The sequence below is a fragment of the Anabrus simplex genome, chromosome 2, assembly GCF_040414725.1.
Source record: "Anabrus simplex isolate iqAnaSimp1 chromosome 2, ASM4041472v1, whole genome shotgun sequence".
NCBI classification, from domain to species: domain Eukaryota; kingdom Metazoa; phylum Arthropoda; class Insecta; order Orthoptera; family Tettigoniidae; genus Anabrus; species Anabrus simplex.
In genome coordinates this window covers 110,142,514-110,214,602 of record NC_090266.1, presented here as the reverse complement: position 1 = coordinate 110,214,602, position 72,089 = coordinate 110,142,514, and positions in this window count along the sequence as shown.

The window sequence follows — 72,089 nt, the reverse complement described above, 5'->3', positions numbered from 1 at the left end:
GGTATGGCAAGGTCCATTTTACTTTACATGTCGGTATAGGGAAATGAACACAGAGACAATTATTCTGATGTACTGCAAATAAGAAGGTGGCTGGGAGGTTTGACCAGTCTTAAGGAATATAATGGGTAGGAAGAGCATTTGCGACATACGTGGTTTTAAAAGAAAGCCATCGTGTTGTTTTTAATTTTAGTGTTGCGTCGACGTAAAGCAGTGCATCGCTACCACGAGTCCCGCACTGTCGCGCGGCACCGGCGGTTCGCCCGCCTGCTACTCGCTTTGACCATCGTGCAAAATCGCTAGATGCAGAATAATGAACGAAATGCAGGACCGATAAATGCCACTGTAAATAGATAATTCTAACCAAGGCAGATGTGTGTTACTTAAATATGTGTAACAAGGGTGTCCTGCATACTGTTAAGACGGGACGGTACTTCAGACGTTCAAATACGGGAAATCCCTTATGTTACGGGACAAATGGCAATCCTAATTCTGAGTTACACGGAAACAGCCTGCTCACACCAAGTCACTGCTTCACACCAGCAGACATCTTTACTGTTATTCCTTCCCTAATTTCGTCGCTGCAATGCGAATACCGCAAATGTGACATTATCAATTATGATGCTGGATTAGAATGTTAAACTAGTAAGTATTTCTTGTAATATTTTCTTCCCATGGAATTGCTTGTTGTACTCTTGTTGTTGTTCTTTGTTTGTTGGTGTTGTTTTTATTGCGTAATTGTGTTAACTTTATCATTTGAGTATTTTAAGTAGCCATTGCCACCGGGATATTTCCCTTCTGCGGTGTATTTGTTAATAATAATAATAACAATAATAATAATAAAAATAAAAATAGTAAGAACAATATTACTTTCAAATTACTTTTCAATTTTCAAATGTTACTTGTAGCATCTACCAAGCCTTCAACATTTTAGTTCACAAATATACACGCAAACCAGCACAATGAAATTTCACAACAGCATCTTTCAATCTAGGCGCGTGTAGAAGACGAGTGACATACAACTAATTGGTCGTATACCTGTTTATAATCACATGAAATAAATTTCATTTTGGATCCGCATTGACTATTGTGTTATATAAGTTGAAAAACTAGTATATTGGTTCCACCTAGTCAATACCTATAAATGTATTTACAATTCAAAGTTGTGAATGTTAATATGATGTTCTTATAACTTTGAATTGTAAATATAATATATACATTGAACCCATGACTTTTGAGTCATAAGGAGCCAGAGTCCTAAATTGATTACATGAGGCACCCTTTTTAATTCCGCGGCGTCAGGTCATGAGGAGACCTTACTTACTCACTTGTCGGCGCTACAGTCCTTGTAGGTCCTTGGCCTCCTTTATCACCTGCCTCCATTCATCTCGGTCCTTAGCTTTTCTTCCCCAACGTTTAACTCCTAACTTTCTAAGGTCATCCTCAACATCATCAATCCACCTTTTCCTGGGTCTTCCTCTCCTCCTCCTTCCATCAAGTTTTCCTATAAACACCTTTTTAACAGTACAGGTTTCTGCCATTCTCTGAACATGACCGGCCCACCTAATTCCTCCCTGCTTAATTTTGGTAACAATATCTGGCTGGCCAAACAGTCCTAGCAGCTCTACATTTGTCCTCATTCTCCACCCATCCTGAGTTCTTACTGCACCGAATATCTTTCTCAGTATCTTCCTTTTCCACCGTAACAGCCACTGTTCTTCTCTGGAGGTCATCACCCAGCATTCTGATCCATACATAACTATTGGTTTTTGTACTGTTGTGTATATTTTAATTTTTGTATTCCTGCTGACATTCCTGGATTTAAAAATATTTTGCAAGGCGTAAAAGCATCGGTTTCCACTTGTTATACTCTCCTGTATTTCCACGGAGGTTTTATTGTCCTCTGTTATAATGGAGCCTAGATATTTGAAAGATGTGACTCTTTGATATTCCTTCCCATTTAATCTTACTGTGGTCCTTCCTCTTACTCCCTCTGTATCTCCCATCTTCATTTACGTTGTATTGTTTATATTCACTTCTAGTCCTAGGTCCCGTGCTTTCTCTTCTAATACTGAGTAGCTCTCTTCAAGAGCTCTTTCATTTCTTGCAATTATTGCTACATCATCAGCATTTGCTATCACTTGTACTAATCTGTTCAAAATACTTCCCCCTGGGTTGATGGGCAATTGACGGATTACTTTTTCCAATGCTAGGTTAAAATGCAGTGTGGAAAGTACATCTCTCTGTCTTAGTCCTCTCTCCACTAAAAACTCCTCTGACAGATCTTGCTCCACTCTCACCTTGCATACTGTTGTTTTCAAGGTAATTTCTGTTAATCTAATCAATTTCCTCGGGATTCCAAATTCTTTCATAATCTTGTAAATTTTACCCCTATCTATACTGTCATATGCCTGTTTAAAATGAACATGCAGCTGATATAGCTGTTTGTTATATTCATAAAAGTTCTCTAGCACTTGTCGTAATATAAATATCTGATCCAGAGTAGTGCGATGTTTTCTAAAGCCTGCTTGGTAATCCCCTAATATTCTTTCCATCCATAATTCCAATCTTAATGCTAGTACCTTACCAAAAACCTTGTACGTTCCATCCAGCAAGGTTATCCCTCGATAATTTTCACATACTGCCTTAGCTCCCTTTTTATGTATCGGTTAAATTATACCCAATTTCCAATCCTTGGGTATTTCCTCCTTTGTCCAAACCTCCTTAATAAATTCATAGACAGCCTTTTCTATTCCATCTCCACATATCTCAACAGCTCTGACTGCATTCCATCTTCACCTGGGGCTCTATTATTCTTTAATGCATTGATTGCAGCTTTGATTTCTTCTAAGTCTGGCTGTTTTACTGATTCCTCTTACAATTCTCTTTCCTCCCCATCAACATTTATATTTTCCTCCTCTCTATCATCTTCATTATTTCCATTGAGTAACTCATAAAGATACTCCTGCCATTTCCAAGCACTTTGCTTTTATCACCCAGAAGGTTTCCATCTTTATCCTTGAAGAAAACAGCTCTTGGTTGAAATCCTCTCTTAAGGTCTTTTGTTCTTTCATAGAACTTTTGTACCTCGTTTCTGTCCTTCATTTCATCCAGTTCTTCGATTCTCTTCCTTTCAAAAGCTCTTTTCTTATTTCTACATATCTTGTCTGCTCTTCTTGGTTTCTCTCTATACTCTTCTACTGTTTGTCTTGTTCTCCTTTGAAGCATTCTGTTCCTAGCATCATTCCTCTCTTGGATTAATGTTGAACATTCCTCAACAAACCATTCTGCTCTCCTTACCAATTTCTTCTTTCCCAGGGTACTATCTGCAACTACACTGATAGTTGTTTTAAGTATCTCCCATTTATCTTCCACTTCTGCTTTCTCCCATAATTCCCTTTTTACTTCCAAAGATTCAGCCATTTTCCTTTTTTATTTCTCTTGCAATTCCTAATTTTTTACACCTTCAATATTGTGCTTTGCCTTTCTTCTTACTTTTTCCGTTCTTGCCAAATCTATTTTTTGTCTGTACTTGACTCTAACAAGATAGTGGCCTGTATCTGCATCAGCACCTCTGCAGCGTCTAACATCCACAATATCTGATGCATGTCGCCTGTCTATGATAACGTGTTCTATTTGACTTCTTGTCACACCATCTGGCGAAATCCAGGTCTCCTTGCGAATGTTTTTCCTAGGATGCCAAGTACTTTTAATTATCATCCGCTTTCTACTCACAAAGTCAGTCAATCTCTATCCGTTATCATTACTTACTTCATGCAGGTTTTCTTTAGCTACTAAGTGTTTGTGTGGCGTACCCACTCAGCCCACAGATGTGTGACAAAATTATAACGTGGCGGGTCACTTTAATATTAATATAAATAAATGATATCTCATTGTTTCTCCATAAACAATATCCTATGGGCGCCAGCCTTCAAGCTTATGGCTTGAAAACGATAGTTCATAATTAATAATAATAATAATAATAATAATAATAATAATAATAATAATAATAATAATAATAATAATAATAATACGTCATGAGACTCAAAAAACTCCCAGGTGTAGGGTGACAGGACACTAACCATTAAGTACACTAACTTGGAATTTAAGGATCATTAATAATCATTTCATAACATACAAATTAAAACAGCTATTTATTAGGATGGAAAACGTGACGTAACGGCGTATTAACGAAATCTGAACTTACGAAAGCAAAAGAAAAATTGAATGAAATTAACTGTAAGAAAATGAACTGTTGCGCGAAGACTTGCAGTAACTTATGCCATAAGCTCACCAAATGTAGACTCTGTTGTCTTGAAGTCGATGATCGATGGATCTCTCGTGCCGGCTGCCTCATCTGTTGTTGGATTCCAGTCCTACTTATGCTTTTCCTGCCTTTAACACTTCCTACTGTACTCCTTACATAAAGTCGTAATGAGTAATAATTTTAAATGCAAAACCACCATGGGTTACGTTAATGAAGAGAAAACACTTGTATTCTTCCGTATTACGGAACAGTAGCGTAGCTAAATTCATAATAAAAGCTCTCCGCCCCTATACCAGTCAAAACCGGTCTCCCGTTGACTACCTCTCGTCATTGAGATAACAGGTCCCGATGAGAGTAACTTTTGAGTAGTATATACTCAGATGCGAAGTGAACTAGGTTAAAATCTTCTCCGATGTGCAGACGTAGAATAGTAGTAAGAGTGTCTTTCAAGATTTTCTCTGTGTCTCAGAGTAAGAAAAAGAATGTCCTCTCCAGCTCTTGTCTTCGAAGTATATCCGTTCAAAAGTCTCCCTCCATCAGCCATATCACATGGTCAAGTAAGATTTGAGGTCTCATCCCTTCTCCTATGTATTGCTGTGAATCCATCACTTCGAAAAGTCGGCGTTCATAATGTTTCAACTGTCTCTTCATGAGGTGGAGAGGGTAAGGTCTCTCGTGACCTTGATGACGTACTTTTCCTGGAAATGGGTTGAAATTAGCCTGCTGACTCTGGTCACTTCACAACGGCTATTGGAAAATTTACTCCGAGCTATTAATATGAACGATGTTGAAATACTTTACACAATATGTGGTTCGTTCAGAATACGTTATAGCCGCGATACAAAGAAATGATGTGAAATGGATGACTAAAACCTTATATACACATATTAATTTAAAATGACCTATCAGTGATTAAATATATACATATTATCAATTAATTAGACAGTTCAATAATTCATCACATGCTGTGATGTTCCAAACATCACATTCGCCCCTCTGAGCCTGAAACAAGTAGCACCTCCGTTGAGGGCTCACACCTACACTTTGCCACTCGTAACCTTGATGACGTACTTTTCCCGGAAATGGGCTGAAATTAGCCTGCTGACTCTGGTCACTTCACAACGGCTATTGGAAAATTTACTGCAAGCTATTAATATGAACGATGTTGAAATACTTTACACAATATATGGTTCGTTCAGAATACGTTATGGCCGCGATACAAAGAAATGAAATGATGTGAAATGGATGATTAAAACCCTAGATATACAGATTAATTTAAACAGGACCTATCAGTGATTAAATATATATATATTATCAATTAATTAGACAGTTCAATAATTTATCACATGCTGTGATGTTCCAAACATCACATTTGTACACCTCTTCTCTTCCAATTTTTGCATTTAAAACTCCAAGGATAATTTTAACATCGTGTCTTTGAATTTTATTAATTCCTTCCTCAAATGTAGTATAAAATGTATTTTTCTTCTCATCTTCTGCCTCCTCAGTAGGGGCGTACACACAAAACACAGTTACGTTGAAGAAGTTTGCCCTAATTCTCCTATCATTGATTGGAGTAAAGTTGATCACGCTTTGCTTTAGCAACTTATGTATGAGGAATCCTGGGTCATTGCTGCCTGCTTCTTCTCCACTGTACATCAAGATATGTTGTCCAGACGTCATCATCCCTTTGATCAGCCGTTGTAAAATGTCAGAAGTTTTCAGATGTCGTTTCAAATGGTCTGTAAACCTACCCTTTTAAATCGAGTTCACTCTTTGTAGAAATTAGTTTAAAAATTACTGAAACCCACCTCTTACCTAAGCAAGTGACGAAGAACCCATAAGCGACCCAAGAGAAAGATCGCATGTTGATTGCTGGTAGGTAAGGAAGGTAAGTATCCTTTGAAGGGCCTCAAAGAGTTTAATATTATATACCGTCGCATTTCGGACAAAAGGTCATATCTCGCAATGCTCTTCCTATCAATTATTTTTCTTTAGACTGGTCACGCCTCCCATCCAAATTAGGATATTTAGTCCATCATAACAATATTCGTCGTGTTCATTTTCCTATCCTTAAATGTAAAGGAAACTGAACCTTACCGAACCGCACTATGGGAATTCCTTGTATGTTTGAATTACTTATTTACGAAATCATACATATAATGAATAAAGGTTCATTTCCCTTTACAAACTAACATACGAAAATGAACACAACCAAAATTGTTCTGATGGACTGCATTTCCATATGTGGCTGGGAGGTGTGACCAGTCTTAAGGAAAGTAATGGATAGGAAGAGCATTATGAGACATGACCTTTTGCATGAACAGCGACGATATATTACGTATATAATAACTTTTAATTTTATAGAAAGGTATAGTCTAGGTATTGACTAGGTGGAACCAATATACTAGTTTTTGCGCTTATGCCGTCTTGCCTTTCATGTTAGAGGTTATCGCTATAAACGATGTGACTTTACCATTAATACCTTTCTCCCTCAGTTTCAGTTGTTTCACTGCATTTGTCTTCAGTTTAGCATTTCGGCGTTGTATGTGATGGCTTAATGCGGCTAACGCAGTTTCTCAAAATTTTGTACGGGCTTTATAACCAGGGAGATAATTTTCTTTACTTATAATGTTTAGATTGATGCGTTTACGCTCGGATTTATAGACATGATTTCTTTCAGATTTTTTGCCGTGTGGAACAGACGAACTTTGTTCTGCTTCCTCGGAAAAGAAATTCGGTCCATCACCGCTGATAAAATGATGCCGAAAGGTTTAAATTAAAATGACCGTTAATCCATTGATGAAACGATACCCCCTTCTCTACCACATGGAACTATGTTCCATTGTATTTCACGAAGCCATGCAGGTCGCCCTTTACGCAACAAATCTGATGATTTCTTGTCCGTGGATTAAGAAAAAAAGGGAAAATTACAAAGTTAATCAAATTGCTTTATACATAAAGTTATTTAGGTTTAACAACTAGAATTTTGGCAGTAGGATATACAAAGTTGGCTATTTTCCGTTTACCTACTCATTCTTTAAGGGACTACCTGCCCTACTCCAATAAAGAATACCAGGTTAATTCCTGGGGGCAAAGGCTGCCGGGCTTAGAGCTGACCATTCTCCCCACCACCAAGAGCCGAGGTTACGGATAGTGGAAGCCTGTACCATCCGCCCCTCCAAGGGGCTTCATAACCTGTACAGGCACGAATTCGCATTTTTAATCATTCTTAAATTAAGATTGTATTATTTGAGTGAGCTGCTTCCTTTAATTCACAATACAAATGTTCCTCGTCCTAATATTTATACACTGCCTGACAAAAAAAGTTGAACACCCAGAAATAGTGGGTGAAAGTGAATGAAACAACTACATATGCTGAGAGGCCATGTGCGTTTATTGAACTGATTACAATATGGAATGAAAGAGATAAGGCCGTTGTCAGTTACAAGTGGAATGTTGGCGCCAGGTCAGTACGGTGACGCAAAACTCTCCCACCCACCTCCTAGCCGATAAAATGCCCTTTTGCGGTTAGGAAGGCTGTCAAACAGCCCTCCAGATCCCGAACGTTGGTACTGGGACGGAGTCCCCTTCCAATGTTATCCCATACGTTCAATGATGTAGAGGTCCGGGGATCTTGCTGACCACGGAAGTATATCAACATGCTCTAGGCAGTCCATATACACACGTACTGTGTGTGGACATGCGTTATCTTAGTGGAACACTGTCCTAGAGTGCTGTACCATAAGGAGCAGGACGTGTCTGTGACGTATAGCTGTGCCGTCAAAGTCTGCTGGAGTACAATTAGAGGTGACCTGAACGCATAACCTATGGCTCCCCCCATAATGATGCCGGGGATTACACTTGTGTGTATTTCCACAATATGAGTAGGATCTGCCCTCTGCCCTCGACGCCTCCAACCCCGCACACGATGGTCACCGGAGGTTATGGAGAAGCAGAACTCATCACTGAACATGATGCGACGCCAGTCGTCCTCTGTTCATGCCTCCCGGGCAAGGCACCACTCCAAACGCAGACGTTGGTGTTCTGGTGTCAATGGCAACTGACGCATGGGGCGGTAGGACTCCCAACCGCCGGATGCGAGTTGTCGAGACACTGTGCGGGAACTCACAGAATGGTGTAGAGTCTCTAGTACATGTTCGCGGATGACGAGTGCCGAGGTAATGGGATCCCGCAATGCTTGATGCTCCATACGACAGTCCTCCCTCGGGGTAGTGCTTCTTGGTCGACACTACTGATTGGGTGCCCTCATGTATCCAATGAGTCCAACATCGGGCCACTGTGACATCTGAATTGCCCGCATGCCAGAAAATTGCACGATACGACCAACCAGCCTCATGCAGTTCAACAATGCTGCCTGTGTCAAATGCTGCCATTTGATGGATAGGCCGTCTAACGCGTCTGCGAGGCATCGCGGGTGCTTCGTACTGTACGTAGGGTTGTGTCCCATTTGCGATCACTTCCATTACAGTGGAAAACAAGAATGTAAAGACAGACCAGTTCGTGTCGCATTTGCGATCACTGTAAAATTATCAGCAGCCTATCAGGTTTTTCCAACGTCCATGCAGCAGGGGGACTGCTAATTAGGGTTACTCTACACAAGCTCTCCCTTGAAGGTTTTTTTGAGATAATCGAAACGAATAAAGGCAAGACTTGTGCTTTATATAATGGATACTCTTACAGAAATTTACTGAAAAGTCAGGGATTTGGTGACACTGTTTTTTTTTATCGGCGGCTTTACATCGCACCGACACAGATAGGTCTTATGGCAACAATGGGATAAGAAAGGACTAGGAGTGGGAGGGAAGTGGCCTTGGCCTTAATTAAGGTACAATCTCAGCATTTTTCTGCTTGTTGTGAAAATAGGAAACCACGGAAAACCATCTTCAGGGCTACCGACAATGGGATTCGAACCTACTATTTCCCGAGTGCAATCTCATCTTTTCGCAATATGATCATAAAATTATCATATCTTCAACTTATTTTAATCTAAATAGTTTCGTACCATTAAGTTCTAGAATCTTGTACATCTAATCCGAGCGTACAGACAAAAAAATATCAGTTTATTTATATAGGTGAAAGTAGGTGAGTGGCCGCGCGTTTCAAGCCGCTATGGCAATGGAGCCAAGCTCTGCATTCGGGAAACGTGTGGGTTCGAAACCCATCGTCGGCTGTTCTCAGAGTGGTTTTCTGTGGTTTAATATTTTCACTTCCAGGCAAATGCCGATGCAGTTCCTATTCATAGGCCAGAGCTGAGTCTTCCCACCCCTTACCCAATTTCATTCACCATAACATATTTCATCTTCATTAGCTCCTTAACTGAGTTTGGTGCCAGGAAAGGGATCCGGCCGTAGAAACATCCCGTAGAAATTGATCTCATCTCATCTCCACCCAGTATTAAGAAACGAGACTAAGGCGTAGACATAAATACAGATAGATGAAAGTAGGCTAATAACATTTTGAGCAGCTGCTTACTTAACGTTTCAGTATTATGTTTGAGCACTTTGAGCATTATTTAAGCAGTAATTTAATTGTGTCCCGTATTGTATAAGAAAGTGTAGGTGAACTGTTAAGTTTGAGATGAGACCTTAAGTTTGAGATGAGCTACAATTGCTTCAAAAAGGGTAGCACTATCGAAGAAGCAAAGTGTTGCAGCAAAATCCTTCGTTTTGAAATTGGAAAGTGTAAAATTCAACGGTTTTAATACGCCCATCTTTTTTCCTACTTCTTAAACCTCCTTTAACACCCTTTGCACCCACAACCATCTAGTAACTCTAAATAAAAGGTTAATTTGAGTCCTGTTTATTCTCTGTCAATTCCAATATTAACGCATCACTCTCAAATGGTAAATGTACGTAATTTAATGAGTTTCAACATACGATTCGTTAGAATCCTAGTATGTAGTTAGGCCATTTACTTGAGGGATATCTTCCTCTACCAGTCCTTCAGTAGGGAATTCCCTCACAGCAACCTCTTTGTATGTCACTGATAAAAGTGATCGCAAATGAGACTGATAGCAAATGGGACGACACCGTACGTAGTCCTCTCTGAACATCTTGCGTAACTGTCTGACTCACACCATTTGACTGGTAACAACTTATCAAGAACAGGACGGTGGTATCACAAATGCACTCTGGTTGGTGTTGTACACATTACAGATCCTTGTTAATCTAATCATTTACTCACACATCAATGGTATGCATGTGGACCGAAGTGGAATAATATTGGACCACTCCATCTGGGTGCTAAAATTTTTTGTCGAGCAGTGCAATTTAACAATACAACTTTTTGTGAAAACCCCTCAAAGGAAGTACCTTCTAACTGTATAATAATAATAATAATAATAATAATAATAATAATAATAATAATAATAATAATAATAATAATAATAACCGAGTGAATTGGCCGTGCGGTTAGGGGCGCGCAGCTATGAGTTTTCATTCGGGAGATAGTGGGTTCGAACACCACTGTCGGCAGACTTGAAGATGGTTTCCCGTGGTTTCCTTATTTCACACAAGGTGAATGCTGTGAGTGTATGTTAATTAAGGCTACAGCCGCTTCCTTCCCACTTTTAGCACTTTCCTATCTCATCGTCGCCATAATAACTATCTGTATTTGTGCGACGTAAAGCCAATAGGAAAATTAAAGCATATAATAAAAATAATAATAATAATAATAATAATAATAATAATAATAATAATAATAATAATAATAATAATAATAATAATAATAATAATAATAATAATATGAAGCTATGTGACGCAATCCCATAGCCAAAACCGAAATGAGCCAGGTGGACCCTGCTACTCCGGATATAGGTGGCATATCTTGAGGAAGATTTGACCGGTTACTTAGCTGAATGATCAGTGTATCAGTGTACTGGCCTTCGACTGATAGGGTCCCGGGTTTGATTCCCGGCTGGGCCGGAGCTTTCAATTGACTATGGTTAATTCCTCCGGTTCGTCGGGGAATAAGTATGTATTCATTCTCATACACTTTCCTTCGTTTACACAATACATAACACTCACAACCATCACAGAGAAACGAAATAGTTAACACATACCTGCTCGTACGTCTGGCGTTAGGAAGGGTATCCTGACATAAAGCTAGGACAACTCCACATCAAATTCCGACCTAAATTAAGACTCGGGGAAAGCACGAGGAAGAAGGTGAAGAAGAAAAGTTCGCAAAATAATTAAGTTAACGACAATATTAATCTCACTAAATACCGGGCGAGTTGGCCGTGCGTGTAGAGGCGCGCGGCTGTGAGATTGCATCCGGGAGATAGTAGGTTCGAATCCCACTATCGGCAGCCCTGAAAATGGTTTTCCGTGGTTTCCCATTTTCACACCAGGCAAATGCTGGGGCTGTACCTTAATTAAGGCCACGGCCGCTTCCTTCCAACTCCGAGGCCTTTCCTATCCCATCGTCGCCATAAGACCTATCTGTGTCGCCGCGACGTAAAGCCCCTAGCAAAAAAAATCTCACTAAAATATTAATTAAATTTCCATGAGAATGTAGTCCTTAATTGGTGTTTCCTGATGCAGAAGCCATATGCACGATACTCATTGTTCCGCACAAACACTAATGAAGTGCATACAGTTTTAATTTTGTGCGCTGGAAATGCAAATATTAATATATTGAAACAGATTTGTTATTAAAAACCATGCATTCATAGTATTAACACAAAATACGGACTGTTAGTCATGGTAGTAATAAGAGTGTAAAAAATAGACCAAAAGTTAATCGGAACTAAAAATGAATAGCTTTCCTACTCTCTTGTAAGAACACTCAAGTTAGCCCTAAAGCACTTTGGAAAAGGCACAATGTACACTGATCGATTTTTGTATATTTGATTTTAATTAGAGAGTTACTTCATGTCCGCCTCTGTGGTGTAGTGAGTAGTGTGATTAGCTGACACCCCTGGAGGCCCGGGTTCGATTCCCGGGTCAGCCACGAAATTTGAAAATTGATACGAGGGCTGGAACGGGGTCCACTCAGCCTCGGGAGGTCAACTGAATAGATCTGGATTCGATTTCCACCTCAGCTATCCTGGAAGTGGTTTCCCGTGGTTTCCCACGTCTCCTCCAGGCAAATGCCGCGATGGTACCTAACTTCAGACCACGGCCGCTTCCTTCCCTCTTCCTTGCCTACCCCTTCCAATCTTCCAATTCCCCACCAAGGCCCCTGTTCAGACTAGCAGGTGAGGCCGCCTGAGCGAGGTACTGGTCATCCTCCCCAGTTGTATTCCCACCCAATGTCTCACGCTCCAGGGCACTGCCCTGGAGGCGGTAGAAGTGGGATCCCTCGCTGAGACCGAGGTAAAAAACAACCCTGGGGGGGGGGGTAAGCAGATTAAGAAAGAAAGAAAGAGTTATTTCATTGGAGTGGCGTAGGACATATTGGTCAACACTCTCATCTACTTAGCGTGACGTGTGTTTAATTACATCATCGTTGCACCGGCAAATGTCGTATCTTACAATAGTCTTCCTATCCATTGTTCTCCGTAAACTGGTCACACCTCGCAGCCATATTTGGATATGCAGTCCATCAGAACAATTTTCACTGTGTTCATTTTCCTATGCAGGTGTGTAAAGGAAAAATGAAGCTTACGGTACCGCACTGTAGGAATGTATGTTTGCATGATGTGTTTACGCACTCGTAGAGCGTACTGTATTTGGGGTGAATATTAATGTTCACTTTCGCAGAAACCCTAAATACTTAGGGGTGACCTTGGACAGATCACTAACATACAAAATGCATCTCAAGAATGTAGCAACTAAAATTAAAATCCGGAACCACATATTACAGGAGTTAACAGGGACCACCTTGGGTGCCAATGCATCAGACCTTAGATCAATAGCTCAATCAATCACTACTGATCTGCTTTTAGGGCAGTCGCCCAGCTGGCACATTCCCTATCTGTTGTTTTCCTAGCCTTTTCTTAAATGATTTCAAAGAAATTGGAAATTTATTGAACATCTCCCTTGCTAAGTTATTCCAACCCCTAACTCCACTTCCTATAAACGAATATTTGCCCCAATTTGTCCTCTAGAATTCCAATCCTATCTTCATATTGTGATATTTCCTATTAAAGAAACCAGTCAAACTTAGGATATTCGTCTCCTGATGCCCTCCCACGCCATCTCTCCACTTACAACACGGAACATACCACTTAGTCGAGCAGCTCGTCTCCTTTCTCCCAAGTCTTCCCAGCCCAAACTTTGCAACATTTTTGTAAAGCTAGTCTTTTGTCGGATATCGCCCAGAACAAATCGAGCTGCTTTTCTTTGGATTTTTTCCAGTTCATGAATCAAGTAATCCTGGCGAGGGTCCCATACACTGGAACCATACTCTAGATGGGGACTTACCAGAGATTTATATTCCCTCTCCTTTACATCCTTACTACAACCCGTAAATACCCTCATAACCATGTGTAGATTTCTGTACCCTTTATTTACAATCATATTTATGTGATTACCCCAGCTCTTTCGTACTCAGTTGTAGAATACTGCTGTTCTACATGGTTAAACAGTGCTCACACTAGAATAACTGACACGCAGCTCAATCAAGCAATGCGCCTCATCACAGGATGTATTAGATCTACTCACAAGCACTGGCTATCGATTCTAAGTAACATTCCACCCCCACCCTTAAGAAGATCTCAGTCGTTGCTGAACACATGGAAGAAAATTGAAAACAACCCACTGTTACCAATACATTCAGATTGTCCAGTATTATTGCCCCAGCGATTAAAGTTCAGATAACCACCGTGGCGAACAGCAATCTATCTGCAAGATAATCACTTCAAAATACTAGATGCATGGAACAATCAGTGGCAGAGCCAAATCTCTCTGACACATCATTAAAAATCCTTGAGAGCAGTACGCAGGCTTTCATTCACCTCGACGCCAGTGGTGTGCACTGAACAGGATAAGGAGTGGCCAGCAATACTGATCCAGTGGGGATGGAAGTCCTCTCCTCCTTGCGACTGCGGTGAAGAACAGCAAACCACGGATCATATAGTGCTGGAATGTCCCCTCAGAGCGTTTACAGATTCGATGAAAGATCTCCACAACCTAACACAAGAAGCCGTTGAGTGGATTAACCATCTGGACACATCATCATCTAAAGGCTTCGCCTTGTCGCTGCAACCATTGATCTCTTCTCTCTGCGATCCTTTTCATCTCTCCATAAACTTGGCATCCCATCATCTCAACTACCTCTTCAATGATCTTCTTCTGTGGTTTCCCTCTGCCTTTCTTTCCCATCACCTTGCCTTATGAAGTTATTATGCCGGAGAATGTGACCGAAAACTGATGCTTTTCTCCTTTTTATCGTTGTTATTAAATGTTTCTGGGTGTTTATTTCTCTAAGCACTGATTCATTAGTTTTCTTCTCAATCCAGCTAGTTCTAGTCATCTTCCTCCATAGCCACATTTCCACTGCCTCTAGTCGTTTCACGTCCTCCTTCAAGAGAGTCCACCCTTCACAGCCGTATAGCAGCACACTCCAAATGAACGTTTTGATAAATAATTTCTTTTGTTCAGTATTTAAGGATTTATTAGTTAAGAGCTGCTTCTTCTCCTCAAAGGCTTTCTTACACATTGAAATCCTTCTTTTTATTTCCACAGTGCATCTGTTGTCATCGGTAATAACTGATCCTAAGTAGCAGAACTTGTGCACCTGTTTTATTAAAATATTTCCAATTCTGAGCTGTGCCTCTGGCTTCATTTTAGATTTGCTTACAACCATAACATTAGTTTTATTTACATTAATGTTAAGTTGGAAATCTTTTAAGACGGATGTTAATTTGTTGAACATGATCTGCATGTTTTTCTCATTGTCAGCCAGAAGTGCAATATCGTCGGCAAATCTAATACAGTGTACAGTTGTTCCATTTACTTTAATGCCAGGTGTTTTGGATTTAAAAATTTTCATGGCCTCTTCAATGTACAGATTAAATAGAAATGGTGATAAGGAACACCCCTGTCTTACTCCTTTCCTGATTCTCACCTTGCGTACTTTATCATTACTTTCGATGTCTATTCTTTGATTGATGTAGAGTTTAAGTATTGCTTTTCTGTCTTTCCAGTCCAAATGAATGTCCTTCATAATTTTGAACAGCCTTTTCCAATGAACATTGTCAAAAGCTTTTTCCAGGTCTACAAAAGCTATATATGTATTTCTGTTAAGCTCCAGTCTTCTCTCCAAGATGGACACAGTATTGTTAATATTTTTATGAACTTGAGAGTGTGTGTGTATATGTGTATATTTTTGTACATATTTTGCAAATAGCTGATATTCATCCTTTCGTCATACGATAAATAAATAATTTTCGCATATGAAAATTAACACAACGAACGTTGTTCTAATGGACTGCATATCCATGTGTGGCTGGAAGGCGTGACCAGTCTTAAGGAGAACAATGGATAGATAGGAATGTTTGGCCGATGCAGCGATGGCATGTACCGCCTGTAACATATTATTTGTTAATGCATGTAGGCCTATATGCAATTTTCTTGGGCCTGTACGCCCAGCGCATTAAAACGACAATGAAGAGAGATAGACGTATTTATTATTTTTAGTCAAGTTAGTGGTAGTGATAATGACTAAGAAGAAACTGCTCACGAAGTAGAACAAGTAATAAAGAAAGTTTACTGCTTACGGATACTACCAGAGCATCTGATACGCCAGCTATGCACGGTACATGAAGCAAACATGTAAATACTATCTACGAAATTCGCTGCTGAAAATTAATATTGTCGTTGCTCCTAGAAAAACCGCAATGTGATATACGTAGTACAGTCATTAAGTTCTGAGACACGACGCCTGGAGGATAGACACCCACACGACTCTGTATGTTGCACACGATGCCGCATTACACGGCGTACACCTACACAGAACCACATCCACCCTCAAAATAGTCGCCGTTGGCCGTCATGCACGTTTGCCAACGTTGCCACAGCTGCTGGAAGCACCGCTGAAAGGAAACACCGTGTTTTGTCTCCAGTTATAATCCGGTTGAGAAACGTCGGATCATCGTCAGCACTACAGATTAGCTCACCACAAATCTTCATGCGATCATCGCGTTGGTCCTTCGACAGGATTCGTGGCACTCTGTGCTGGGTAACACGAGACATGTTGAGGTCATCCGTCAGAAAATTTTGGCAAGTACCATGACTGACCCCTATTGCTGCTGCGAGATCGTCTACCGATTGGGAACGGTTAGCACGCACCAACGTTGCAACTTCTTGGATCTCGTGTTCCGTTCAAACTGTTTGTGGCCGGCCAGTACGCACATCATCTTCCAAAACGTCAGTGCCACCTAAACACAACACTGCGACTCAATGCGTCCTCACCGTAAACCTGCTGTATCATTTCAAACGTTTTGGCAGCGGTTTTGCCTAATTTCTGGCAGAACTTGATGTTTTCCCGTTGCTCAAACTGTGACATGTCAAGGTCCGACGGGCGCATACAAATCACCGTTACAACAACGACCGTACGTCTGCTTCCAGTGTATGCACTCAACTGTCTCTTTCAGGGACGAGAGACTAACTGACATGGTACCATATCACGGCGCCACCTATGCGATATAATGCACCACAGCGCCATCATACGGTCAGTCTCAGAACTTAATGACTGTACTACGTATTTCAGCTGTTAGCTCTGACTAGAAAGATTCTGCCTTCTAAGTTTCAATACTGCTTGAAAAATATCGATGAATTTTCGTTATAAGTGATCTATGTGCTGCGGATCTGTGCTTCTCCGACAGCATTGTCACATAACGGTATTTCGATGCCGAAGACGATATACCGAAATGAATAGTTAACTAACTAATCGGGAAGTAGATAAGGAGACAGCTGTGGCTTATATGACGGTTATCAGCCTGATATTAACTAGGAGTTAAAGAGGATCCCGAGAAAAGGACTAATAGGACGATCGCGCATGAAATATAAACTCATTTCTCTCCTTAATTTGCATGCCTATGACCAAGAGATTACTAACCCTAACTCTCAAAACGATCTTGAAACTTCTGGTTATAAAGTAGGTAACACAATCACAGCGGTGACGATTTTCATCCCCATTTTCACTTCTCATCCATACATGTATTTTTTTTTTGTTACACTGTTGTTCGTTAAGCCCGCCTGGTGGCTATGATCGTAAATGCTATCGTCACTGCGCGAACAATACCCCGTATATGACATTACTGTTTCTTTCCATTATGATGTGAGCTTGCATCCGGGAGAGAGTGGGTTCGAATCCCACTGTCGGCAGCCCTGAAGATGGTTTTCCGTGGTTTCCCATTTTCACACCAGGGAAATGCTGTGGCTGTACCTTCATTAAGGCCACGGCCGCTTCCTTCCAACTCCTAGGTCTTTCCTATCCCATCGTCGCCATAGGACCTATCTGTCTCGGTGCGAAGTAAAACCATTAGCAAAAAAAATATCCATTATTTTTCTTAAGACTAGTCACGCCTCGCAGCGACATTCATGAATATACTGAACCCATAATTCTACGATGAGAAAAATATTTTTTTATTTTCTCAATATTTGTTTCAAATCAACAAGCTACTTTTATTTTTGAGGGCACCGTGACACCTCGGCGGACTTCGAGTGCCCGATAATTCTTTAAATTCACGGAATTCTGCATAACGAGGGATTTTGGCAATACAGTAAATGAAGAAATAAATAATCTAAATTATTCTGTAACCCTACGTGAAGACAGATCCCCCAGGGTAAAACATAAATGCAGTTAAGCCTAAGTACATGTCAGCGTCAGATCAGTGGACTAGCTCCACGTGCCAAGGTCAATGGATGAAGAAAACGCGCGAAACGCCCGGGCAGAAATAATTTATTTCACCTGTTGCGAGTGTGGTAAAATTATGAGATTAACATCTAAAATAATTACAAGTCTGTCCGGAATTCTGGGACAAGTCTCATAAAAATCGGTCTATTGGACGCGAAATTAGCAGATTACGCAATCAAGCTTAGTAGTGTGTGTAGCGTCCCTCCTAAGACTATAAGAGGAACCCCCAATTGCATATTTTTCAGTGTCGATCTGGTTTTTGAAGCGGCGGTAGCTTACGCCCGTCGTCAGCAGAAAATAGTACCAGATTGATCTACAAACAACTTAATACATGTTAGTGGCTGAGGTCCACATATTCGGTTAGAAAGGGAAGGTGACTGAAAATTTCTGAACTTTTGCCGACAAACTGTAAAAGTATAGGCGTCTGTTAAAGTACACAGCAGATTTTATTATATCACCTCAGGTGCGTTTGAAAGTGGTAAGAGAGTTGGGGAATCTAGTCAGAGTAGTTCTGATTTCGCTATCTGTTGAACACCTGTCGTGTTGTGGGTGACAGGGAGAGACAACTCTGGGAAGAAAGCAGACAGTCGCAGTTGACTGCAGAACGAGAGAGGTTCGTGGTACAAATTATAACGAGGAAAGTGCGTGATTTGTATTGTAATTTAATGTCGTGTGAAAAAGGCAGTGTTTGTAAGATTGATATGTTGAAGAAGATGATGTTATTTGTACCAATCTACGGCTAAAGGCACGAGGTCATCTGGCGACAATGTAGCCAGAATACTGAGGATGACTCCATTTTGCAGGTCTGTCTATATTTGTATTATGCTGTAGTTAGATTTTATTGTTCTGTCCCAACATATTTTTCAAGATAATAGTCGGGTTGATATTGGTAAGTATGAGGCGAAAGTGTTATAATTTTGGTCAGCGTGTGAAAATTTTAGTTTGTAAATTTCACGTCAAGAAACTGTAAAAATGCGACGTTTAAATCTGGTATTAATGTTCTATGAGATATTGTCCAAAGTGAGGAAATTCCGGAAAGCTATATTGATAAAATAGTCGTGGCGAATGTCTTAATTTGAAATATCAGTTGAATTCAGAAACGTTTGTCGATAATAATAATAATAATAATAATAATAATAATAATAATAATAATAATAATAATAATAATAATAATGTCTACCGCAGGATAAAGAAATTTTTCTATGTTAAAAGTGCATTTAACCGGTATATTTTACAAGGATCGCAGGCATTTAGATAATTCCAGTAAAATTCGATAGAGTTATATTTATTCATGGGAAGTAAAAATGTTAGGACATCGTGTATATCAATGATACGGAAATTCGCGGTGTGTTCTTGGATTCTCGAGGTCCGAAAGTCGTAGTAATAAAAAAATAAAGAGGTGTATTTTATAATGGTTGTTGTTTTCACTAGAGGATTGAAAAATGGAAAGGGTCTTGGAAATATAAGAAAAGTGGATTGAGAGCGAAGAATTTATATATGTGGAAATGAGAGGGATAGGAATATTGAAGATGAAATGAAGCCTGGATTTTAAGTGATACCGCTGGGATAAGGCGATGAGAATGAGTTTGAGACAGGCTATGTTTGCCGAGGAAGTATTTGTTAAACAGATTGTATTGTGACAGGCTGTAGAGTATTCCGCTACCAATCCGAAATTTGAGACGACTACTGTGTGAAGCACCGTAGATTTCTAGTAAGATCCCAAGTGAAAACGACTCTAGCAAAGGTTAAAAATCTTGGTAGTAAAAGTCAAGTGACTAGTTACGTAAAGCCCGTATGAATATTAAGATAATGTGACCTCAAGGATAAAAGAGCATTTAGAATACATGGTTGGTGTTGTATTGAATTTCGTCTCACTGGATATGTCATTGATATAAATATTTGGAATTGACGGTAGGCGATTTGAGAGTTTCTAATGCGGTAGTATTGATTATTATTTTGAATACATCCACTAAATGGTAGACGTGTGTTGGGAGTTATCATTGCTTCCCTAAAAACTTCATGGCACAGGCCGAGATTGTGTTTGAGTTGGAGAATTGTTCGTCACGTATATTTATTTTCGAGTTCACGTATTGTAACGAGATGGAGACTTACTGCCTTTTTCAACTTGCATTCGTGTAATAGTAAGAGACGGGGTTCCATGTGTGTTGAAATGTCAGAGTTGGTTTGAAATTGTTAGTTCGCCTGATATGCTAGGGGATACGTAGTACGATCCATTTTGACGCCCGGCCATAGATTTAGGACGTCACATGTTATCCTTGGAGTTACTGATGATGAGATGTCCTAGTTCACGCCCGACGATAGAATTTGGAAGGTATCATGTACATAGAGATTAGTGTTAGGATGTACATATTTTAAGTGAGCCCGACGATAGGTCTGGGATATCAGCTGTACATACTCAAGTCTCAGATTAGATGTTTCTTTTGTTTTTGCGAAGTGACCTGAGCGAAGGTAGCACCTACAGTAAAATATGAAATATGAAGATGGTTAGATCGGTATAATGAGGCCAACTAGTGCGTAGCTCCAACAGCTGAAGGGTGTCCCTTAAGATAACGGGGCCGCTATCGGTGAATGAGGGTTGCCCAAATATTGGATATCGACCGGATGGAGATTAAATATTTTTACTGTAATTCTCCATGCGTGTTGAGTTTTAATGACTTCGATATGTTACTTTATTTCACGGACTTAATTGTTTTGTCGTTCTGACGTCTGTTTCGTTTTGATAGTGTGCATATTGGCACTCAGTGTATTAGTGTGAGACTTGAGTTGCGAATGCGGTTTCGATTCGTCAGCCAGTAATATTATTTTATTTTCAATCTCTGTCCTAGTTTCATTTTATTCGTAGTTGAATTCGATTAAATAATCACTTTATAGGTAGTGTGTTGGGACAGACAATAAGTAGATGGATCTGTAATGGTAGTCATTGTTTTTCAAAGGAAAGAATTCCTTAAAGTTGTAGTATTTTTCAATGTGGACTGGTAATTTTATTAAGCGTAACAAAAACATTTCTAACCTGAAAATCGGTTTGATAATAATACTTTTCAAGTGATTTCCCACTTTTTAATTAACTTCAGTGTTTGGCATTTCTTCTAAATGCGTGATGAATAAGTGTTTCCTGCATTTCGCAGTTTTGTTCCTTTAGAACGACGTAACGTAAGATCCTCGCGGATCATGTTGCTGTTGGTTCCTTCCGAACAGCTGTTTGGGTGATGCACATTTAGCATCGGGATTACCTTATCACTTAAGGGTGTCATGAATGACAAATACATGGTGGAATTTTATTTCAATCGTGAATGATGCTGTTATCTCGTAGTGAACACCATGCTTTCTCATAATATTTCGCAACCTATCCAAAGCAGCTGATAGTCAATTTGGTTCGATTAAGGGTCCATTCGGCGGGTGTTCCGTATCCGCAAAGGGTATTCAACTGGTGGATAACCTTAATTGAGAGGAAATCAGGCGTTCTACTTGTTGAAAGTCAGATTTTCCACGGATCGTGTGGATTAATTCTCAGTTCTCGTTTGGAGTAATAGGTACCCGGTTTTCAGGTCTTTCCTTTTTCAGTTTTTCAGTTTCGCTGTCCACTAATGTACTAATTTCTCCGAAGCAACTCTTCGATATTGTGAGAAATAAATCAACGCTATGCAATGTGACTGCGTTTGAAACATTCAATAATAAATAATTTATATTTTTTTTATTTTCAAGGATTTATATTAAAATGATAATGTTGTCGTGTCATTTCGATTTTAATAAACGTTAGTAAGCACATATTTGCTCCTCATTTCAAGTAGTTAGGCTCTCTTCTGAACCCCATCGTTTGGTTAAGATCGTGACCGAATTTATTCCCGCAACGACCCATGATTTAAGAGTTCTGTATTGTTCTACTGTAGCAGCCGTGGCCGACCAACGATGGAATGGTGAGTTCAAGGGTTCAATATAGTCCATTAGAACAATTCGTCGCTGTACGGCCCAACGGTTACATCGTCGCTCCTACGCCAAAACCACGAATGTGACATTGCTCTGACGCAACTGCGATAACAGGTATAACTTGAAAACTATGTTCTCTCATCCATGGGTAACTAATGCAGATATCGAGCTCGAATTATTATTATTTTTATTTTACCATTAAAACCTAGTTAATGTTATTGCTTGTATGTATAGTTATGAAGTGTACATCCGTTTAGTGTTAATATTTACGTAGTCGAATGATCGTATTGTGTGTGAGGTTATGTCATGAAACGTGTGTTATACATCAATATTCATATGAGTTTAGTTAAGCTAAATACCTGTAAAATAATATTATATAATTTATTCTTACCTGTATTTTGTAATCCATAATTGTGAAACGCACTGTAACTTCCAGAATGGTAATAGGTGACGAGAACGATGAGGATTATTCTGTACATTATAATCCATGTATTATGCACTCTCGAGTTTTCGAGAAAGTATTGCTTGTAATGTATCTTTCTGGAAGCCTGGCCAGGATACCGATATAAAGAGACGATCTTGAGGGTGAAGTTAGTCACGGTTAAGTGAGTATTGGTTGACGAGATAGATAGATAGATAAAGAATGGATGAACCCTGCCTTCGCAGGGCTCCACACGTAGGTCTGTGAAGACCCTTTGTGTCCTTTAAACGGGTTTGCCTAGTCCAGACCTAGTGCTCCTATAAAGGATACCAGTGTCCGGATGTTGGCATTCCTGATGTCTTCCAGGCTCACGAAATGTGAGCCAAGGTATCGATGTCTAGTGCTTGCAAGAGCCTCACACTGACATAACACATGCGCGGAGGTCTCCTCCTCCCTACCGCATCTTCTACACATCGGATCCTGACTGATTTTCATGATGTGTAGGTGTCTCTGTAAGGTATTGTGGCCTGTCAACAGTCCAACCACCATTCGCATTCTGGTCCTATTCAAATTTATCAGGACCTTTTTATAACTTTGGCTAGGCCCTTTGATAAGTTCACGTGCCTGCCTTGCTATAGTTAACCTCTTCCAAATGTCTAAGTGAGACTGGTTTGTCCACTGGGATATTACCAGTTTCACGCTTCGGAGTGACACTCCCAGGAAGGGCTCTGGTCCTATAAAAGGACCTTTTGAGCCTTGTTTCGCTAGTTTGTCAGCTTCTTCATTTCCACTGATACCTGTGTGCCCAGGGACCCATAATAGGGTAACTGAGCTAAATTCACACAGCTGATCTAACATGTTTTGGCATTCCCATACCATTTTTGATGTTGTTTTAACTGCACATAGTGCTTTTAACGCTGCCTGGTTATCGCTGCAAATAGTGATACATCTTCTGTGTCCAGGCATTTTCCATATATATACAGCACAGGCCAGTATTGCGTATACTTCGGCCTGGAAAACAGTAGCGTATTTACCCATAGGTAGGGAGAGCCTTGTCTTAGGCCCCCAGACCCCGGCGCCTGTGCCCGTCTCTCTCCGCGAGCCATCTGTGTACCATGTACAGCCCCCAGACCTAAGACGGGCCCCAGCATCCGCGGCCCACTCCTCCCTTGTGGGTATCACCTTGTGAATTTACAGTTCAAATTAAAACTAGGCTTCATCAGGTCCCCAATCATCATTGTCATAGGGCAGGTCTGGTGAAGCCTTGTGAGAATAGAGGCATGACCTCTATTCGGATTCTTGAAGGACCATCCTCCGAGTGACCAAAGGCGGTAGGCACTCATTCCCGCTATTTCCTTAACATATAAATGTAAGGGGGGAATACCTAGAATGGCCTCAATTGCACATAATGGTGTAGTATCCAGTGCCCCTGTTATTCCTAGACACGCAAGTCTTTGGACACTGTTTAACTTGGTGGTCACAGTTTTACTCTCCGAGCCTGGCCACCAGACTAAAGATGCATAGGTGATCGTGGGCCATACAATAGAAATATAGAGCCACTGGAAAACCTTAGGTCCTAGGCCCCAAGTCTTTCCAACGGCCCTGCGACAGGCCCACATAATCTTGCGAGCCTTATCCACCTTATGGTCTATGTGTTTCTTCCAGCTCAGTCTTGCCTCAAGGATTACCCCTAGGTACTTAACTGAGGTTGTCTTAACTAATTTTTTCCCAAATAGGAAAGGCTCTGACAGTCCGTCTAGCCTCTTCCTCCTGGTAAATACCACGAGCTCCGTCTTGTCGGGATTAACCGGCAAGTCCGTGTCGTGGCACCATCTTTCCACCCTACGTAGGGAGCTCTGTACGAGCTCTGAAACCGTACTGGGGAAATTTCCCACCGCCATCAGGCTAATGTCATCTGCATAGCCTTGGGCGTAAATTCCTCCAACATTTAACCTGGTAAGTAGTTCATCCACTACCAGACACCATAATGTTGGTGATAATACTCCTCCCTGTGGACACCCCCTGTCTATATTAGCTCTTAACATAACTGCGTTGAGGGTAAACAGAACTTGACGGCCCTGCAGCGAGGCCATAATCCATTTTATGAGCATCCTGCTCACTCCTCTTCTCTCTAGACTAAGTTCTATGGAGCCCAAAGATATGTAGTTAAAGGCCCCTTCTATATCTAGGAATACAACCATAGCAAGTTGTTGCTGATCCAAGGCACTCTCCAGCCTAGAAACTAGCTGGTGTAGTGCCGTCTCAACCGACTTCCCTGGTTGATATGCATGCTGATGAGGATGCAGGGGACAGTCTCTTAAAACTTTCTCCCTGATATGTCTATCCACTAGTCTTTCCAAGGTCTTAAGAAGAAAAGACGTTAGACTGATGGGTCTATAATCCTTAGGTCTAGTATATGAAGACCTTCCGGGTTTTGGTATATATACTACCTTCGCCTGACGCCACAAGGAGTACACGTACCCCATGGTGAGACAGGCTCTAAAAATTCTGACCAGGTATGGTATAAGGACCTCACCCGCTTCCTGAAGAAGCGCCGGGAAGATCCCATCGATTCCTGGGCTTTTGTAGGGGCAAAAGATTCTAATGCCCACTTCACACTTCTGTGGGTAACAATCTCTGCGGCTTCCTTCCAGCCACTTCTATCGGGTCTGAAGGATCCGCTCGATTCTACTTCACTACTCGTGACTGCTGAACCTGGAAAGTGGGCATCAAGAAGTAGGTTCAGGATCTCCCTCTCTGTGGATGTGTATCCACCCGAAGGTGACTCCAGTGAGCCCAGCCTTGCCCTTCCATCCAAGGTTAGAATTTTATGAAGCCTTGCCGCTTCATGTTGACTTTCAATGGAGTCACAAAACTGTCTCCAAGATCTCCTAGAAGCCTTTTTGACTTCTGACTTATACATTCTTTGTGATTCTTTATAAGAATCTAGGCTTTCTTGATCCTGAAGTTCCCTGTATTTATTCCAGAGCCTTCGTGTGTTTCTCCTCAGGTGTTCAAGATAACTGTTCCACTTGAAACTTCCTGTTGCTCTTTTTGCCTTAACAACTGGGCAGTTTAATTCATAAGAGGTAACCAGTGTTTGTGTGAGAAAGCTCACACTGAGCTCCAGCTCCTCTTTGTTCTTAATTATATTTGAGGGTCCTCCTTCCAGTCCCTTCCTCATGTCCTCCCTGAAAGACGTCCAGTTGGTTCGTCTAGGGTTTCTATAAGGTGGGATCTCGAAGGAGCCCTCTATATGAAACACAATGTGTCTATGGTCTGACAAGGAAGGTTCTAAAGAAACTTTCCAGTCTTTAAATTCCTGTATGATTCCCATGGAACCCAGGGTAAGATCTATGATCCCCTCACTCCTGTTATTGATGAAGGTAGGGGTATCACCTATGTTCATGATCTCAAGATCAGTTGTACATAGAAATTCTGTGCAATGCTCTCCCCTTCGGTTTGTGTGTTTGCTTCCCCAAATGCTGTGATGAGCATTGGCGTCACATCCTACTATAAGGTTTAGTCCTTGTTTCTTACAATATATCACCAGTCTCTTGAACTCCTCCGGCGGGGGTGGAGATTCAGAGTCTCCTGGGAAATATGCAGAACAGACAACCAGATCTCTTGGCTGTCCGCCCTCTTCATATCTCACTAGAACTGCTACAAGGTCTCTAGTAATGAAGCGTTATGATCCTTAACTAGTATACATGTTCTAGGCTTTTTCTCTGCTATTCCACTGAATAGAGTGAAGCCTGCACATCTTAGTCCCATGATATGCCCCTGTCTAAGCCAGGGTTCTTGTATCAGGGCGACCGAAAACCTGCCTTTCTGGATACTTCTAATAAGTACCCTGGAGGCCGCTATACAATGTTGTATGTTTGCTTGTATGAAAGTAATCATTCCTTACTTTCATGCAATACTTTACCTTATGCCGTCTCCGGAACGTGCAGCTCCGTCTCCCGCGATGAATCTTGAGGCTTGGCTGGCCCCGGTTCCTGTCCGGGCTCCCGCTCTTCGCCCCTGCTAGTCTCAGTGTTGTCTGTGGTGGGGTTGGTCCTCTGCTTATCGCGCTTGCCCTCCACCAAGGTGAAGGTAGCAACATGCACCCCGCAGAAGATCTTCTTCCCCACCACTTTCTCCACATCTCTGGAGTCCATGCTGACCACAAGTCGGACACCTCTCTTCTCCTCCTTGCGGTCATAGACCCTCCAGCTGTTGGGATTTAAGCCATGGTTCTGGCGTTCCATTCTTCCCAAAAGGACGTTATTGTCCTTTGGTTGTCCTGGTATCCAGACCATGACTCTCTTATAGGAAAGGAGTTTATCCATGCCCACAATTGTGAGCCTGGCTCCTTCCCACGGTTGTAGACTTGTAACAAGAATAGAAAGCCATGCTACAGTCTCATCATTCTCTGCGATAATGACGGCCGCACCTCTCGACAGATAGCAGTCCAGGAACTGAGGCTTAATGGGCCCCTGCTCCGGATGCCCGTCTATGAGATCGGTGATAGCCTCCTCCACAGATTCTACCTGTTTCTCGGTTAGCTGCTGGTCAGGATATCCTACAGGTACTATGGCCATCCTGATCCCAGCTTTAGCTATCCTAGCATACTCCACCTTGGGTTTTTTGTGGGTCGGCCGATCTTCTTCTGGGGTTGCCCCCGACAGATGTCGTTTCCCCACTGGCGTCTTGGTGGGTGGAGTCCTCTGTGCCCTAGAAGCAGAGCCCTTTCCAGGGTCCCGCCTCTTGTGCCCATTGGATCCCCCCACAGTCGTCGCTGTCATGGCAGTAGAAGGCCTCTCAGCTCCAGGAGTTTGGCCATCTTTGGCCTGCTCCCGGGCCTTTAAAGCCTTCTTATACCTCCTCTTCTCAGCGCCGGAGCGCTGTTTCTTCTTCTTCTTCTTCTTCTTCTTCTTCTTCTTCTTCTTCTTCTTCTTCTTCTGGACTAGTAGATTGCCCACCTCTAGAGTGAGCTCTCTTACTGTCGAGGTCGTACTATCCGAGGGTATCTCCGAAGAGTCCCCATCGGTTGTTGAACTGGTGTTTCTCTCGGAGGCCCCAGAAGAGCTCTCCGGTTTATGGGTAGCTATAGTACTCATTTAGGTCCCACGAGGAGCTAGGGAAATATATGTCCGCCCAGGCAGAGACCCGCATACCCGGGTAAGGCTACTTACTTCGAGAGGGCGCCAAGTATCTCGAAGGCTCCGTTCAGGACACATCTCCCATGTGCCATGCACCCCATCGGGACGGGTCGCGTTACACCTTAGGGTTGGGTGGTGCTTTAGCTTCCTCCTCCTCCTTGTATACCGAATGGTTACCCAATAGGGCTCCACTCGGCATCGCAAGAAAGGAGCTACTAGTCCCCCCACCACGAAGAGGATCTTCAATTGAAGAGGGTAACCAAGGTTAATCCCCTACAATTGTAGAAGCACACACGAGGGGGTGGTTGACGAGTTATTGGTTGGAAGTTATTGGGTGTAGACTTTTGGTGTAGTAGGAATATTTATCTCGTGTGACATGCAATAGTTGCAGTCTCCATATTGAAGTGACAGTCCGTTGATTTTTAAATGGCAATTTGTGATGTGAAGTGTTTTGTTTGTGCCAACAGCGATTTAGGTTATATGTGTATTGTGTATTTGAATATTTATCTCGTGTGACATGCAATAGTTGCAGTCTCCATATTGAAGTGACAGTCCGTTGATTTTTAAATGGCAATTTGTGATGTGAAGTGTTTTGTTTGTGCCAACAGCGATTTAGGTTATATGTGTATTGTGTATTTAAATGGTTCTGATAGACTGCATATCAATATGTGGCTGGGAGGCGTGGCAAGTCTTAAGAAATATAACGGATAAGAAGAGAATTTTGAGATATACAAAGTAACCTTTTGCCTTAACAACGACGAATTTTCGTTGTTCTCACTTCCCTAAGCTAAAGTGTAAAGGAAAATAAATCTTAAATACATTACACTGTAGAAGTGCCTAAATACTTCATGCAAATACATTCGTACAGTACGGTACGGTAAGGCTCCTTTTCCTTTACACATAAGCATAGGAAAATGAATACAAAGAAACGTGTTCTGGTTGACTGCATATCAATATGTGGCTGGGTGGCGTGACCATCCTTAAGGAAAATAACAGATAGGAAGAGAATTGTCAGGTACGCGGTATTGTTCTCCCAGCGACTATAGGGTCTGACACCAAGGTTAGGCTGTTCGAGTCCCGGTGGTGGAAAAATATTCACCATCAGAATGTTGGCCGACAGGGTAAGAGTAGTGATCGTGGTCGTGGTATAAAATGTATAACAACGCGATAGCGTGCCAAAAACATGTGTTCAATTCCAGCCCTATGGAGTGAGGGTATATTTTTGCTGTTCGGGCAAAAGGTCATATCTCTCAATGCTTTTCCTATCCATTGTTTCCCTTAAAACTGGTGACGCCTCCCAGCCACACATAGATATTTAGTCCATCAAAACAATGCTCATTGTGTTCATTTTCCTATGCATACGCGTAAAGGAAAATGAACCTTACCGCACTGCACTCCTGGAATGCACGTTTGCATTACTTATTTACGCACTCCTACAGTATAATGCACTTAAGGTTCATTTTTCTTTACACGTTGGCATACGAAAACGAACACAAGGAAAATTGTTCTGATGGACTGCATATGCATAAGAGGCTGAGGGTCGTGACCAGTCCTAAGGAAAATAATGGACAGGAAGAGCATTGTGATACATGACCTTTTTCCCGAACAGCGACGGTATAACGCTCTCCGTCGGATGGAGACGTAACGCCTTGAGCAGACCCCTTGCTGTTATCCGACAGGAGTAGGCTATGTGCCGGCACCGGCATTCACCCTTTCCCCTCCTACTAACATACATCACGTCATTAATTTAATGTGATTAACTTTTCTGATAAGGTTAACGTCAGGAAGGGCATCATGTCGTAAAATCTCCCTACGAAGATTTACCTCTCTTCATACCAAACCACGTAGAGAAACGCGAAAATGGTTTGACATGCACACACAGTTGTTCGTTATGCATATATTTATCATCCATAAAACAAAGAACAAAAATATGTGATGTGTTTTATGAATTAAATTCCATTTTTCATATAGAATTATCTCGTTACTTCACTTAGAAGACTTGGTTAAATATTTCCTGGCAAGTAAAATAAACGTTGATTTATTATTATTTTTTTCCTGAGAAGGTGTAGATATCTGAGAAATGACGAAGAGGCAACATGGCTACCAACAATCCGTAATTCAATCCTATTGTAGATATTGTAACTCTCAACGCATACATCTCAAATACAGCAGAATTCCCTGTTTGGCTGCAATATGTTATCGGGAAGTGGCAGATGTTCCTTCAAATGAGTGAGATGTAATTTCAACAGTGGCAATTAATTGTATAATTGCTACGGATGCAAAATAGGCCTACATCCGTCGAGGTCTCATTATAACGTTCACAGTACCCGCATCACTTGGATAATGAAGTTTGCGGTCTGGGAATAGCTCGAATAGCTCTGAATCGAGTTGAAGTTTCACAGTATATTTTATTATGGTAGGAAAGCGGATGGTAGGGCACTACGCAGTCCCATCGTTTTAACAACTCATCCTCACCTTGTGCTGCAGTAACTTGGCCTTGCCGTGCTGCATAGTTCACGCGATAGAGCGCTGAGCTTCTGAGTCCAACTTGGCAGGTTCGAACCTGGCTCAGTCCGGTGGTATTTGAAGGTCATCAAATACGTCAGCCTCGTGTCGTTCGATTTACTGGCACGTAAAAGGACTACTGAGGGACAAACGTCTGGCCCTATGACATCTCCGAAAGTCCATAATGATGCAGTTAGTGGGACGTAAAACAAATAACGTTATTAATGTGTATGACTATTGTCATGCAAACTGTTCGGTTGGTATTACACTAAATCAGGGCCTCTCAGGGTGCATGCGCGTGGTGCATGCACTGTGCACGGTGCAAAAGACGACTTCGCTTGGTTGACCAGAGTGCAGACCCCCCACTCCTCTCTCCCTACACCTGTCTCCCCGTTCGGCCTGTCTCCGCGTTCCTCACCTTCACTGCTGTTTCTCCCCCACTGCGAAATGTTTACGTATGGTGAGCGGAGACGCACAGTTGTATGGGACAAGGTTACCAGTGTTATTAAAAAAATTAAAAAAGTGAATTAGAAATACACATACATGTTTGAGAGGAATGTAAACATAATAAAAAAAGTGCAGAACCCGTAACCAAAATGAAAATGCTACAGTACTGGAACAAAACTCATTTGTGGGTATAGAATGCTCTTCTTCAAGCTGTTTCAACTTCCTTAATTCTTTCTCTCTGACGTCTCCTATAATTTCACAATAATTTTCCGAATGTAGTCTGTTGTAGTGTCTTTCAATAGATGATTTTCTTACGCACATAATTATTGTCCCACAGATTAAGCATTTTGCGTTATCGTCACGACAAACAAACAATCAAAAAAAATACGAAAGTTCCCAGTTCGATTGAAATGGATTTTCGGAAGTCTTTGCTTTCTTCGAAACAGGTTGCTCCATTATTATGTTGTTGTCGTGCGCTTGTCTATTTCACTGATAAACACGTCGTCTTCCACCAAACGCTTCGTCGCTCTCAGCACACTACACCATCCGAGTCAAGCCGAGTTGAGGCGAAGCGTACCGATGCACAGTGCACAGAACCTATGCACCTCGCTCTGCACGCGTGAGAGTTTGGGCGTTTGAGAGGCCCTGCACTAAATTTTTGTGGCATATTCCGTAACCTGTTTGAAGAATAAAGTGGACACACTTTTTGAACCCCAATGAAGTTCACTATGAAGAACCACTTCCGTCATTTGATACAGGGCTTTCCAGATATTCTTCAGACAGTAGATCACAATCAGTCAACGACATCTTACGACCTCTACATAGTTGGCGACAAATAATACATAAAACTGGTGACGACATCAACAAGCAGTGAACATCCTCAACACATATCTATTCTGTATTAGGGGTAACTAGTTGCCACTATTAAAATTCCAATAGACGCACCTGTGATAACGTCAACCTTGCCACACTTATTGGTCTTCATTTTAATGTCATGCTACTGTTACTGTTGTTGGCTTTACGTCCCGCTAACTACTTGTACGGTTTTGGGAGACGCCGGGGTGCCGGAAATTAGTACCGCATGAGTTATTTTACGTGCGAGTAAATCTACCGACACGAGCCTGACGTATTTGAGCACCTTCAAATACCACCGGACTGAGCGATGATCGAACCAGCCAAGTTGGGGTCAGAAGGCCAGCGTCTCTACCGTCTGAGCCACTTAGTCCGACAAGTCGATCCTGTTGGGGGCTGTGTGAAGAAGACACCAAGTCCCATTGAATACGGCATAGAAGGATCATCCAGACGTGAAGGCTGGAGAAAGTAGGGCATTATATCCAGAAATAAAGACAGAAGTACATTGTTCCCATGCATTTTACACAAGGAACCGGTAACTGCTGGAATGCTAATAGGACACATACAATCATTTAAAGTGATAATAAACTATTTGTGTACCAAGCTCGAGTTGGAATTCAAGAGGACAAATTGGGGAAAATATTCGTTTATAGGAAGAGGAGTTAGGGATTGGAATAACTTACCAAGGGAGATGTTCAATAACAATCCAATTTCTTTGCAATCATTTAAGAAAAGGCTAGGAAAACAACAGATAGGGAATCTGCCACCTGGGCGGTTGCACTAACTGCAGATCAGTATTGATTGATTGATTGATTGATTGATTGATTGATTGATTGATTGATTGATTGATTGATTGATTGATTGATTGATTGATTGATTGATTGATTGATTGATAGCTGCAGTCGCTTAAGTGCGGCCATTATCCAGTATTCGGGAGATAGTGGTTGCAAACCCCACTGTCGGCAGCCCTGAAGATGGTTTTCCGTGGTTTCCCATTTTCACACCAGGCAAATGCTGGGGATGTACCTTAATTAAGGCCACGGCTGCTTCCTTGCCATTCCTAGCCCTTTCCTATCCCATCGTCGCCATAAGACCTATCTGTGTCGGTGCGACGTAAAACAAATTGTAAAAAAAAAAAGCTATTTGTATTTGAATTGTCATTCCCCAAAATCTCTGTTCAACAAAGACAGTTAAGCTCGAAAGCTACCTCCATTATCTCATTTCTGTTAAATAAATGACAGTCTCAATCAGCTGTAGAGTACCGGTAACACATTTAAGTAGGTTAATGCCATATCATATTTCTGGAAGTTGTCAATCCAGCCAGTGCCCTTAATAATAATAATAATAATAATAATAATAATAATAATAATAATAATAATAATAATAATAATAATAATAATAATAATCGTATGGCCTCTGCTACTGTGTGCAGACATTTTAATTTGACGCCGTCTGGCTGCCTGCTTGCCTATTTCGACTTTCCCTTTAACCCTAAGACTACTACTGGATGGCGGAGTAAATGAAATCGCTCTTGGGCGTCTATGACTGAGTTCTAATTAATTTTGTATGGTGAGCACCAAATGGGTCACCAGAGATTCTATACATGCCGATATTGTACGACGTACGCTCTTTAAAGTATCCCATTACCTTTACCGGGTTCGAACCCGCCGTGTTGGGATGCGGAAGCCGACACCTTACACCTGGTGATTTACAAAATGGCGGGTATTCAATGTAAGGATTGACTCACTGAAGTACAAACGAATGAATGCTGTACCTTTTATTATAACCGCATGTCCAAGCTATTAAAATGGAAAAAAAAAGCGGGAGTAAAAGTGGCCGGAGGGTAATTAAGTATAATAATTATTATTATTATCGCAGATGTATTTAAGGTTGGGGAACTTCACTTGCGTGTGCTCCGTTATCTCCCGGGAAGGATAGGGAGGGGTTCGCTATTGGCTGCCGGCCCAATGCTGCTGGTGGCTTTAGGGCAGCCGCTGTAGCAAATTGCCATGTCGGCCATTGATAGCAGACTGGGGAGGTGTGTTCTGTTCAAAGACCCGCATTTCGCTCCGTGGAGTGTTGGCAATGAGCTGTACAGAAGGCACGAACCATGTCAGAGCTTCACGTCCTGGCATGAGTGGAAGTACAAAACTTGATAACCAATAACTGGTTTTAAATTAGCTTACCAATGGCCACTGACGACAAGACATTCACTGCCGATGTATGTACTGACACTGATCACTCGCAGTTAAGTGCTTTTAAATGTTTGCCGACTTCAACAGGATTCGAACCTACAACTACGTGCAATAACTGAACTGCGTAGCTCCCCAGCGCCAGTTCAATACGTTGGGATCCATTTTAATTTATTTTGTGTTAGCTGATTTTTATAACCCGAATAGATGTAAGTTGCAGCTTACAAGGGTAAATTTGCTACACTATTTTCCACAGGTATTGTAATCTGGATTAATATATCGAATAATAATAATAATAATAATAATAATAATAATAATAATAATAATAATAATAATAATAATAATAATAATAACAAGTAATTACGAAGCTGTAGAACGATAGTGGGTTCTAACTTCACCGTTAGCTCCAGAATTTAATTTCCGATTTTATTGCCACCTTCCCAGTCTTTGTTTTACAATTAGCTTTACGTCGCACATACACAAATTGCTCTGATGGCGACGATGGAATTGGAAAGGGCTAGGAATGGGAAGGGAGTAGCCGTGGCCTTAATTAAGGTAGAGCCGCAGCATTTTCCTGGTCTGAAAAGAGTAAACCACGGAAAACCATCTTCTGGGCTGCTGAGAGTGATGTTCGAACCCAATATCTCCCAAATATAAGCTCACGGCTGTGCGCTTTCCGTTTTATCTTTGCTCTTAGCAACATAGCTACAAACGTATCTGTATAATTGCAATGTTAAACTACAAGGAAATAAATAAATAAATAAATAAATAAATAAATAAATAAATAACTAAATAAATAAATAAATAAATAAATGAAAATCTCCCTAAGTTATTCGCAACATAACACTAGGTCGTTTGTCTTGATAAATGATCAGTTACTTGGAAAAGATTAAAGATTAAAGACAGTATTTCTTGAGGACACTCCCGTCTATTCCCTTCTCTTGCTTGAAAATGCTCACGAACTTTAATTCTAAAATCAGTTTCATGTTTACTCACGCTGAAGACATGTATTTCAGTCTATAACATACTTATGTGTGGACATAAATTTGAATTAACTGCATTTAGATGTTATTCAGAAAAGACTCAATATCTTGACGATATCACTATGGATTTTCTTTCACTGGCTCGAAACCCACAGATTTTGATAAGTGTGTTCCTCTCCTACCTAATTGGGGCAGATGATTAGTCACTGATTTTCTGTTCCAAACAGGTTTATTCGATCCTAGTTGAGCTGTTGAAACGCGAAAGTATTCACTCGTTGGCTTCCGTAACGTTAAAAATATTCCTACGGGACAAGACACCGACACCCCAGTTTGTCTTAAAATCTGGTGCAATTTAAAGGGGGTTCAGGAAGTGATTATTATTATTATTATTATTATTATTATTATTATTATTATTATTATTATTATTATTGTCGTTGTCTGGCTACTTGGCTGTTTGGTCTTTGTCGAAGTCTTGAGTTCAGAGGGTCCCGGGTTCGATTCTGTGTCGGGTCGGTGATCTTAATCGAGTTTGGTTAATTCATCTTACTCAAGGACTGGGTATTTGTGTTTGTCACAATACATTCTTCTTCATACACATACAACATACCACACTATCTTCCACCACAGAAACAAACAATAGTAAATACATCCCTACTCATGCGGTTGGCGTAAAAAAAGGGCACCCGACCGTAAAACAGGATTAAGTTCACATCAAACGTGCAACATATTTCGCATCTGCAGCTACAACAGAGTATGGTATGATGATGATGATGATGATGATGGTGGTGATTATTATTATTATTATTATTATTATTATTATTATTATTATTATTATTATTATTATTATTATTATTATTATTATTATTATTATTATGCAGATGAATTTCCATTGTAGACTGATCTGGAACTTACTGTACTCCAAATCCTACCTTTTCTCCTGGTAATCATATGCTCACTGCCGGCTGTCATTTCTTGATGCAACCAGTATTGTGGCAAGATAGAGGCTGCTGGGGTATGGGTGTTGTTGGGTGACAACGTTCGGAGCACGACCAATGTGTCTGTTATGACATGTGTTGCTCATAGGTTCAGTCGTGCTACAACAGCACTGTTTGGGCCAGTGAGGAAAGCAATGGCAAACTACCTCACTCCTCATCTTGCCTAGTAAGCCTCATTTTGGTGCTGCCACATTAGTTTTTGTAGTTTTCATATAACTTCATAGCTTTTGGTGGTGCTATTTGAGGATCCAACCAGTCTCTGAGCTTATGACCTAACAGACAGATTCCTATGCTCGCCTCCATGACCGAGTCTGTTGGCCTCTACGGAATTTGTCCTCTCCAATTTGTCTGGCCCAGACTTAAGCGAGTTCGTACTAACAGCTTTATCCCTTACCCATTCTCAAATTGGACTTCAGTATGAGTATTGTTGACACTGATTCGTTCCAGCATCGAATGTGTTAGTTAGGGGATACGAGTCGTGCAGCTACAGTATGTGCTTGCATTCTTCAGGTGATGGGTTCGGACCACACTGTCGGCAGTCCTGAAGGTGGTATTCCGTGATTTCCAAGTTTCACACCAGGCAAATGTAGCAGGAAGGTGTACTTTAATTGAGGCCATGGTCGATTCCTTCTCAATCTAGGCCCTGTCTTATCTCATTGCCATCATAAGACCTCGTACTCACATGCCAAGTAAAGACCAGGGCTATACCTTCATTAAAGCCACGGGAGCTACCTGCCATTGAATACATGTCGTCGCTGTTACAGCCATACCCAGTATCTCCCAATGTTCTTCCTGTCCATTATTTTCCTTAAGTCTGGTCACATCTCTCAGACACATAAGGATACATAGTCATTTTCACATGGTTATTCTTGAAGGAAACTGAACCTTACTGTATCGCGCTGTAGGAATGTATGCTTGCATGAAGTATTTACCCACTTCTACAGTATAATGTATTTAACGTTCATTTTCCTTTACACTTTGGCATAGAAAAATGAACACAATTAAAAATGTTCTAATGGACGGCATGCCAAATGTGGCTCGGAGGCGTGACCAGTCTTAAGGGAATTAATGGAAAGGAAGAGCATGGTCAGATACGCGGTTTAGCTCGTGGAGCGACGATGTGTACATGTAATGAATGAAACTTGTCACAGTGTTGTTGACCCTCCCTGTTATTCGAAAGAAGATTGCAGTTTAAATCACCCACGTGTTCGTATTCGCTTACATGTTCATTTAAAAAGTTTCCTATTTTAGTGAGAAAGGGTAGTTTCGGTGGATGGTAAATTACAGCAACCAAATCTTTCTTCTGACGGGTTTCGATTTCTAGAAACAAGTGTCTGGGCCTGCCAAGGCAACCACTGCCCGGCCAGGTGGAGTGCAGGTATTGGGGTGACATGATCAGCGAACCTGTGGTCTCCAGGTGAGATGGAGGTCCATTATTCCTACACGATGGGGCTGGTACTGCGGTGTTAACAAAAATAAGTATCAGCAATCATTCCATCTGCTTTCGAGTCTGTTATATTCTTCTCTTGCATAAAATGTCTTGAATCAGCTGAGCCCCTTGCGATTACAATAAATCCATCCTGGCCAGCTCGGCGACCACGGGTGCCCTGACGGCCATGATGCCCTTGAATAGAGCCTTTCGCAATTAATTTCCAAATTCAATTTTAATTAATATCTGAAAACAATCGTTTTTGCATTTGAATAAAGATTCTTACTTTTCGTCTTAAAAGCACCGTCCTCAAGTTCAAAATATTTGTTTTATCCTTTCCTCAAAATATAAAGAGCTTCCAGCCCATAAAGCCATAAATCTGTTATAGGCCTAACTAATTAGTGCTCGCAATTAGTGAAAGGATGATGAGTTAGAGCAGCCTGTTCACTTACATACCAGATTTACCTCAACTTGCAGCGAGCATGTAGTGCAAAATTTCACATTATATATGTGAGTACATAATATATTTGTTAATTCTACAGTAGATATTATTATTATTATTATTATTATTATTATTATTATTATTATTACACTGACTGACAGAGCAAACGCAACACCAAGAAGGAGTGGTCAGAACTTTATGCCAATTGCAGGGTAGACTGACGTCACTGAGGTATGCTCATGATGTGAAATGAGCCGCTGTGCTGCGCACGTAGCGAACGATAAATGGGACACGGCGTTGGCGAATGGCCCACTTCGTACCGTGATTTCTCAGCCGACAGTCATTGTAGAACGTGTTGTCGTATGCCACAGGACACGTGTATAGCTAAGAATGCCAGGCCGCCGTCAACGGAGGCATTTCCAGCAGACAGACGACTTTACGAGGGGTATGGTGATCGGGCTGAGAAGGGCAGGTTGGTCGCTTCGTCAAATCGCAGCCGATACCCATAGGGATGTGTCCACGGTGCAGCGCCTGTGGCGAAGATGGTTGGCGCAGGGACATGTGGCACGTGCGAGGGGTCCAGGCGCAGCCCGAGTGACGTCAGCAAGCGAGGATCGGCGCATCCGCCGCCAAGTGGTGGCAGCCCCGCACGCCACGTCAACCGCCATTCTTCAGCATGTGCAAGACACCCTGGCTGTTCCAATATCGACCAGAACAATTTCCCGTCGATTGGTTGAAGGAGGCCTGCACTCCCGGCGTCCGCTCAGAAGACTACCATTGACTCCACAGCATAGACGTGCACGCCTGGCATGGTGCCGGGCTAGAGCGACCTGGATGAGGGAATGGCGGAACGTCGTGTTCTCCGATGAGTCACGCTTCTGTTCTGTCAGTGATAGTCACCGCAGACGAGTGTGGCGTCGGCGTGGAGAAAGGTCAAATCCGGCAGTAACTGTGGAGCGCCCTACCGCTAGACAACGCGGCATCATGGTTTGGGGCGCTATTGCGTATGATTCCACGTCACCTCTAGTGCGTATTCAAGGCACGTTAAATGCCCACCGCTACGTGCAGCATGTGCTGCGGCCGGTGGCACTCCCGTACCTTCAGGGGCTGCCCAATGCTCTGTTTCAGCAGGATAATGCCCGCCCACACACTGCTCGCATCTCCCAACAGGCTCTACGAGGTGTACAGATGCTTCCGTGGCCAGCGTACTCTCCGGATCTCTCACCAATCGAACACGTGTGGGATCTCATTGGACGCCGTTTGCAAACTCTGCCCCAGCCTCGTACGGACGACCAACTGTGGCAAATGGTTGACAGAGAATGGAGAACCATCCCTCAGGACACCATCCGCACTCTTATTGACTCTGTACCTCGACGTGTTTCTGCGTGCATCGCCGCTCGCGGTGATCCTACATCCTACTGAGTCGATGCCGTGCGCATTGTGTAACCTGCATATCGGTTTGAAATAAACATCAATTATTCTTCCGTGCCGACTCTGTTTTTTCCCCAACTTTCATCCCTTTCGAACCACTCCTCCTTGGTGTTGCATTTGCTCTGTAAGTCAGTGTATTATTATGATTATTATTATTATTATTATTATTATTATTATTATTATTATTATTATTATTATTATTATTATTATTCCCAGTAGTACAGGCAGCAATATGGTGGTAGGCGGGGTGGGGAGGGGTCAGTGGTTTAGCTGCTGGCTTTCTATCCCCAAAGGCTGAGGTTCGAATCCCTTTGCAATTCAAGAAAGTTCAAAATTAGCCTGGCTGGCCCCAGCGACCCCAGAAATAATTGGGATTAGGCAGCAGTAATGTCGATGTACTTCAGTCGTAACCTGGCGCCCACGTAGATGCAGATGTGCCCGAGTGCACACGAACGTTGGACAGCCCTGTAATAAATCGTCATCGTTCAGTGATCGGTAAGCCAAAACTCTTAGAAACACTTATACTCAGCAATAAACAGACCGGAAGCCACAAATGTGTTCATAATAAAGAAATAAAAACATTGAAGTCGACATTCCCTTCGTTCTGTATCAACTTTAGTAATCGCACTGTTCCTTCCTGTTGTATAAAAAAATACACAGCGTTTGTATCTCCCGTCCAGAATGAATGACTGTATTGAGGATGGACTGTCTCCAAATTTTGTAGCGGCCTGTACAGTAAAGGAGCGGAAGTTGGTGAGAGGCTCGAATTATTTTGATGGCTCCATACTCTGTTTGGTAGGGGACCTAAACAGAGTCTGGTACAGGATGCTGACAAACTTACTAGGCGGTGGGTGGGAGGGTGGGACCCGCTGGGGAGGGCATGCTTGGCTAATATTTGGACAGGGGTCGGTGTGTTAGGGTCTGCATATTTTCTTCTCTCTGCCAGAAAGGAAAACATTAACGTATGTCTCACAATTCCAGTCCTGCTCTCCTTGGCTTTGTCTTCGAGCTTTCAGAGAATGTTATTATTACCGGAATTTTTTGTGTGTTATCCATGAATAATATAAGCCTTATCCCCAGCATGTCCTCGGTATGATCCACTCCACCTTAGACCAAGGGTGCACCACTCTCTTCTCTACTTAAATACTTATTTATGAACTAAAGCGGTTTAATAGTAATTTGTTGAGCAAATTTTACCGTTTGAAATTATTTAGGCTAAGAAATTTAAAATCAATTTGTTTTAACTATTATTTTAATAACAACAATTCTGCTTTCCTTCCTTTATCTTTTTTTTACAAATTGTTTTACGTCGCACCGACACAGATAGGTCTTATGGCGGCGCCGGCAGAGGAAAGGCCTAGGAATGGAAAAGAAGCGAACGTGGCCTTGATGAAGGTAAAGTCCCAGCATTTGTCTGGTATTAAATGGGAAACCACGGAAAACCAGGTTTACCGACAGCGTGGTTCGAACCCACCGTCTAACGAATGAAAGCTGCACCCAAACCGCTCAGCCATTTGCTCGGTATTCCGATTTCTGTCCATCTTCTTGGCTGAATGGGCAGCACGAAGACCATTGGTTCATAGGGTCCCAGGTTGAATTCCCGGACGGGTCGAGTATTTTAACAAAGACTGGTTGACTCCTCTGCCCCGCGAACTGAATAATTGGGTTCGTCATAATTCACATCTCTTCATTAACACACAACACATCAGTACATCACATTACCAACCACCAAGGAGCTACTCAGTAGAAAATATTCCCCACCTCATAAGGTTGGCGTCAGTAAGGACATCGGGCGTAAAACCAGGCCAGGTCCAATGTGTGTCTCAGAACACAACCGTAACCCCTCCAGGAGGAGTGAAATTCGGTAGGAGATGAAAGAGAAGATAAATAAGGAAAGTAACGTTATTCCACTTTCACCATAACTGCAGATTGCCTTGACTGACAGAGCTCATAAATAAACGATTTTAAGACATTAATTTATATTTTTTAAAGTATAAAAGTATTAAATCAGTTTTAGCTTAAAATAAAAAGCTTAAAACATAATTAATTATTTGCTTTTCGTCACACTACCAACTTTTTATGTTTTCGGAGACCCCGAGGTGCCAGAATTCAGTCCTGCAGTAGTCCTTTTACGTGCCAGTAAATCTGCCGACACGAGGCTGACGTATTTGAGCACCTTCAAATAACACCGGTCTAAGCCAGGATCGAACCTGCCAAGTTGGTGTCAGAAGGCCAGCGCCTCAACCGTCTGAGCCACTCAGCCCGGCACAAAATTAATTTATTAATGCAGAAATGTTATCAAAAACTACAGTACAAGCCAGGTTCCCTTGAGTTACATTTGTACGCTAAAATGTTCATGATTTCTAAATAAACTATTCAGGATGTATCCATGATAATGTTACAAAATTTCAGGGATGATTGAGGACGGCAAATGGATGAGTTCAATATAAGGAACTGTAGTCTGAAAACATTCGATTCAAAAGTTATCAATAATCAAGTTGCTTAACCGTCCGTCCTTAACAGCAGCAGTCTACACCGAGGGTGCTCAGAGATGTACTACCCACGTTCCTGGAACACATTCCACTTGCCGCTTCGTCCAAAATGATGGAGCCCCACCTCACTTTGGACTGAGGGTTCGTGAACACCTGGATCAGACATTCCCTGCAGAGTGGACAGCAAGAGGAAGTCCTCTTTCGTGGCCCGCTCGTTCACCTATTCTCACCCCACTTGATTTATTTTTGTGGGGCCTTGTATATGAGACACCTGTCGAGAATGAAGAGGATCTCATGGCAAGAATTCTCGCTGCCTGCGACGCTGTTCAAACGACACCGTGGATGTTCGAAGGGGTACGACAGAAGTTTGAACCATGGCTGCATTGACGCAGGGGGGACGCCATTTCGAACATTTGTCGTAAATGGAGAAGCTTGTGAAACTTGTGCAGGTAAATGGACTTAAATGAGTAGACTTTTGCTTAACGTTTGCCATTATCTTTTCTGGAATATGGTTCCTTATCTCAAATTGATCCATCTGCCGTCCTCCAACATCCTTAAAAACTTGTAACATCATCACGGATACATTCTATATAAATGGTTACTAAGGATTCTAACAGAATTCTCAACAATATACAGACACACCTCATGAATAAATGTATGCCTCACGCTGAACGTTTTACAGAAATTGACGAATCTCACTGGTATTGTCGTTCCAGCCTGTATAACTTATCAGTGTACAAAGAAGAGCGAGGCTTGTGGTGTAGGATAGCATGCCCGCTACATACCCGGAGCCTCCAGTTTCGAATCTCGGCCAGTCACCAACTGAGGAGGGGAAGGATAGGAAAGGGCTACGGGTGGGAAGGATGCGGCCTTGGCCTTAAGATACCGCCAGCATGTGCCTCGTGTGAAGATAGAAAACAACGAAAAATTCTCTCCAGGCCTGCCGAATGCAAGCAAACAGCTGCGCGACCCTAACCGCACGGCCAACTCGCTCATTCTGTTTTTATATGCAAAGAATCATGGAAGTGCCTCCAGTTCACTTCAATGGTTACATTTCTCTTACTTTTATCTTTTTAAACATTTTGTCTTTGACTTCTGCTTGGTTGTTGAGGCAGGTTGGAGTAGAGAACCTTTTTCTCCGGCTAGAAACCCACGGCCGTGCGGTTAGGGACCCGCAGATGTGAGCTTGCATCCGGGAGATAGTGGGTTCGAACCCCACTGTCGGCAGCCCTGAAGATGGCTTTCCATGGTTTCCAGTTTTCGCACAAGGCAAATGCCGGGGATGTATCTTAATTAAGGCCACGTTTGCTTCCTTCCTCCGCCTAGCCCATTCCTATCCCATCGTCCCCATAAGACCTAGTCAGTGCGACGTAAAGCAAGTTGTAAAATATTAAAAATAAATCCAAAACACTGCAATACTATATTTTCATTAAACTTTTCCTGGGAAATCGAAATATACTTGGTGGAGTTTGGTGATGACTGATGAGAGATATTACTGTTCCCATACAGTAGATCAGGGGTCTCCAAATCAATGAACCCTGAGGGTCACATATCAAGATTCGTGTTCTCGTGAAGGAAGAATCCAGACATTATATCAGGAAGACGTGCGGCTTCATGTCTAAATGGTTAGCATGTTGACATTAGATACAAGGGGTTCCGGGTTCGATTCCCGTCTGGGCCGGGGATTTTATCTTTCTTCATTTAATTCCTCGGGCTCGAGGCCTGTGTGTTTGCGCCATCTTCAACATTAGAATTCATGTTTAGGTAGGTGACAATCCTCACAATCGAGTAGGTCACCTGTAACGTGTCAGCTCGAAATGCCTCCACCAGGACTCTCCTGAGGCCACTGCCATTATTATTATCAGAAGAAAATTACTAAGAAGAGAGTAATCAAATATGTTACACGATGGTTTGAGTGTATGGCTTAAAAATCAAGTTGGCCTACGTTTTAGTGAGATGTACGCAGCATGATTTTAAAATCCAGAGTTTTGACAGAATGTGTCTCTAATTTAGTCTGTTGAATAAGTATATTGTCCCCCTCTGTGGTGTAGTGATTAGTGTGATTATCCGCCAACCCGGAGGCCCGAGTTCGATTCCCGGCTCCGCCATGAAAGTTGAAAAGTCGTACGAGGAATGAAACGGGGTCCACACTTTATCAGGGGGTCAACTCAGTAGGGGGGTTCGATTCCCACCTCAACCATCCTCGAAGTGGTTTTCCGTGTTTTCCCACTTCTCCTCCAGGGAAATGCCTGGATGGCACCTAACTTAAGGCCACGGCCGCTTCCTTCCCTCTTCCTTGTGACCGCCTGGGCGAAGTGACAGTCCTCCTTCGCAGTTGTATCCCCTGATTCAAAGTCTCACGCTCCAGGACACCGCCCTTGAGGCGATAGAGGTGGGATTCCTCGCTGAGTCCGAGGGAAAAACCAACCCTGTATGGTAAACGGATTAGGAAAGAAAGAAAGAAAGAAAGAAAGAAAGGAAGGAAGAAAGAATAAATATCTTTCAAATGTTGGACGTTCAAGTTACTCTGTAATTTGATTTTGTAACTTCACCAAAGAAAAAGTGCGTTGCGCCTTTTTTAATCCCCAAAACAGGAAATAAGTTCCTTGCAACGTCGTTGATTTCGGGAGTTCTCTCTAAACATGGCTTATTTCTTTGAATTTTGAATAACATCAATTAATTCATTACAGATCTCACACACACACCGAGCTCGATAGCTGCAGTCGCTTAAGTGCGGTCAGTATCCAGTATTCGGGAGATAGTAGGTTCGAACCCCACTGTCGGCAGCCCTGAAAATGGTTTTCCGTGGTTTCCCATTTTCACACCAGGCAAATGCTGGGGCTGTACCTTAATTAAGGCCACGGCCGCTTCCTTCCCACTCCTAGCCCTTTCCTGTCCTATCGCCGCCATAAGACCTGTCTGTGTCGGTGCGACGTAAAGCAACTTAAAAAAAAAAAAACACAGATCTCACACACTGTTTTGATCTCCTTCTCTGCAATGAAATACCCACCAACCGCATAACATTGAAGATACGACATTTACTGCCCACCTTTCTCCTAACTACAAATAAACATACACTGAAAAGCCCGGCAAAAGACCATGAGCGCTTCTCGCGCCATTATTTGCGAACTGCTGAAGACGGCTGTCTGGATGGTTGGAGGGACAGCAACACTTCTAGAGGTTCCTGTAGAGTTAGGCAAGCCGTAAGAGTTGCATATCGCATTTTAGGAACGCCCCTGTTTCCTGATAAATCTTAATTTGCTCATTATTCAATGTTATTAAATTTAGCAAGCTGGAGGCCTGATATGGCCTGCGGGCCGTACTTTGGAGATCCCAGCGGTAGATGGCTCTCTACGTGAGTGACGCTTACCTTGGGTGCGAGATTTTCCAGATTGTGCTCGCTTTAAGTATACACAGGTCCAAACGCTGAAAACATTGCGTGGAGCATGGCTCATGAGCTTTACTCATCTTCAGCACCAGAGATATAGGCCTAAAGCAGATTGTGTAACGGTTAGCGTTATTACGTGCGTCCTCGGAAGGCCTGGGTTGAAATCGCGGGACTGCGAGAAACTTCAGATGGGCAAAAATGCCGGTACGTGGTTAAATGCGTACATGCATCTCACTGCTAATGGGCGTGTGGCTTAAAAGTATTGCACCACCTCAGGACGCAGACATGAATTTACTTATCTAGATGAGTGCTCAATTTTTCTAGTGACACGTTCATAACTTAATGTTTATATACTGCACTGATTTGCGAAGGAATTGAGCACCATGAAAGAGTTGCTTTTTGCTGCAGAACTTGGCTTGCAGTTACATCTTAAGCACCGAGCGAACTGGTCGTTGCGTAAGGGTCGTGCAGCTATGAGCTTGCATTCGGCAGATAGTGGGTTCGAATCCTACCGTCGGCAGCTCTGATGATGGTTTTCCGTGGTTCCCCATTAATTAAGGCCACAGGGCTACCTTCGCAGACCTAGCCCTTTCGCATTCTTCCTTCACTGAAGACCTTCGATGTGTCAATAAAATTGAAATGGCGCATGGTTTTTAGTGCCGGAAGTGTCCGAGGACAAGTTTGGCTCACCAGCAGCAGGTCTTTTGATATGACTCCCGTAGGCGACCTGCGCATCGTGATGAGGATGAAATGATGATGAAGACGACACATGCACCCAGCCCCAGTGCCTGCGAAATTGACCAACGATGGTTGAAATTCCCGACCCTGCCAGGAATCGAACCCGGGACCCCTGTGACCAAAGGCCAGCACGCTAAACAATTAGCCATGGAGCCGGACAATGTGTGTCGATGTGTTAGTGCGATGTTCAACGAGTAGCAAAAAGAATCTCAGTCAGATAGTGAAATGATTAGGTAGTGACGTGTTTAGTCGGATCGTTTTGCCACCATGGGCAGTGAACTTACTATCTTCCGTCGCCTATAGTGTGGTTCACAGAGGCTCCTCGTACGGAATGATACGCTGCCTCCGTTTGTGGAAAGCTCGTCGACGTTTCGACATGCCTCTAAGGCGTAATCAAGGAGGTTTTACCCAGTTATTAGAGTTTGATAGAGGGTGCATGATTGGAATGTTGTAGGCTGCATGTGCTATCGAAGACTCGCCCTTCACCTAGGCCGTTCTGACCAGACTATTAGGGCGTATTGGGAACAGTGTTTGTGTGAAGGGACGCAAACGCCTCGACTGGGCTCAGAGCATGCTGGACTGACCACTCAGGAACATATGATCCTACGACAAGCACGAGCAGAACCGAATGTTATGTTCTCCGCCATCCAGGGAAATATAGCCCCGTGTCTGGCCGAACCCTTTCCTGGCGTTTGGCTAAAGGAAATTTTGGCACACTTTGCGCATTACTTGCCATTGACACCCACCCACCGTCAGCTCCGTTTACAGTGGTGGCGTGAGCGATAAATCTGAAGTGCTACGTAGTGTAGCCGCGTTGGCATTAATAGCGAATCTAGGTTTCCTTAGTACACTGAACAACGGTCGTGTTCATGTCTGGAGGTCTCGTGGTGAGTGGCTCAATCCTACCTTAGCTGTGGCGCGACACGCCGCCCACGATCCTAGTGTGCTGGTCTGGGTGGCCATCGCGTACGACAGTCATGGTACGGGGTACATTCACATCACAGCGGTATGTGCTGGGCATCCTGTGAAAGCATATGTTGCCCGCATAGAATTTTCTAGCAGAGTAATGCCCGGCCGCACACAAGAAGGCTATCGCAGTAATGCCACCGTAACATGGGCACACTTCCTTGGCCTGCCCGGTCACCAGTTTAGTCGTCCATCGAACATGTCTAGGACTATCAACATAATAGTTTAAACGACCGAAAGAACCAGTTGCAACAACAACTGAAAGATATGCCGCTGTATACCATACACAATCTGTATGCCTACATGCCCACTTGTTTTATATCTCATGTCCCAGCTACGGGTCGTCCCACTGGGTACTAGTATCCCCATTTAAGTGTTCAGTTCTCCGCAATATAGTATAACTTTGCTCTGATATTCTAATCACTTAATTATATCACATTTTACAAGCTTCATACGATTACAACAACTCTTCCATTGTGCAATATGTTTTAATGACTGTATTCCAGCAGGATATTGCCCGTCCACATGTTACCCGACCCGTCCACATGTTACCCGACCCATCCACATGTTACCCGAATAAAACACATTCTACAAGATGATCGAGTATTCCGACTGCCTACATGATTATCTCTGTACACATAGTGATCCGAAGCTGATTCCTTCTGTCAGATCAACATCAACAGCTAAATATAGCGTATCAGGATACCAATGTACTAGGATGCTGTACACCATTTGTATCAACATCTACGTGTGACAGTACAGGTAAGTATTGATGTACAAGAAGGATACACAGTATTACTTCATCATTGGTGCAGACCGTGAGTTATGTACGTAACATTTAAGTTTAATATTGAATAAACTGAGATGTTATCAAAATGTTACAATTCTTCTTTTAAGCTTATATGTATCACTTATGAAGAAAGATCAACATTTATTGTGATTAAAACTTTCTTGGATAATGAGTGATCAATGAATGAATGTTTTTTCTATGGAAGGGCTGACTGTCGTTCGGTCATCGTGGCGATCCCACCGTCTTTAACGTTGGGTTTAGTAATTGAATCATGAATTTTTTAATTAAGATTAATTCCGTACCGAATGGAAGCGGAACTAGATTGAGAACAGAGGCTCTGTTGTTACTGCTGAAGGGCCAGACTCTCATGATGTACTCTCTATTGGCTTACAAGAGGTAATTGTCCCCTCGAATGGGATGTTAACCAATAAACCTCTTGAAGCCATTCGACACATCTGGGTTCTAGTAAGTGACCGTGGGACTAGAGAACCTCCATGACACTGAGCAGTGTTGTCTGCCACTGATGACCGCACATGAGTTCACACACACAAGAGGGTAGTTATAAAGGATGGATGAGATGTCAAGGCGTACGGTGAAGAGACGAAAAGCCTGGATTCCAAGACGTACAAATATTAACAATCATCGTAATTGCGCGTATTAAATACAAGTCTCAATCAGTGGAGAACGATTTATTTATTTATTTATTTATTTATTTATTTATTTATTTATTTATTTATTTATTTATTTATTTATTTATTTATTTATTTATTTGTTTATTTAGAGATCTAGAGATTTAGAGATTTATTTACCGAGCGGATTGGCCACGCATGTTAACAATCCTCGGCTATGGAAGTAAGCGGTGCGTTCTGGAGACGAGTGGGATCGAATCCTACCGTCCGCTCTCCTGAGAATGAGTTTCCATGGTTTCTCATTTTCATTTTCAGGCAAATCCCAGGACAGTTCCTATTCATAGACCAGAATCATTTCCTTCCACCTCGTTACAGAGTTTCATTCACAATCATTCATTTCCTCTTCATTAGTTCCTCAAATATCCGGCTCCATGGCTAAGTGGGTAGCGTGCCAGCTTTTGGTCACAGGTGTCCAGGATTCTATTCCCGGCAGGGTCGGGAATTTTAACTATAATTGGTTAATTCCCCTGGTATGGGGACTGGGTGTATGTGTCGTCTGTATCATCATTTCATCCTCATCACGACACGCAGGTCACCTACGGGAGTCATATCAAAAAACCTACACTTGACAAGCCGCAGTCCTCGGACACATCCTGACACTAAAAGGCATACGCCATTTCATTTCAGTTCTTCAAATAAGATTGGTGACAGGAAGGGCATTTGACAGTAAAAATCCCATATCATCCCCGAACCCGTAATAGGAAACGGAAGAGACTTTTTTATTTATTTCATTAATTATTTAATTAATCAATTTATTTATTTATTTATTTATTTATTTATTTACTTATTTATTTTTGTATGATAGATCATGAATCCTAGTGACAACGTTTATATGATATTAGCTACCTGTATACACTATCACATTTTTAAAAATCTACAAATAATTAAGAATTAGCAAATCTTTAACACTCAAGCAAGTTTACCAAAAACATGAAAAATAAAATAACCCTAGTATCACATCACAATTCAAGATGACATTGTTAAATAAGAAATAAAATCTAACTTCAGAAAACTATATGAACATGATATTTCAAGCAGGTTATTACTGAGAAGTGTTATTTTCGAAGTTAATAAATTAAATTGTCTCCATTAAATTATTCATAAATACGGAATTACATGAAGAATGAAAAGTCGTTTTGTCACATAAACACATCACCTTATGGTTTAATACTGCTGTATAGGTACATTGCACTGTTCACTGGGGAGTTCTTATGAATGTCAGATTTAGTCTCCGAAATACAAAATACATTTATAGGTTACGATCAATATAAAATTAAAATAATTGATCACAACACAAAATGTTATTTTTAACTAATAATAAAATATTTGTCTGCAAGTCTCTGTGAATTAAGTAATCAGTAACTATGTTGCGGGCTACGGTTATATTAATGAACAATTACAATCGACGCTGTTCTCTTCGCCTTTCACATTTTAAAACTTAAGTCTCCCTCCCATTCTTCGTGAACCCGAACATCGTTTACTCCTGGCACGCCCAGGCACAAGCTGTTTTCTAACTCAGCCAGTTTTACATTATTTCTTCCATAAGCCCTGGTGATATTTAATGTACCCCATCGAATTCCATTTCGTTCAGACTATGTCCAAAGAGTCCTTGACCCACCAAAAGTAATTAGGATTCTGCCGCAGCGGTATACTGAGCCATACTAAAAGCATTGTGAAAGAGCTCACTAAATTTCTGTGAATTTGAGTGTCAGCACTACTTACACATAGTCTCTGTCAAATGATTTCCATTCTAAAGGTTTAGGGAATACTGGTAGTTTGTGTAATCCTAGCCACCTGGTTATGTTCAAAGTGTCCAGTTCTCTTCCACCGTAACGATGTAGCACTTCGATTCATAGGACCACTCATTAAACCACTCGGCCCTTGTCTATCGTTCATCAACCAGGATATCAGTACTGTATATGAACCCACGTCATGAACCACTTGAAGAATAATCTTGCTGTTAAAAGGTGATCTATTTATGTATCTCATTTTGTGAGGGGAAACGTTTATTTGTATATTTGTATGTGTGCATTTGTATATGATGATGCTGGATTTAGAATGTTAAACTAGTAGTATTTCTTGTAATACTTTCTTTCCAGGGAATTGCCTGCTGTGCTCTTGTTGTTGTTGTTGTGTAATTATATCGTCTCTGTTCTTCCAAAACGGCGAATGTTACAATGCTCTTCCAATCCATTATTTCCCCTAAGATTGGTCACGCCTCCCAGCCACATATTGATATACAGTCCATCAGAACTATTGTCGTTGAGTTCATTTTCCTATGCGCAAGTGTAAAGAAAAATGAACCTTAAATACATCACACTCTAGGAGTGGGTAAATGTCATGCAAACATACATTCCTTCAGTATGGTACAGTAAAGTTCATTTTCGTTTACACACGCGCATAGGAAAATGAACTCAACGAAAATTGTTCTGATGGGTTGCATATCAATATGTGACTGGAAGGCGTGACCAGTCTTAAGGGAAATAATGGATAGGAAGAGCATTGCAACATTCGCCCTTTTGGCAAACCAGGGACGATATTTTGACTTCACTTTACTATCAAACTACTGCGAGAGATCATAGCCACCGGGATATTTCCCAGTTGCGATGTATTTTATAATAATAAAATAATAATTTAGTGATTAATATTCCCTTATATGAGTAATATTAAAACCCGTCTTAGAGATGTATCCTGTAAATGAGATTAATGTGAGGACACTCCCTATTACACCACCAATGAAATAAAACGAACCGACCATATTTCTAAAAGACAACTAAGTCCTGTGTATAATCACCATGCGTTTAGATCACTCAGCACAGCAGCCCTTTCGTCATGTCTGATCGGCAATAAAGATGGCTCAGTGGCGGAAATGTGTATCACATACCCACTCTCATCAGCCTACAACGGGCCATCTCTAGGCTCTCTGCCTGCTTGCCTCTACAGCTTTCATAAAGTGTGTGAACTCCCAGTAAACTTCAGCGAAACCATCCGTTTGCTTTTAGGTTCAAGGCTGACCACGTAGAAAAACGTTAATTGCAATTAGTATTGATTAGATGCGTCACTGATCTGTCGTCTCCTTGGTTGAATGGTCAGTGCACTGGCCTTCGGTTCAGAGGGTGACGGGTGCATTCCTGGCCGATACCTATAGTTAATACCTCTGGCATGAGGACGGGGTGTTCGTGTTAGAACACGTCTCTTCGTCTACACACAATATATCACACTACCAACAACCTCAGAGACACGCAATAGTGAACGCTTCCCTCCAAATCGGGTTGACTTAAGGAAGAGCACCCGGCCGTAAAACTGGCCCAAATCCCCTTTACATGCCAGCCACTCTCATTCAGGGAAAATGCCAGAAAGAAAATAAAGGAGGAGTAATGTTGATTTATGAAATCTCGTATGGATAAATATACTAAGTTATAATTAAATTGACTGACGCCTAAAAATACTCTTCCTGCCACCAAGAATTACAGGTCTAAGAACATCTTGAGTAACGCATTAGCATTAATCCATGTACTTCAGTCGGCCACACATAAAGGATAAATTTATTATCACCAAAACAGTGAATTTCAAACCGGTTGATGCAGCCATTGTTTGAAGTACAGTACGGGCAAGGACCTTCATTTATAGGTGAAACATTAAGTTCTCCTGGAATTCGCTCTATGTTAGTACATCCAACAGCACAATGGAATCACATCAATGGGGTTTGAATCGGGACTCCCTGCATGCCAAACTGCATCATCGGCATTGAACTACAGATTTCAACCTATGATAGCGGGGACATCTCGCGTGTCCATTGACTAACTCTTCGCTTTATATATTGAACATTCCCTACACCGTGTTCAGAATTTCACCTGTGTAAACCACATCAGATCACATTTTGTTACAAGTGCTGTAGCAAGCATTAGAGGTAGACGCATCATTTCCAGTCAGAAAAACATGGTTCCGAGCATCACCATACATTCCCTAAAATCTTAAAATACTGATTTCCTTTCAAAATCACGTAAGTTCGAAGCTCATGTGGTACTAACGTCGTGGAGCACTCATAATTCACTGGATTAGAGACATTTATTTAATCCTAGAAAGGCAACCAAGATTTATCACCTCTTCCTATCGGTGCCCCTTCATGAAGAGAAAGATGTGGGACACGAAGAAGATAACTCAGTACATCCCACGTCAACATGTTAATTTTTATAACACCTTATTGCAGTGGCTTACTCACGCTTAAAAGCCACAGTGACGGAGACGGTAGATGATTAAGATGATTAATAGATTTCTAGCCTTTCTTTCTAGGAAAAATTACGCAATTAATATTATTTACTTATTGTTAACTAAAGATATGTGTATTTCATACATTGCCATTAAACATAGGACATATTCTTTATAAAAATTAATAGTGTGAATTTTTTAAAGTCCGCTATGAATCTGAAATAAAAATTACACATTAACCTAATTGATTGAAATCTATATAATAATAATAATATATTTCACACCGTAACAAGCATGTACTACGCACTGTATCAGGATACTAGAGCTGTTATTCTGGGCACTTGTTAAAACAACATGTGTCCAAGAATTTTTGAAAATTAAGATGATATGAAACGAGATAATTAAAATTCAAATCTCTTGCAGTAAAAACGATCATTTATGGTCCCCTATAAAAAATCTCAGAGCTAACATAAAACTTATTAACTCTACCTAGGGGTAGATAGTTTGTTTCCTATTTTTCTCCTAATTTTTCCTGTGACTCGCATGATTTTACAATGGTCGATTCATTTTTTGTCCTTTCTTATTAGTGAATTAAGGGAACTTACTCACTTTCTCCACAATAATCAACTGTGATACCCTCATATAATGGGACCTTCATGTCGCTTCAGGATTTTAAAAGGCACATTACGTGCTGCGACATTTACCTGAATCCAGTAAATCATTCCTCAGATTTTCGAGGGTGAGACATGTATAGAATCATGAAAATTTAGTAGTTATATTTTCTATTCCCGCGGTTGGCAATTTTATGAAAGGTCCCTTACCACTTTGTTGTGGTGTCTGCAGTCGTCATTAACAGAGCTGTAGCCACGGGATCTAAGACACCTACCGCGGGAGGAGTAGGAAACTAAATTCATTTGTTTGATATTACGTCACAGTGATATTATTATTAGTATTCTACAGATTTTTCCACACCTATGGGGTAGCGGGTACGACACGTGTCTCACATGTGGACCTGGCCCTGGTTCACGGCCGGATGCCCTTCCTGACGCCAATATATTGTAGGGGTCTTCACTATTGCGTATTTCTGTGGTAGCTGTTAGAGGGGGGTGTTGTTTGATATCTGGGAATATGGACAAACACCCAGTCCCTGAGCCAGAATTTTTAATAAGACGCACTTAAAATACTCAACCCTGCTGGGAATTGAATCCCGGACCCTCTGAACAGAAGGTCGTAACGTTAACCATTCACTCAAGGAGTCGGACCCACAGTGATGTTTTCTGGCAATCAAAATCATTCCCACAGGAACTTAATTTTATTTATTTATTTATTTATTTATTTATTTATTTATTTATTTATTTATTTATTTATTTATTTATGTATTTATTTATTTGATATATGTTTTGCGTTGCACTTACTCAGACATGTCTTAATGCGACGATGACATAGAACAGGACTAAAACAGACAAAGAAAGCCGTGGTCTTAATTAAGGTACATGGTGTGAAAATGGGACACCACGGACAACCACCTTCAGGGATGCCGATGTTGGGTTCGAATCCACCATCTACCGAATGCAAGCTTACAACTACATGGCTTGTCAGGTCATATTATTTGAATTGTTAACAGAAGATCCGGTGCATTAGCAGATTGAGGGTCTGGGTTAGGATAGGAGCAATTCACTTCATACTCTGCAGTCAGGTTGAAATAACTTGTACCTCTAATCATCAGAACATGCCTCGTGTGTTTCCTGTCTTCAAGACTCCAATTTGTGACAGAACGAGTTAGTCACCGTAACCGATGTCGTGCTGTTCACAAGGGCACAGTGAAAAGGATTCTGTTCTCAATTCCAATAAGAAATAATAAGCGCGTTGCACTGATCTGCTGGATATGCATCTCGTGTCTCCCATGTTAAATCCTTACCTGAGAGCTACAGTCCACTGTCATTTCCTTTTTATGGCAATAGAATAATAATAAACCATTTTAGTGTAAATTATGTTAGTGAATGTGTTCAGTGATCAAAATTACACAAAATGTACAAGGATGAACATTTATTGGCAGAGGCATAATGCAGCAAAAATGCTCTTCAAATGGCGCATTTCCTCTCTCCTGTAACATCCCTAAAATATGAATTACGTTTGTTAAGCTCTCAGATACAGATCCGCACAAGTATTTAGTTTCTCTCTTCTTTAAAATCAAGAAGAAGAAGATGAAGAAGAATCAATCAATCAATCAATCAATCAATACTGATCTGCATTTAGGGCAGTCGCCCAGGTGGCAGATTCCCTATTTGTTGTTTTCCTAGCCTTTTCCTAAATGATTTCAAAGAAATTGGAAATTTATTGAACATCTCTCTTGGTAAGTTATTCCAATCCCTAACTCCCCTTCCTATAAATGAATATTTGCCCCAGTTTGTCCTCTTGAATTCCAACTTTATCTTCATATTGTGATCTTTCCTACTTTTATAAACGCAATTCAAACTTATTCGTCTACTAATGTCATTCCACGCCATCTCTCCGCTGACAGCCCGGAACATACCACTTAGTCGAGCAGCTCTTCTTCTTTCTCTCATTTCTTCCCAACCCAAACATTGCAACATTCTTGTAACGCTACTCTTTTGTCGGAAATCGCCCAGAACAAATCGAGCTGCTTTTCTTTGGATTTTTTCCAGTTCTTGAATCAGGTAATCCTGGTGAGGGTCCCATACACTGGAACCATACTCTAGTTGGGGTCTTACCAGAGACTTATATGCCCTCTCCTTTACATCCTTACTACAACCCCTAAACACTCTCATAACCATGTGCAGAGATCTGTACCCTTTATTTACAAGAATGTTTGGGTCACGTAACTCTCAGTTTTCAATCGGGAGATACTGGATTCGAACCCCGCTGCCAGCAGATATGTATATTCTGTAACTGAGAACTAAACCCACGTAAGTCACATTTTAGTCATTTTTACAGGAGAGAGGACAAAACGTCAGTTGTAGAGTATTTTTGTTGCATTGTGAATTAGGCAATAAATGTTCATCATTGTTTTTGATATATTTTGGTCACTGAACACATTCATTAATATAATTTACACTTAATTATTTTAATTAATATTTTATTTCCATAAAGATAAAATGATAGTGGACTTACGTTTATATGGCTCTAAGCGTCAGAAAATGAATAAAATGTGACTTACGTCGATTCAGCTCTCAGGTATAGAAATGTGGCTGTGATCTGAACCGGTGTTGCCGCTCTTCTCGCCAGACGCCACTGGTCGTGGGCATTAAGCAACTGTAGTCGGCTACTGCGCTGTCAATGGTGAATCCTAACACATTCAATGAAATATTCCAGGAACTTACGTGACACAGCTCAATGAGGGAAATCTCACGTTGTCTTGCCATGAGTACCTGGCTTATGTTCAACCTTAACGATACGATCACCTTCTCAAAACCGAAGCATGTTTGGGTATTAGTAAGTGTGTGACCCAAAATGAATAGAGATTCATGCTACTATCTCTGACCTTGGACCAGCTAGTATATGTTCATTTGTACAAGTCAGTCTTCTTTCTTTCTTTCTTTCTTTCTTTCTTTCTTTCTTTCTTTCTTTCTTTCTTTCTGTCTTTCTTTCTGTCTTTCTTTATTTCTTAATCTGTTTACCGTCCAAGGTTAGTTTTACCCTCAGCTCAGCCAGGCGTCCCACCTCTGGAGGGTGATACTTTGGGTCGGGGGATAAAACTGGGGTGGAGGACCAATACCTCGTTCAGCAGGCCACATCTGCTATGCTGAACAGGGGCCTTATCGGGGAATGGGAAGGTCGGAAACGATAGACAAGGAAGAGGGAAGGAAGCGACCATGTTCTTAAGTTAAAGAGCTCGATAGCTGCAGTCGCTTAAATGCGGCCAGTATCCAGTATTCGGGAGATAGTAGGTTCGAGCCCCATTGTCGGCAGCCCTGAAGATGGTTTTCCGTGGTTTCCCATTTTCACACCAGAAAAATGCTGGGGCTGTACCATAATTAAGGCCACGGCCACTACCTTCCCACTCCTAGCCCTTGATGGCGCAATAGGGCGCAGTAGCATCCCGGCATTTACGTGGGAAATCCCGGAAGGCTGAGGTGGGAATAGAACCCCCTCTACTCAGCTGACCTCCCGAGGCTGAGTGGACCATGTTCCATCCCTCGTACTACTTTTTTCAAATTTCGTGGCAGAGCTGGAAATCGAAACCGGGCCTTCGGCAATGGCATCTAATCACACTGACCACTACACCACAGAGATGGATATAAGAAGTCATGGGGCAAAAGTTAGAATGGAGTATGTTAGATTTATTGTATTATTTATCGTACGGCTTTTAAAGCCGGGAGTGTCCGAGGACAAGTTCGGCTCGCCTGGAGCAGGTCTTTCTGGGCGAACTCGGCATCCGGATGTAGGATGATGATAATTAGGTAGTGAGAGAGTGAAACCCAGAGTAGGCACATAGCCTAATCCTATCACATAACACGTAGGCTTAATGTCTCTATCCGACGGACGAACCACCATCAACAGCATCGTAAGCCCTCGTTCCATATGAAAACTGCGGAAAGGTTCGGAATTGATTCCAGGTTTTCGGCAAACAGTGTAGTGATTAGAAACGGTATGCCATCACGGCCAACATTCTGATGGTGAAGTTTGTTTGCACCAACGGGACTAGTCACGGCTAGGCACGGTGTCAAACCATATAGACCCGGTACCTTAACGTTCATGGCCTTCAGGCGGGCTCATATATTGTTGATATATTAAATGGACAACAGGGTTCTTTATCAGAATCGCCGGGCTGAGTGGTTCAGACGGTTGAGGCCCTGGCCTTCTGACCCCAACTTGGCAGGTTCGATCTTGGATCTGTCCAGTGGTATTTGAAGGTGCTCAGATACGTCAACCTCGTGTCGGTAGATTTACTGTCAACTAAAAGTACACCTGAGGGACAACATTCCGGTACCTCGGCGTCTCCTAAGAACCGTCAAAAGTATTTAGTGGGACGTAAAAAAAGAAATTAATTAATCCATTTATCAAAATTCAACACTCTCTCCCATCACATCTCCCGAGACCGTGTGGTTTGTTCCAAGTAAATTTGGGGTCTCTGTAATAACTTACCTGGAACTGCTTAAATGAGGCGGTAAAAAGTATGCTGAATCCCTCTGGAAGGATGCGATTTCAATTCTCCCCTATGAATTCAGAACAGAGAATAAAAAAAGACTTCTGCAGAGATACGTATCCCTGGTGTTCATTCAGCTTACACTACCAGGAACGATTCTGAAGAAGCAATGAAGAGCTGAGATTTCTTATACCGAGCTCGATAGCTGCAGTCGCTTAAGTACGACCAGTAACCAGTATTCGGGAGATAGTAGGTTCGAACCCCACTCTCGGCAGCCCTGAAAATGGTTTTACGTGGTTTCCCATTTTCACACCAGGCAAATGCTGGGGCTGTACCTTAATTGAGGCCACGGCCGCTTCCTTCCCACTCCTAGGCCTTTCCTGTCCCACCGTCGCCATAAGACCTATATGTGTCGGTGCGACGTAAAGCAAGTAGCAAAAAAAAGAAGATTTCTTATCGTCGTTAGGAAGCGTTCAAGGGTGAACGATGTAAAGCTAATCATCGGAATTGAAAGTACGGGATTCTTTATTCGGAATTGAATTAACTACCGTCATACACGACCTGTTGTAAACTTTTAATTTTTTTAAATCGGAAATTTGAATTTCAATTATGAGCATTCAGTTTAGGCATCGTGATATCACCTCCGTCTCGGAGCCCGACGTATTTTTTCGTCAAATCAAAAGACCTGCACCAGGCCTCTCCGATGGCAACATGCCATTATTATTATTACCAGGAATGAGTATCAGGTTAATTCCTTGGGGCAAAGGCCAATCCGTCCCACATCGTGCTGAGATTACAGACAATGGAAGTCTTAATCTCACCGAGCTCGATAGCTGCAGTCGCTTAAGTGCGGCCAGTATCCAGTATTCGGGAGATAGTAGGTTCGAACCCCACTCTCGGCAGCCCTGAAAATGGTTTTCCGTGGTTTCCCATTTTCACACCAGGCAAATGCTGGGGCTGTACCTTAATTAAGGCCACGGCCGCTTCCTTCCCACTCCTAGCCCTTCCTTGTCCCATCGTCGCCGTAAGACCTATCTGTGTCGGTGCGACGTAAAACAACTAGGAAAAAATTGTCTTAATCTCCCACTCTTCCCGAAGACGCTGGACCTACAGTGAGACGTTTTTAAGAAAATTTATTTATATGTAATACCGTTGCTTCGTCATATCGTTGGTAGGACCCTTCTTTAGTGTAGAAAGTTAACAGCGTCATGCATTACGATATGGAACAAAGGTCACCGAACGCTTTCGTCATGATACCTGGTTCACGCCGGATATGATTACCCGGTTAATTCTTGGGTGCAAAGGCGATAAGACATAGAGCCCACTTAGTACCGAGATTACAGACAGCGGAAGTCATTATTCTCCACTTCTCCATAGCTTCCAGAGTCTTCACAGAGATGACTTGGCTCTTTTATTCAGGAGACTAAAATGTCAAGATAGAGCAATTAACAAATTTGATGTACGTTTTAATTTATTTACATAAATATTTACGACGAAGTTAAAATATGAAATGTTAATGAGCAGTTCACTAATTTATACGTCACCCTGTCATTGGAGAGATAAGATTTTAAAAGGGAATAAATGCTTTCAGTAACACAGTTTAAGCACGAAATTGTTGACTTACAGCAGAAAGTTTAAATATAGGTAAACGATAATCAGCTATGAAATGAACAAGAGAAACCTATTTAGGACTTACCGTAAAAAAGCAAAGTTAACTCAGTATTTTGTTAACACGACTAGATAACGAAATTATTTTTCTTTGCGAATAATTTATATTGAAATAAGTGTGACACATCACCGATTACCATTATTTTGTAAGTTATTTAAATTGACAAGCATGTCCAATATATTACGTGTATGTATGTCGAGTACTCAGCCCAAAGGCTGGTCGGATTTTCAACAACTCCAACATTAGCTGTCATAGATAGCCTAGACGTCACTGAAGAGGTGTATGAGGGAAAAGAGGTAATCTCCGTTGCTTTCATTACCGAGCCAGCCGTTGCTTGATTACATATCTGTAGAGGCTTGATTTTCTCGCATTAATTAATGTTCCATTTCGCTAAAAGGATACAATTTTAATGTTATTTTCCGAAAAAGGGATGACTCCATCGCTTTAATTTCACGTTAATCCTTTAGTAAAGTTATTCATAAAAAAGTTCCATTTGTGAGATTTGTGAGTGATTTATGTGAAAGGTAGATAAATAAAGAGAAGCAATTTTGATTATCATTCATTATTCCTTATGTAAATTTGATTTAAAGTATAATATAACCCTAATCAAGATTACATAGCAAATTACCCTTTCGCCCTAAATGGCGATAGATTTCACTATATATGGCCATAACATTAAGAGATTTTGTAGAATATTAATATGAAGGGATACTTCTGTTGAAATGAGAAATCCATATTCTATCTCCTTATCGCACTTATCGCAAAATAAGCAAATTTCACTTTAAACTGCCGTGTCGCTTTAATTCGCTGTAATTCACGAAAATTTCTTAACCAGAACCATATGATTCGTTAATATATTTCAAAATCGCTTTGAAATACTGTATTTTTGTCGCGTTTATCGTTAATGCGAAAAAGTCATGCCTCGACGTATCAGTCTGCCAAGCCCACTGCCGTGCACTCACCAACCAACCCTGTCAGTGACAAGTTCACACCATTCACAACAGGGACTACCTGCATAAAGAATGGCATTATTGGCATCGCTCATATCCCCTTCACTTTCGTATTGTCGAAGTCAGGGACGAGACCGAGACAGATCAACGAAAGTAATAAATTGTTGCTAGATCATATACATTAAGAAGGAAACGTGCACAGTAAATACTAGCACTGCCAACAAAGGATAATATATTATACGGTAGTGTGACCGTTCACAACGTCACCTATGGTATGTCATGATATCCAGGAGATGGAATATGCCGTTTTCCGCGTCATTCTACGATAAAAACTGCCCAAGTTAGAATTTTTCTGCCCGCTCCAGGACTCGATTTGCAGTATCCAGAGTCGCGCGACCCAGCTCTAGTTGCTGGTAATTAGCAGCAAGGCGGTGCAAGAGCGCTTGTACTCGAAGTTTTCTCACTCCAACCGCGAGCGAGATGAAAAGACACGCGTTATCACGTGACAAAGAATCTAGGCCACTAGCTGAGCCCAGAGAGTATATCCAACGTGAAAACTAACATTATACCCTGTTTTCCTCGCTCATCCACCACAACCAACTTATCGCATTCAGCTGTTTTATTTCGGTTAATTTTTATAAATCGCAAAATACCCTATGGATAATTAAGCGCAAACATTCATTTGAATCAGGGAATTTTACGCATAATTATGAGGCCGAAAAGTGCTTTACTTAACTGACAGAGCGGTAACTACGCTGTAAACAAGGGCGCGTCTAAATGACTAACAGATGTTGGACCCTAACCGTGACAGCGAACACAAGGAATCCCCTGTGCTCGTCATCATTCACCGCCAGATACAATAGGACGCTTTTGAGATTGCTTGAGAATCTACGAAGCTATTCCAAAAACATTCACTCAGTGGAAATGAGAATGCAAGAGCTACAATTTGATATCCTGTTCGTCACGCTACGTTGCGTATTAACGTACCATCGTGTGAGAAAGGGTTGCATTTCCCCCCCTCTCTCAGCATCCCGACAGCTCGCCTATATAGGAACGAGCTGAAGAACAGTCATCTCCCAGTGAATTTTCAGTGTAACGCCAGTACGGTAGTATTTCGTCGTGGTTTGTGTGTGAGTCATTTGCGAAGAAATAATCTTGTAATTTGAGCAGTGTAATGCAGTGATTCATTAAAGTCTGTGAGTATGTGGAAATAACCACAATCTGAGTGAGATGTCAGCGCGTACAGTGTGCCGCTAATTAAGAAAATAGGAACGGTACGAAACCGTAACAACCGATATCCGTGTGTAGAAGAGGTCGTACATCGAGCCTCCTATGTGTCTAAGCTAATACGGCTCAGTTAACATATATAGGGACGTACTTGGCGAAGTGTGTGGAGCGAACGTGCTCGATATAAAATGTGAATTACCAAGAAAGTCAGTGAACGGCTCACTGTCGACCTAATTGAGGACAGTGCCACGTTAAAGTAATCCGTAGTGCAGTTGAGAGCTCGACTCACGGCTAAGTGCATTAGAACAGGCCTGAACTAGTATCATGAAATACGAGAATGCTAATACATTAGTGGCCTAACCACTGTCGTTTCTAGGGAAACTAGTGAAATTTCTGGGCCTATAATAGCTGCCTACAAGAAGACTAGATAAATGAGAAGGGATTAATGTCGGGTTTCTGGGACATTACCGACATCGTGTTGGAATGCTCGTGCTAATGAGTGTATCCAACCATACATTCAAATTGTGATGTGTAATAAACTAACGCATTCACATGAGATAACTTCCCCTCATTTACATGTCTGTGAGAACGTCGACATCCAGCTGAATGCCAGAGTTTTGCCTGTGTACCGGAGAGAACGAGACATCTAGCTGCGTGCCGGAATTTCGCCTGGTAGCCGAGAACGTCTGGAACGTCGCTGTCATGTGTGTGACCTGCCAGGAAGTCATCATGGGTCTTCACATCGCCGATGACGTGATGCAAGCAGCTTAACCCCATGGTGTGCACTCCTGTAAAGCTGTGAACGTGGTATCCAGAAGGCTGAGTACATTTCCAAGTATTTATATCTTTGAAGGTCGTGTCCCATTGTAAATATGTAGATTTTCCACTTAGATGTAACGTAGACTGCAAGCACGCCATTTCAGAGGGATAATAACAATAATTTCATTTTTATTTGGGTCTTTTATAGAATACTTTCATCATGGTTTTGGGACGACCATATTTTACTTCCATCCTTGTATAAGGGTTCGATAATGCATGACGTAATTATAAGGACCTTAGCTTAATTAAGTGTGAAGCGTTGTCAAGTAGAGAGGGCTTAAATATTCTGTAAAAGTGACTCCAGTTATCATCTTTCCATAGCATATACGAGTCATCAAGATTTTTCAGTAATTCATTTTTTGGTGCGCTTCACCTGGTAGAGATCCCTCCTAAGTAGTAACTAAGGCACCTGGAACAAGGCATCGAGACAGTGGGTATCTTACATCGCTAATTAATTAGTTCGCGAATGCGCAAGTTGATTTGGACCCGTGTGGCAGGAGTTCATCAATAAATAGCACGGTATTCGAGGTATCGAGAGGAGAAACGAAACGAGTGAGTAGGCCATAGCCGTGATATATACTGTGAGATAAAAATGTGTTCCCTTGGAACTCTTTAGTAATGTACACGAAGTGGATCTCGTGTTGTGAATATGTTAATTACGGCCGGACATAGCCGATATTGAATGTGAGGCCATTGTGGCTCGAGAAAAAGAAAGCAAGGTCGTTTACCGCGAAGTCATTGTATGAAGGCGGCCCAGTGGCCGCCCTTTAGAAATGGGTCTTGGAAGGCCATCAGCTGAATAGATTTACGAGCCTGGCTGTAGGGACGAAGAAAAGTGTTTTCTACACTGAAAGTAAACAGATACAAGTAGCTATTTCGTGCCTCTCGGTGCAACGGTTACGTGCATCGATTTAAGTATTATCAACGTCGCGGTGATTCCAGATGAGCATTAAATGAAGGATCCCTCCAATTTATTTCTTTAATTATTCACAGCGTGTAGGGAATTCCGGGTCAGATATACCCTGTCTCAGAAGGTCCTGAGTTCATTGCAGGAGACAGTAAAGCTTACTGTCACAAGCGGCAGGTGACTAAGGCCACCTGTGATTCACTGTGTGTATGTGAAATGTATTTGTTCTTGCCCCTTTTCTTGCAGGAAGTGTTATAATGCTATGTTTATAATGTTTTGGTATTGAAGTCGCTAAGTGCTTGTCCATAGGTAGCAACGTTGTGTGAATACTGTCGTGTCATGTGTATTGATAAAAATCCTAATGAAATGAGCGTGTTTATTATATTGCCTATTCTTCAATGATTAACATAGGGAAGTGTTGTAACACGACTTTCAAAGGCTTGGGAGTGTACACACAAGCAACCATCGTATATTTCACTTCATATGTGTTCGTAGGCCTATATCACAACCTGATATAGTTTGAATATATTAATTCTCGGCAAACAAACAGAAATAAAGCGGGGTATGCCTATGTTGAATAGATTTGTGTGTAAAGTGATCAGTGTAAGTGTAAAGTGAAATAATTAGAGAGAAAACGCCTCTCTAAGTCTGAGGTAGTGTAATAGTTCGAGAGGGAACGCCTTCTTAAGTTTGAATGTTTAAACGTATAATGAAGTGTAGAAAAGACTACCGAACATTTAAACGTCAAGATCACCCAAATTACTGTATGTAAGGTGTTTGTATGGCATACCCATGTAAATAATGTGTTTCACTAGTATAAGTAAAAATTTGTTATACAAGATATTGTCTCTCTTCTCATTAGTAATGAAATGGTATTCCTCTCATAATTAACTTTTCCCCCTACTAGAGAGACTATTACTAAAGGATTTACCGCCCCATCGGACAGTCTACAGACCCGAAAATGCAATACCGACTCGGCTAGCGAATTATTCTAGTAGGGGAGGGTGAGGCTTCGACAAACCGGGTTGAGTTCGAGGCTCACCGATGGTGCTCCATTCTAACGTCATATTTATGAACAATGGTAACTGGTTCATGTACTGATGCCTTGGAACGGTACAGTAGGTAGGCTACTATAATATAAGTTAAATTCATTTTTCTTCACTTTGAAGTAAATGAAATGGCGTACGGCTTTTAGTGCCGGGATATCCCAGGGCGGGTTCGGCTCGCCAGGTGCAGGTCTTTCTATTTGACACCCGTAGGCGACCTGCGCGTCGTGATGAGGATGAAATGATGATGAAGACGACACATACACCCAGCCTCCGTGCAGTAGGAATTAACCAAATAAGGTTGAAATCCCCGACCCGGCCGGGAATCGAACCCGGGACCCTCTGAACCGAAGGCCAGTACGCTGACCGTTCAGCCAACGAGTCGGACACTTTGAAGTAATTCATCTCAGAAAATTGGGCTGAGACCTATCATATCGTTGTTGAAGAAACAAAACGTCGTATATAACAATGTCCTTCCATTCCATTATGTTCCTTAAGAGTGGTCAAGCCTCCCAGCGACATATGGAAATGCACTCCATCAGAACAATTTTCCTTGTGTTCATTTTCCTATGCATGTGTGTAAAAGAAAATGAACCTTATCGTACCGTACTGTAAGAATGTACGTTTTTGCGTGCTGAGTTTACTCACTCCTACAGTATAATGTTTTAAGATTCAATTTCTTTACTCCTCCGCATAGGAAAATGAACACACCGAACATAGTTCTGCTGGACTACATACCAATCAATATATGACTGAGAGGTTTTACCACTCTTAAGGAAACTAATGGATAAGAAAAGCATTGTGGCATACGATCTATTGATTCTTCACCGACGATATTCATTTTACTTCCCTGCATTTTGTTATTCATTCATTTTGTTAGACATACCGAGTTAGGTTTTGAAATAGATGTGAATTAAGTCTTCAACGAGTATAATATTCTGCCACGCCCTTGACCCTCATGCTCCTTGAGTGTGTTGCACTCGGTCTCTAAAGTGGTATAGTTGAACGCTAGTAGCCAAGATAGTTTAAAAAGAGTGATCCTTCCTTGAGACTTGTACTGCATAAACGTATGAAAAATATATGTGATAATTACGCAACAATTTTAACATGGAAGTATTCCGTCATTCGCTTGAGATTATAGCCGTTAGAACACGATCGAGATTCTTGCTTAAAATAGCGGTTGCAGAAGGTATTTTCTTACTAGGAATGGTACACACAGCCGCACGCACACAATGTATCCATATGCTAGTTCCTAATTTCGTTGTGACTGTTATGAGCAACTTAGGCAAAAATACGTCGGGCACCGAGACGTAGATGACATCATAATGCCTAAACTGAGTGCTCAAATTGAAATTCAAATTTGCGTTAAAATTAGCCTAAAAGTTTACAACTGGTCGTGTGTGACGGTACTTAATTCAGTTCCGAATAAAGAATCCCGTACTTTCAATTCCGATTATTAGCTTTACATCGTTCACACTTGACCGCTTCCTAACGACGATAATAAATCTCAACTCTGTATTAATAATTGCTTCTTCAAAATCGTTCACTGATATATATCGTCGCTACGCGAGCAAAATGTCGTATACCACAATGCTCTTCCTATCCATTATTATCTGGTCACTCCTCACAGCCACATATGGATAGGCTATGCATTCCATCAGATCAATTTTCGTTGTGTTCATTTTCACATGCAAAGTGTAATGTAAAATGAACCTTACCATACCGCACTGTAGGAGTATATGTTTGCATGACGTATTTACGCACTCGTTCTCTATAGTGTATTTAAGGTTCATTCTCCTTTACAAATTAACGTAGGAACATGAACAGAACGAAAATTATTCTAATGGACTGCATATCGATGGACAAATTATAAAACCTCGTATCTTCCAATGCTCTTCCTATCCAGTATATGCCTTAATACAAGTCACGCCTCCCAGCCACATATTGTTATATTGTCCATCAGAACAATTTTCGTTGGGTTCATTTTCTTATGGCGGCGTCTAAAGGAAAATGAACCTTGCCCTACCGTACTATATGCATTAATGTTTGCGAGACGTATTTACGCACTCCGACAGTATAATGTATTTAAGGTTCATTTTCCTTTAAAAGCTAGCATAGGAAAATGAACACAACGAACATTGTTCTGATGGACTGCATTTCCATATTTGGCTGTAAGGCGTAACCAATCTTAAGTGAAATAATGAATAGCAAGGAAGAGCATTGGGAGATACGAGGTTTCCTAATTAGGCCATCGATATCCGTATGTGACTGGGAGGCGTGGCCAGTGTTAAGGAAAATAATGTACCGGAAGAGTATTGTTAGATAAGCGGTATTGCTCGTGCAGTGACTTCTTCTTCTTCTTCTTCTTCTTCTTCTTCTTCTTCTTCTTCTTATTATTATTATTATTATTATTATTATTATTATTATTATTATTATTATTATTAACTGACTGTTTCACTCATGTTGGCACTGATGAATAAGTTTATTCGTAAATATTATTGATAAACAATCTGCAGGTGGGTAAAAAATAATCAGTGATTACCATTTCTGACTACACCTTGAGAACATGCTTTAAGCACTTAATTGCTTTAAAAATCCAAGTTTTCATCTACATATGTTCCCCTTCCTGCGACGAGTGGAAAATGAGTTGTCTTCCACACGCAAATCCTTACAGAAGCTGTCACAACGTGTGGAATATACTATAGTCTGAAACATGTCACGTGGAGCCGTAAAAAGAAGAAGATGAAGATGGACAGGGTTTCGGGGGGCAAAGGCTATGAAGGTCATATGACTGTAAGTAGCCCATATAAGACAACCGTCTGATCTTGCGCAAGGTCCTGCTGCTTCCAGTTGGATCTAGTAGAATATATATATCAAATTCGTGAGGAAGTTAGACAAGGCTAAGAAAAAGTGACAGATGGCTAATTTTTCATGTCATTCGGTGAAGGAAGTTCAGTGGCCCATCTTAACGCACTGTTGGAGACACGGAAGGCGCTCGTCATGAACAGAATGCTTGGAAAAACAGGCTACAAGCTGGAGTCGTACGTGAAGATTCGTGGTCGCTATACAAAGCTGAGCCCAACACGCAAATGCTATAGCGAAGGGCGACACGACATCTGCTGTGCAAGTGAAATTAGTCATGAACAGAATCATGCAAGGTTCAAACAAATGTTATTCTTCAAATTGCTCGAAAACTCTGAGCATTTCATTGTATGATAGCATGGCATATTAATTGACATTTTTAGAGGTAATAATCTAGTGATTTCCGAGATAACAGCGGAACACAAACGTAGCCTGGCTCAATGGCTATATGGTTAGCGTGCTGACCATTAGTTCACGGGATTTCAGGTTCGATTCAAGACGATGCACGATTAACCATAATTGTAACCATAATTCGTTAGTTCCTGTGTCTGTCATGTGTGCCATCTTCAACATTAGAATTGTGCATATATACAATTCGTTTCATCATGTTCATTCAAAATTAGTAGAATTTTCATATTAAAAAATTCATTAACAAGTTTAAGAAAATACAGATAGAGGCTGGCTGGCTAGCTTGAATGGACGAACAAGGTCGAAAGCCAGTTAGTAGAGTATAAAATATGAAACACAAATGTACGGTATATAAGATGAGTGAGCTAAAACGTTCGCTCGTAAACCTTTCAAGATATCGAAAGTTGTTTTCACTTCCGTTAATGTCACCAAGGGGTTCATAATCGAATTTGCAGTGCTTTTTCTGCATGTCAATACCTGTTTATATGGAACTACACTGTTTTCCTAAACCTGGCGTTACCGAGCTCGATAGCTGCAGTCGCTTAAGTGCGGCCAGTATCCAGTATTCGGGAGATAGTAGGTTCGAACCCCACTGTCGGCAGCCCTGAAAATGGTTTTCCGTGGTTTCCCATTTTCACACCAGGCAAATGCTGGGGCTGTACCTTAATTAAGGCCACGGCCGCTTCCTTGCCACTCCTAGTCCTTTCTTGTCCCATCGTCGCCATAAGACCTATTTGTGTCGGTGCAACGTAAAGCAACTAGCAAAAAATAAAATAAAAACCTAGCGTTAGGACCATGTAAATTCAGGGGTGCTATTATATTTAAAATCTGACGGGTAAATGAACTATTGGAGGGAATGGAATTCGAATGATTGTGTATCTTAAAAAATATAGCATGTGTGACTTTTCCTTTACCTGTTACAAACGCCTGTATTAAAGGTTATTAAACGATACAGTGTTATTGTAATGTATTTATCAGTCACTGCACTGCCAACACCTCGTATCCCACAATGCCCTTTCCATCCTTATTATTCTCCTTAACAATTGCCACGCCTCCCAGCCACATATCAATATGCAGTCCATCAGAACAATAAAATAGTTTTCTGTGTGCACTGAAGTTTTCAAATAAAACATCATGGAAATACTGTCTTTTTGCTCATATTAATAACATATCTTTGGTCCGAATTATTCGAAATTTACTGAGTCCAAGATATTGTCACCGATATCCACCGTGTTGTGAAAATAATTATTTTTCTTATCAATGTACGTAGGTGTATGAACATCACACTGAAATCCTGTAAGTATGGAAGATGTTGGTTTTACTCTTTCTCCTGATAAGTTACTTATTATCGACTAAATTACGTGCACTTTGATTTAATGTATCTCACGTGGAATGTGGAGAGATGTATTCGCTGTTAGTTGGTAACGCTAATAAAAATCACTAATAGTATAAAATGTTTCCTTACCGTTGCTACACAGATCATCTATAATAAATTAAAATCCAGCCGCTTTTCCTCTCTTAATTTATTATTTTTTACCAACAGGAATATTGCCTTCAGCCACTTTATTGCTTCTTTCTCATGACTTACATTAAATATTTTCACTATTCTGTACACATTGTTCCTTTAGGAAAAAGTCGGAAATACAATTCCTATTTTTTCCAGACCTGGCACTGCAGACGCAATATTTTCTTGCTCTCCTTCAACATTCATCGTGTACCGGGCTGGCTTGCTTTGAGTAGACAACAATAACGCCGATATCTAACACATCACATGGCGATTGTTACGAAGATTAGATTTAAAACGTGACGGCTAAACCAGAGTTACCACCATGGCTATTTTCTAAATAAGTATACATTTAAAAGTAGAGTTAGATTTGGAACATTTCTGAAATTTTGAAGGAATATAATAATTTGACTCTCACCCCTCATACCTATTCAGAATTCATCACTGCTTCCGTCGATATAACCATATCATCCAGATTAGCTTTGGAGATCTTTTTTTGCTAGTTGTTTTACGTCGCACCGACACAGATAGGTCATACGGCGACGATGGGACAGGAAAGGGCTAGGAGTGGGAAGGAAGCGGCCGGAAGGTACAGCCCCAGCATTTGCCTGGTATGAAAATGGAAAACCACGGAAAACCATTTTCAGGGCTGCCGACAGTGGGGTTCGAACCTACTATCTCCCGAATACTGGATACTGGCAGCACTTAAGCGACTGCAGCTATCGAGCTCGGTGGAGATCTTTTCTAGAATCAGTATAGGTCAGAGATATACCCCAGTGTAGGATTTTATCCAGCCTATCTTAGCATCTTCACTTTAGCAACGTGCAGTTCCTTTTTAACCTTCTTCTTTGCCAACAAATATATCGTCGCTGAGCGAGCAATACCCCGTATCTGACAGTGGTCCACGTATCCACTATTTTCCTTATTAGTGATCACGCCTCTCAGCTACATATGGATAAGCAGTCCGTCAGAACAATTTTCGTTGTGTTAACCCCACACTGCATGAATGTATTTATACCCACAACTCTGACGTGAAAAACATATTACGGGGATGTTAGATATGTAACAACACATTGACAACAGATTTTTGATGTCTAATCATGCTGGTGAGCAAGAAAAGGAAAATTCAAGCGTGTGCAAAAACGCTACTTCATGCATTGAAGGCAACTTAATGTACAAATTTTACCCTGTAAAGTGTCCGACTCGTTGACTGAATGGTCAGCGTACTGGCCTTCAATTCAGAGGGTCCCGGGTTCGATGATTTTAACCTTCATTGGTTAATTCCAATGGCCCGGGGGCTGGGTGTTTGTGCTCTCCTCAACATTCCTGCAACTCACACACCACGCATAACACTATCCTCCACCACAATAACACGCAGCTACCTACACATAGCACATGCCGCCCACCCTCATCGGAAGGTCTGCCTTATAAGGGCTGCACTCGGCTAGAAATAGCCACACAGTATAGGAGGAGTAGTATTTTGTATTACTCATAAGAACATAGAAAACTAACAAAATGATTTGTAAACAATTAAAAGAGATGTATTGCACTGACGGCATTGGAAAATGATAGCTTGTTCAAACGGAGAGGTCTTGCCAACAGTTCAATTGATATCATAGCCTTTGAAACAATCTGCAATTTTCTCGAACACAGTGCTTCTTGGTGATGGCCATCCATCAATTGCTGCTGATTTCAGATGAGCAGCAGCCATAAGACAAAAATTGCACAGTTGCTAGGTAATATTGTTTGGCCATCCGTCCATATTTCACATCAGAGCCTGCACGGTTGCTAGGTAACATTGGCCATCCAACCATAATTTACATCACAGCCTGCACGATTACTAGATAACACTGTCTGACCTTTCATCCACACTTTTCATCACAGCCTGCACGATTACTAGATAACATTGTGGCCATCAATCCATACATTATATCACAGCCCGCACGATTACTAGATAACACGGTCTGGCCTTCCATCCACACCTTTCATCACATCCTGAAGAATTGCTAGGGTTATACCTCTGTCAAGCTGACTTCCGTAACGCATATTTTTAGACGATCCCCAACCATAAGTCATTTATGTCAAAAGGAATTACTAATATATTTGCTAATGGTAAAAACTCCATCTTGAGAAAACTCAATATGTATTATAACTCAAATTTATTATTATTATTATTATTATTATTATTATTATTATTATTATTAATATTATTATTATTATTTGACTTAAGTATTGTAGCATGAATGAAATAATCATCAAATATAACACTCTCAAGAAGTTCTTCAAGTCATTGCTTAGTTGCATGGTGTAGTAAAAACGCTACATTCATATTTCACGACTTTTTAATAAAAATTATTGTAAATTGAACATTAAGATACATTTATGCCAAAAGATAAAACTATTGTGGACAGGGAAGCTTTTTATTACATTTCAGTCATTGGCGAATCACCTAGAATTATATTCTAATGCTACTCATGCATGTACAGCCTCCAAGACACATGTCCAACTGCCTCAGGCAAATATATCATAGCATACATAGCTACATAGCCCCTTGTAGTAAAATTTCTGAATGTAATGATGTCAATGATATTATGTAGCAAAAACGCTACATTATGCAGTGTAGGGTTAATTTTCCTGTTCTCGTGTGTAATGGAAAATGAACCTTACCGTACCGCACTGTAGGAATGTATGTTTGCGTGTCGTATTAAGGCACACCTACAGCGTAATATGCAGTTAAGGTTCATTTTACTTTACACATTCGCATAAGAAAATGAACTCAATGAATATTGTTGTAATTGACTGCAAATCCATATGTGGCTGGGTTCGTGACAGTCTAAAGGTAAGTGATGGTTAGGAAGGGTATTGTCAGACAAGCGGTTATGCTCACGCAGCGACGATGTACCATCCCTAGACCAACCATCATTTGGTATATTTTGCCTTTGTGATGAAATGACACTTTTTCGTCATTGTGATAAATCACTGATCCAAGGTTGAAATCCCGGCCCGATCAGAAGTCGAACTAAGGGCCCTCTGAACCGAAGGCTGCTGGACTGACCGCTCACCCACTACTAGGTACTACTACTTTTATTAATATTACAAGTATCATTATTTTGATCACACATATACGCTACTGTAATTTTCCCACCGATTCACGAAAGTTAGCATAACTCTGGGGAATGATGTCCTAGCTGCTGTGCTAAAACCGCGAATGTGACAATGTTCTTCCTATCCATTATTTTCTTAAGCCTGGTCACGCCTCCCAGCCACATATTGATATGCAGTCCATTTTCGTTGAGTTCATTTTTCTATTCGCGTGCGAACCTTACTGTAACGTACTGCAGGAATGTACAGTATGTTTGCATGACATATTTATCCTTTCCTAGAGTGTTATTTATTTAAGGTTCATTTTTCTTTACGCATAGGAAATTCAACTCTACG